The 71457-nt window shown below is 51.9% G+C and overlaps 1 protein-coding gene across 3 annotated transcripts; it reads left to right on the forward strand.

The window, feature by feature from the left end:
• The first annotated feature begins 25121 nt into the window (after nucleotides 1-25121).
• On the forward strand, nucleotides 25122-42905 carry LOC144603002 (butyrophilin subfamily 1 member A1-like). 3 transcript variants are annotated; one of them, XM_078416126.1, is made up of 9 exons: nucleotides 25122-25206; nucleotides 27392-27554; nucleotides 27701-27778; nucleotides 29416-29766; nucleotides 30328-30609; nucleotides 33131-33253; nucleotides 34158-34190; nucleotides 36051-36077; nucleotides 40733-42905. In XM_078416126.1, exons 3-9 carry the CDS (start codon nucleotides 27721-27723, stop codon nucleotides 41263-41265), a joined length of 1407 nt encoding a protein of 468 aa, XP_078272252.1. In that variant the 5' UTR covers nucleotides 25122-25206; nucleotides 27392-27554; nucleotides 27701-27720; the 3' UTR covers nucleotides 41266-42905. The 3 variants fall into 3 exon arrangements, with proteins under 3 accessions (XP_078272252.1, XP_078272253.1, XP_078272254.1); XM_078416127.1 differs by lacking the exon at nucleotides 25122-25206 and adding an exon at nucleotides 25331-25421; XM_078416128.1 differs by lacking the exon at nucleotides 25122-25206 and adding an exon at nucleotides 26236-26262.
• The last annotated feature ends 28552 nt before the right edge of the window (nucleotides 42906-71457 follow it).

Here is a 71457-nt window from a genome sequence, read left to right on the forward strand (position 1 = left end):
GTTTTGCCCGGTGTATGCACACCGATGAGCCAAAACATTATGACCACTGACAGGTGAAGTGAATAACGTTGATCATCTTGGTGCAATGGTGGGATACATTAGGCAGTGTATGGACGCATGTGTGTATGTACACAAACACAGACAGGCACACACTAACACACACACACACACACTCTCATACCACTTGCACACACGGACACACCCACTCTAACACACACTCATACAGACACACTCTCACACACACACACACACTCAGAGAAACACTCCCTCACACACACGCACACTCGCATACACACACACACTCTAACACACACATATGCACACACTCTCACACACACATACACATACACTCACACACGCACTCTAACACACACTCTGACACACACTCACTCACACACTCTCATACAAACACACACACCACACACCATAACACAGATTCACACACATTCATACACACATACACACACACACATACAAACAGAGTACAGTATTTTGCTGCACCTCTGTGTCCCGGGGGAGCAGAGGGGAGCATGAGAATGAAGCAGCGTCCCGACCTGAACGTGTTCTGTCATTTCCTTACACATGTGCTGCCTGACCCGCGGACTTCCTCCAGCAGTTTGTTTTTATTTCTCACCGTTCACCCGGTTCCCCTACTTCCGCCCCGATTAGGAAACGCCGGGAAACATGTTTTTGTCCGTGGGATGTTGGCGGGGGGGCGGGAAATCCCCGGGATATCGTCCAGTTGTCCGCCCGCCTGTGCCCGAGGCCGAGCGGCCTCTCCCCCGGTCCCGGGGCCGCGCTGCCCGAGTCTCCCCCCGACCCCCCCCCCCGGGGACTCTCTGATTCTCTGCTTCTCCCCCCAGTCTCCGTCACCCTGGATGTGGAAACAGCGCATCCGCTGCTCGAGGTGTCTGAGGATCGGAAGAGGGTGAGACGGACCCGGACAGAGAGGAGTCTCCCTGACACCGGGAAGAGGTTTACAGTCTGGCCGTGTGTGCTGGGATCGGAGGGATTCACATCGGGGAGACATTACTGGGAGGTGGAGGTGGTGGGGAGTGAGTGGTGGAGTCTGGGAGTCGCCGCAGAGTCTGTGGAGAGGGAGGGATGGGACACACTGACCCCGGAGACTGGAGTCTGGAGCATCCAGCGGGGGGGTGACAGGTTTGAGGCAGTCACCTCCCCTCCATCCCCTCTCCCCGCCCGTCCCATCCCCGGGAGGGTGGGAGTTTATCTCAGTTACGAGTCCGGGACAGTTTCATTTTACGACGCGGCCACCAAGTCCCATCTCCACACCTTCACTGGGAACAAATTCACGGAGAAATGTTATCCTTTCTTTGGGACTTGGTATAACGACGAGTGGATGACAATCTGCTCCGGTTCCGCTCCGGGTGTGTAAAAGGGTGGGGTCCCGGGACCGGCGTCAGGAGCGGGGCTCAGGGGCTGTGGGGCAGAAACCCGGTGGACAACAGGTCGGCGCTGAACGGCTCCCATTTAACCCCCAAATTCCAACAGACAACAGGTGCAGGAGGAGGCCATTCGGCCCTTCCAGCCAGCACCGCCATTCACTGTGATCATGGCTGATCATCCACAATCAGTAACCCGTTCCTGCCTTCTCCCCATACCCCCTGACTCCGCTATCCTTAAGAGCTCTATCCAGCTCTCTCTTGAATGCATTCAGAGAACTGGCTTCCACTGCCTTCTGAGGCAGAGAATTCCACAGATTTACCACCTTCTGACTGAAAAAGATTTCCTCGTGTCCGTTCTAAATGGCCTACCCCTTATTCTTAAACTGTGGCCCCTGGTTCAGGACTCCCCCAAGATTGGGAACATGTTTCCTGCCTCTAACGTGCCCAACCCCTTAATAATCTTGTATGTTTCGATAAGATCCCCCCCTCATCCTTCTAAATTCCAGTGTATACAAGCCTAGACGCTCCAGTCTTTCAACATATGACAGTCCCGCCATCCCGGGAATTAACCTCGTGAACCTACGCTGCACGCCCTCAATAGCAAGAATATCCTTCCTCAAATTTGGAGTCCAAAACTGCACACAGTACTCCAGGTGCGGTCTCACTAGGGCCCTGTACAACTGCAGAAGGACCTCTTTGCTCCTATACTCAACTCCTCTTGTTATGAAGGCCAACACTGCGGGGAGAGCAGTAACACAAAACTCAATTGGTCGGACAGGGCAGGCAGCAGGCGAAATATAACAATATTTAAAAACATTTAGACAGGTGCATGGGTAGGAAAGGTTCAGAGGGCTATGGGGCACATGGGGACAGGTGGGACTAGTGTAGATGGGGCATCGTGGTCGGTAGGGACGAGGTGGGCCGAAGGGCCTGTTTCCCTGCTGAGAGTGTGTGTATTGGGCACCTGGTACTGTGTCACCCCGTTCGGAGAGACGATCCCAATCAAATCAGACTGCTGGAGTAACTCAGCGGGTCAGGCAGCATCTGTGGAGAACATGGATAGGTGACGTTTCACAGACTGCTGGAGTAACTCAGCGGGTCAGGCAGCATCTGTGGAGAACATGGATAGGTGTTATTTACACGTTACAGTAAAACCTTTGGAGGAAGGGATTATTAGGGGGAGCGAATATATTTACAGGACTGTTGGAACGATGACACCACATAACATCGACAAATGAACCGAATAACAAGGATTACATGATTTGTTTTGTAATTTTCACAAATGAATCTCTGTGCTAACAATAAACGGGGTTGTACATATCATGTGTCTTGCGCTTGGCTTTATAAACACACAGACACTTGTGGTTAGACGGGTTTGCGCATGAAATGTGCTGGTTCCACCGGTTGCTCCGGTTTCCTCCCCCACACTCCAGAGATACAAGTTTGTAGGTTAATCGGCCCCTCTGTAAATTGCCCCTTGTGTGTCGGGAGTGGATGAGAAAGTGCAATGACATTGTACATGTGTGAACGGGCGATCGATGGTCGTCGTGTACTCGGTGGGCCGGAGGGCCTGTTTCCGTGCTGTATCTCTTCACTAAAGAAAGGTAAACATTACCAAAGTTGGGACAATCTTCTCAACGCCCGGTTGACAGGGCTCCAGTGAATATATGTGTGCGTGTATATATGGGTGTGTGTGCATATCCACACACGTACACACACACACCAATATATATATATATATATATATATATATATATATATATATATCTCGCACATTAAAGACCAACAAAAGTTAACTAAAAAGGCAATACGGGGAGAAAAGATGAGGTACGAGGGTAAACTAGCCAATAATATAAAGGAGGATAGCAAAAGTTTTTTTAGGTACGTGAAGAGGAAAACAATAGTCAAGGCAAATGTGTGTCCCTTGAAGACAGAAGCAGGGGAATTTATTATGGGGAACAAAGAAATGGCAGACGAGTTAAACCGTTACTTTGGGTCTGTCTTTACTGAGGAAGGTACACATAATCTCCCAAATGTTCTAGGGGCCGGAGAACCTAGGGTGATGGAGGAACTGAAGGAAATCCACATTAGGCAGGAAATGGTTTTGGGTAGACTTATGGGACTGAAGGCTGATAAATCCCCAGGGCCTGATGGTCTGCATCCCAGGGTACTTAAGGAGGTGGCTCTAGAAATAGTGGAAGCATTGGAGATCATTTTTCAATGTTCTATAGATTCAGGATCAGTTCCTGTGGATTGGAGGATAGCAAATGTTATCCCACTTTTTAAGAAAGGAGGGAGAGAGAAAACGGGTAATTATAGACCAGTTAGTCTGACATCAGTGGTGGGGAAGATGCTGGAGTCAATTATAAAAGACGAAATTGCTGAGCATTTGGATAGCAGTAACAGGATCATTCCGAGTCAGCATGGATTTACGAAGGGGAAATCATGCTTGACAAATCTACTGGAATTTTTTGAGGATGTAACTAGGAAAATTGACAGGGGAGAGTCAGTGGATGTGGTGTACCTCGACTTTCAGAAAGCCTTCGACAAGGTCCCACATAGGAGATTAGTGGGCAAAATTAGAGCACATGGTATTGGGGGTAGGGTACTGACATGGATAGAAAATTGGTTGACAGACCGAAAGCAAAGAGTGGGGATAAATGGGTCCCTTTCGGAATGGCAGGCAGTGACCAGTGGGGTACCGCAAGGTTCGGTGCTGGGACCCCAGCTATTTACGATATACATTAATGACTTAGATGAAGGGATTAAAAGTACCATTAGCAAATTTGCAGATGATACTAAGCTGGGAGGTAGTGTGAATTGTGTGGAAGATGCAATAAGGCTGCAGGGTGACTTGGACAGGTTGTGTGAGTGGGCGGATACATGGCAGATGCAGTTTAATGTAGATAAGTGTGAGGTCATTCACTTTGGAAGTAAGAATAGAAAGGCAGATTATTATCTGAATGGTGTCAAGTTAGGAAGAGGGGATGTTCAACGAGATCTGGGTGTCCTAGTGCATCAGTCACTGAAAGGAAGCATGCAGGTACAGCAGGCAGTGAAGAAAGCCAATGGAATGTTGGCCTTCATAACAAGAGGAGTTGAGTATAGGAGCAAAGAGGTCCTTCTGCAGTTGTACAGGGCCCTAGTGAGACCGCACCTGGAGTACTGTGTGCAGTTTTGGTCTCCAAATTTGAGGAAGGATATTCTTGCTATTGAGGGCGTGCAGTGTAGGTTTACTAGGATAATTCCCGGAATGGCGGGACTGTCGTATGTTGAAAGGCTGGAGCGATTAGGCTTGTATACACTGGAATTTAGAAGGATGAGGGGGGATCTTATTGAAACATATAAGATAATTAGGGGATTGGACACATTAGAGGCAGGAAACATGTTCCCAATGTTGGGGGAGTCCAGAACAAGGGGCCACAGTTTAAGAATAAGGGGTAGGCCATTTAGAACGGAGATGAGGAAGAACTTTTTCAGTCAGAGGGTGGTGAAGGTGTGGAATTCTCTGCCTCAGAAGGCAGTGGAGGCCAGTTCTCTGAATGCATTCAAGAGAGAGCTGGATAGAGCTCTTAAGGATAGCGGAGTGAGGGGGTATGGGGAGAAGGCAGGAACGGGGTACTGATTGAGAGTGATCAGCCATGATCGCATTGAATGGCGGTGCGTACAGGCTCGAAGGGCTGAATGGCCTCCTCCTGCACCTGTTGTCTGTTGTCTATTGACAGCCCACCGCGCGCTGCTGCTGCTGCCGCTTGATGACGCGTCCTCCACCAACTGCCGCTTGATGACGCGGTCTCCACCAACTGCCGTCGCCGACAGCCCACCGCGCGCTGCTGCTGCTGCCGCTTGATGACGCGCTCCCCACCAACTGCCGCTTGATGTCGCGGTCTCCACCAACTGTCGCTTGATGATGCGGTCTCCACCAACTGCCGTCGCCGACAGCCCACCGCGCGCTGCTGCTGCTGCCGCTTGATGACGCGCTCTCCACCAACTGCCGCTTGATGACGCGGTCTCCACCAACTGCCGCTTGATGACGCGGTCTCCACCAACTGCCGTCGCCGACAGCCCCACCGCGCGCTGCTGCTGCTGCTGGTTGAGGACACGAGCCGCAGCGCAGCGGGCAGCTTCTCCTCCTCCTCCTCCTTCAGCGGCCGCTGCCACCGACGGCCCCGTCGCGACTTCACAAAGATGGCGGCCGCTCTCCTCACGCTCCGCCATCTTGTGCGGGCCTCCCGCCCCCCCCCCCCCCCCCCTCCCCACTCTCCCAGACCCGCCGGCCCGCCTCGAGTAGTCCCACCTCCGCCGCCCGACTCCAGTAGTCCGGAGCTCCCTCCTCCTCCCTGCACGATCGGTAAGTGTCTTTAGCCGCCAACGGCTCCACGGAGGGGAGTGGACGTGGGGGCCGAGTGGGTGGAGGGAAGGGTGGGGGTGGGAGGGGTGTGAGGGTGGGGGGAGGAGAGAGTGGGGGAAAGGGGGGGGTGGGTGAGGAGAGAGTGGGGGGAGGGGGAGAGTGGGACTGGGGAGGGGGGGTCAGCGGGGGTGGTTGGGGAAGAGGGAGAAGGTGGGGGAAGGGGACAGTGAGAGTGAAAGGGGAGCAGGGGGTGGAGAGAAGGGAGGGGAGGAGGGGCAGACTGGGAGAGGAGAGAGGGTGTGGGGGGAAGTGGGGGTGGGGGGGCAGAGGAGGGGCAGACTGGGAGAGGAGAGAGGGGGTGGGGGGAAGCGGGGGGTGACAGTGAGAATGGGGGTGGGGCGAGTGTGGAGGGGAGGGTGGGGGTCAAGGACGGGTGGAGGAGAGAGGAGGATGGGGAGAGTGAGAGAGGGTCTGGGGAGGAAAGATTGGCGGGGAAGGGGGGTGGTGGTAGGTAAGAGAGTGCGGGTGGGGGGAAGGGGGACAGTGGGTGGGGAAGAGGGGACAGTGGGGGTGGGGGGGGAGGGGGACAATGAGAATGGGGGTGCGGTGTGTGGAGGGGAGGGTGGGGGGAAGAGGGGTGGAGGAGAGGGGGGGTGGAGGAGAGAGGGGTGGTGGGGGAGAGTGAGAGTGGGGCTGGGGGGAGTGGAGAAGAGATTGGCGGGGAGGGGGAGTGTGGGGGGAGGAGAGAATGGGGGGAGGGTGGGAGGAGCAGAGAGTGGGGGTGGGAGGGAGAGTGGGACGGGGGGACGACAACAGGAGAGGGGGTAGGGGGAAGAGAGAGTGGAGGTTGGTGGCAAGGGGGACAGTGTGGGTTAGGGGAGAGGGGGAGGGTGGGAGGAGCCGAGAGTGGGGGTGAGAGGGAGAGTGGGACTGGAGGGGGGGGGGACAGTGGTGGGGGGGGGGGAAGAGAGTGGGGGTGGTAGGGGACAGTGTTGGTCTGGGAAGAGTGGGGAGGAGGGGACAGTGAGTGAAAGGGGAGGAGAGGGGGGTGTGGGGGCAAGGGGGTGTGGTGGTGGTGGTGGGAAGAGAGTGGGGGTGGGGGGAAGGGTGACAGTGGGGGTGGGGAAGAGGTGGGAGGGGAGGGGGACAGAATGGGGGTGGGGTGAGTGGGTGGAGTGGAGGGGAGAGGGTGGGGGAGGAGAGGAGCGGGGGTGGGGGAGAGTCGGGCTGGGGGAGGAGAGAGGTGGAAAGGGGTGGTGGTGGGGAAAGGGGGGGTGGGGCAGAGTGCGGTTGGGGGCGGAGAGAAGAGAATGAGGAGGTGGGGGGAGGAGTGGGGGTGGGAGGGAGAGGGACTGGGGAGGAGGGCAGAGTGCGGGTGAGGAGGGGTGGGGGGGAGGGGGAAGGGGGACAGTGGGGGTCAGGGAAGAGGGGGGTGGGGGAGGTTGGGAGGGGCAGAGAGTGGGGGTGGGAGGGGGAGTGGGACGGGGAGGGGGTGGTGGTGAGGGGAAGAGAGAATGGGGGTGGGAGGGAAAAGGAGGGAAGGTGGGTGGGGGGGAAGGGAACAGTGAGAGTGAAAGGGGGAGGGTGGGGGGGAAAGGGGGGTGGTGGTGGGGGAAGAGAGTAGGGGGACAGTGGGGGTCAGGGGAGAGTGGTTGGGGAAGATGGGAGAGGGGGTGGGGGAGAGGGGGTGGGGGGAGGGGGACAGTGAGAATGCGGGTGGGGTGGGTGGAGGGGAGGGTAGGGGTGGGAGGGGATGAAGGTGGGGAGGCGGGGTGGGCGAGAGTGAGCGTGGGGCTGGGGGAGGAGAATGTGGGGGATACGTAGGTGGGGGGAGGAGAGAGTGGGGGGAAAGGGTGGCTGGGGAGTGAGGGGTTGGGGAGGAGAGAGTGGGGGGTGGGGAGAGTGGTGGAAAGGGGGGTGGTGGGGAATGGAGGGGTGGAGGAGAGTGCGAGTGGGGGTGGGAGGGAGAGAGACTGGGGAGGAGGGCTAGGTGGATGGGTGGGTAGGAGGGAAGAGGGGATGGGTAGGAGGGGTGGGGGGGAGGAGGGGTGGCGGTGGGGGAGAAGGGAACAGTGGGGGTCAGGGAAGATGGGAGAGTTGGGGGTAGGGAGGGGGGGGATAAGGGGGATTGAGTAGGGGGTTGAGGCTGCTATACCAATACAGGAGAGGCTTTGCGTCCAAGGCTCCTCGGTCACACCCTCTCCCCTTCCCTGTACCGCCTTTAATTGCAATCCCCCTCCCCTGGAGGAGCACGGCACCACAGTGAAGGAGAAAGAAGATGGCAGGACGGTGTCAGTGGCTCCCTGTCCCCTTTCCCCTCCCCCACCCATTCCCCCCCTCCTCACCCACCCCTCCTCTCCCCACCCCATTGGATTTATTTCTTTATTTTTTTAACAGACAATTTATTTTAAAGGAAAAACGTGATTTCCCCAGGTCGCAATGGAAACCCTACGAGGAACGGGCCCCACTTGGTCTAGTATATACTAAAACTCACGTTTGTTGTGTTTGTTCCTGAACTACAGCCAAAATGGTACACGATAGCGCGACAATGTTTAGGCCCACCTTATTCACCGTTGTCCCTTTGGTGCCATTGAAATCGGTGTTATATTTTTAAAGTTATTCACATTTTAAAGTTTAAATTTATCTCCTAGGGAGAGAGGGGAGAGCGTGAGGGAGGGGGGAGGGAGGATAAGGGGGGTTGAGGGGGAGGGAGGGGTGGAGTGGGAGGGGAGGGAGGGGGAGTGGAGCGAGGAGGGACGGAGGGAGGAGGGGGAGTGGAGGGAGGGAGGTGGGAGGGGGAAGGGGGGAGGGGGATGTGGAGCGAGGAGGGAGGGGGGAGTGGGAGTGGAGGGAGGAGGGAGGAGAGGAGAGGGTGCTGCACCAATGCAGGAGAGGTTTGGGCCCAACGGGTCCACTTGGTCGTGTATATACATAGATGTGCATATATATACACGTATACGTGTGTTTATATATATACATACATACATACACATATTAGATACATACATACATACACATATTAGAAACAGTTAGCGGGACCTGGTTGCGAGAGGGACAGGCGTAGCAGCTGAATGTTCCAGGGTTTCGCAATTTCAGATGTGATGGAGAGGGAAGTGACAGAAGTGGGGTAACAAAATGCTGGAGTAACTCAGCAGGTCAGGCAGCATCTAGGAGAGTCTTCAATCTGATGAAGGGTCTCGGCCCGAAACGTCACCCATTCCCTCTCTCCTGAGATGCTGCCTGACCCGCTGAGTTACTCCAGCATTTTGTGATTCCTTCGATTTGTGCCAGCATCTGCAGTTATTTTCCTACATACCTGACAGGTGGGGGAGTGACTGGACTGCTCACGGCGGCACCCAGAGAGGACACACGGGAGGGTTTGTCCGCTGGGGCGGTGCGGGTAGAGTTCAGACTGAAGACTGACCTGGCGTGGGTTGCGTTCACACCAGCGGCCACTCTCCCAGTGAGGCCAGCTCCGCTCTGTGGCGCTGTGGAATGTGTCGAGACGTGACCACTGGTCCCAGCCCCGACCACAGCGCCTGCCTGTTCCTGCCTTTCCCTGCGGTGCCTTGCTTCACATCTGCGAAGCCGTTTTACTCTCACACTTCCCTCAGCCTCCAGGAATGTTTGAGCTCTCCACCGTCAACAACCACAAACCGCTTCCGCTGGTGCAGGTGCACGAGTCATTGGAGCAGAATCAGGCCATTCGGCCCATCGAGTCTACTCCACCATTCAATCATGCCTGAACCATCTTTCCCTCCCAACCCCATTCTCCCGCCTTCTCCCCATAATGTGTAGACAATAGACAACAGGTGCAGGAGGAGGCCATTTGGCCCTTCGAGCCAGCACCGCCATTCATGGCTGATCATTCTCAATCAGTACCCCGTTCCTGCCTTCTCCCCATACCTCCTGACTCCGCTATCCTTAAGAGCTCTATCTAACTCTCTCTTGAATGCATTCAGAGAATTGGCCTCCACTGCCTTCCGAGGCAGAGAATTCCACAGATTCACAACTCTCCGACCGAAAAAGTTTTTCCTCATCTCAGTTCTAAATGGCCTACCCCTTATTCTTAAACTGTGGCCCCTTGTTCTGGACTCCCCCAACATTGGGAACATGTTTCCTGCCTCTAACGTGTCCAACCCCTTAATAATCATACGTTTCGATAAGATCTCCTCTCATCCTCCTAAATTCCAGTGTATACAAGCCTAGTCTTTCAACATATGATAGTCCCGCCATTCCGGGAATTAACCTAGTAAACCTACGCTGCACGCCCTCAATAGCAAGAATATCCTACCTCAAATTTGGAGACCAAAACTGCACACAGTACTCCAGGTGCGGTCTCACTAGGGCCCTGTACAACTGCAGAAGGACCTCTTTGCTCCTATACTCAACTCCTCTTGTTATGAAGGCCAACATTCCATTGGGTTTCTTCACTGCCTGCTTTACCTGCATGCTTCCTTTCAGTGAATGATGCACTAGGACACCCAGATCTCGTTGTACGTCCCCTTTTCCTAACCTGACACCATTCAGATATTAATCTGCCTTCCTATTCTTACCACCAAAGTGGATAACCTCACACTTATCCACATTAAATTGCATCTGCCATGCATCCGCCCACTCACACAACCTGTCCAAGTCACGCTGCAACCTCATAGCATCTTCCTCACAGTTCACACTGCCACCCAGCTTTGTATCATCTGCAAATTTGCTAATGGTGCTTTTAACCCCTTCATCCAAGCAGACTTAATGGGCCGAATGATCTCATTCTGTTCCTGTCTAATGACCTGAGCCTGTCTAATGACCTGAGTGAGATGGGTCTTTCAGGTGTCAGTCCGGGACAGTTGTAATGCTTGTAACCAGACGATGGCGATGGCGAGCTGTCCAGAGCACGGTGCAGTTTGACGGCGCAGCACCCCCACCTGCTGCTGGGAGCCGGTACTGCGGGGAGAGCAGAGACACAAAACTCACCTGGTTTTGGAACTGTGGTGCCTTTGACGCCAATTCGTGCAGTTAATTGGCAGTCTGAAGAAAGGTCCCGACCCGAAACGTTGCCCATCCACATTCTCCAGAGATGCTGTCTGAGCCGCTGAGTTACTCCAGCACTTTGTGTCTTTCATTGGTGTAAACCAGCATCTGCAGTTCTTTGTTTCTCCCTCGTGGGCTTGTGGTGTTGAGGACCCGTGCTGTGCTCAGACTGGCGAGCTCAGTTCAGTGTAGTTTACTGTCAGGTGTACCGAGGTACAGTGAAAAGCTTTTTGTTGCGTGCTAACCAGTTTCGATCCTGACTACGGGTGCCGTCTGTACGGAGTTTGTATGTTCTCCCCGTGACCTGCGTGGGTTTTCTCCGAGATCTTCGGTTTCCTCCCACACTCCAAAGACGTACAGGTATGTAGGTTAATTGGCTGGGTAAATGTAAAAATTGTCCCTAGTGGGTGTAGGATAGTGTTAATGTACGGGGATCGCTGGGCGGCACGGACTTGGAGGGCCGAAAAGGCCTGTTTCCGGCTGTATATATATGATATGATATGATGATAGGATAGTGTTAGTGTGCGGGGATCGCTGGGCGGGGCGGACCCGGTGGGCCGAAGGGCCTGTTTCTGCGCTGTATCTCTGAATCTAAAATAAAAATCGAAACCAGTCAGCGGAAAGACAACACATGATCACAATCGAGCCATTTAGAGTGTACAGATACATGATAAGGGAATAACGTTTAGTGCCAGGTAAAGCCAGCAAAGTCCGGTCAGGGATAGTCCGAGGGTCGGGAATGAGGTAGATGGTAATAATTATAATAATAATAATGCATTTTATTTATATAGTGCTTTTCATATACTCAAAGACGCTTTACAGAGATTTTGAGAACATAGGGAAATGAATAAATAGATAAATAAGTAAATAAATAAATGAACAGAGAAAGGAGACAGAAGGTGAGGTGACCTTCAGTGGTTGAAGGCAGTACTGAACAGGTGAGACTTCAGCGATGTTTTGAATGTGGTGAGTGTGGAGAAGTCTCTAACGGTTTGGGGTAGTGAGTTCCATAGGGTGGGAGCAGCGATGGAGAAAGCCGTGTCCCCCCAGGATCTGAGTTTGGTCCGGATGTGGGGGGATAGGAGATTGGCAGCGGCAGAGCGGAGGGTGCAGGTGGGAGTGTGCCTGTGGAGGAGGTCGGTCAGGTAGGATGGGGCCAGGTTATGGAGGGCTTTGTAGGTAATGAGGAGGATTTTGTACTGGATTCTCTGGGGGATGGGGAGCCAGTGGAGTTTATAAAGGACGGGGGTGATATGGTCACGGATCGAGGTGTGTGTGAGTAGACGAGCAGCGGAGTTTTGAATGTATTGAAGTTTATTGATGATTTTTGAGGGTGCGCCATAGAGGAGGCTGTTGCAGTAGTCCAGACGGGAGGTGATGAAGGCGTGGATGAGGGTTTCTGCAGCTGTGGAGGAGAGGGATGGACGGAGACGGGCAATGTTTTTGAGGTGGAAGAAGGCTGTCTTTGTGATGTGTTTGATGTGTTTGTCGAAGGAGAGGGTTTGATCAAGGATGATTCCAAGATTCCGGATGTGAGGTGAGGTGGATACTGGGAGACCATCAATGTTGAGGATGAAGTTTTGGGTGGATTTGGTGAGCGTTTTTGGACCAATGATGATGATTTCAGATTTGTTGCAATTGAGTTTGAGGAAGTTTGATTGAAGCCAAGATTTTATTTCAGTGATGCAGTTTGTCAGTGTAGAGTGTGTGGTGGGGGAGATTGACTTGGTGGAGATGAGGAGCTGGATATCATCGGCGAAGCAGTGGAAGTTGAGACCATGACGGCGGATTTATTGACCAAGGGGGAACAGGTAGAGGATGAAGAGGAGGGGGCCAAGGACTGAGCCTTGGGGGACACCTTGGGGGAGGGGAGCGGTGGGGGTAGTTCAGCGCTGCTCTCTGGTTGTGGCGGGGTGATATTGTTGCCTGATAACAGCCGGGGAGACATTGACAGACAGTTTCTTCCCAGCTGAAACTGGCTCAGCTCGGCCTACAGAGGAAGGGGAGAACTTTCTTCAGACCCTTCTTCAGTGCCTTCCCTGCCTGTCCCGCTGAGTTACTCCAGCATTTCTGTGTCTATCTGCAGTGTGAACCAGCATCTGCAGTTCCTTCCTGTACAGAGGATGGGCCACAGATTGCCAAGGTCCCCTCACCATCGCCACAGAGCGCGGGCGATATGGAGACGTGGGCATGACCTCAGCTGGAATGGGATCTGCTGCTGGACATGGGCCTGTTCCCTGAACACTTTACTCACCGCTGAAGCTCCTGGCACCAACAGGAGTAGGTTGGACATTCCAGGGGTGGAATGAAGAAGGCCCGAGGAACTTGGGCCCTGAGCCAGCGAGGCAGCACAACAGGCGGCCGGGAAAGGCAGAGGAAGTAAAACACAACAGCTTCTTCTGGAAGTCTCATGTTCCCATAGAAACATAGAAAATATGTGCAGGAGTAGGCCATTCGGCCCTTCGAGCCTGCACCGCCATTCAATATGATCATGGCTGATCATCCAACTCAGTATCCCGTACCTGCCTTCTCTCCATACCCCCGGTCCCTTTAGCCACAAGGGCCACATCTAACTCTCTCTTAAATATAGCCAATGAACTGGCCTCAACTACCTTCTGTGGCAGAGAATAGTAAGATTAAATGAGAACTTACCAGTTCGAAGTTTGATCTGTATTTTATGAGGAGTTACGATGAGGGATTACGTGGAGACCCCGTCCAGCACGCATGCGCGACATTCTTCAAAGCAGCGGTGTGGATTCACAGAAAAAACACAACGATTGAAATAAATATAGTAAAGAAAGAATAAGAACTTAATTACCAGTTGATCTGTATAAGAGAGGGTGGGAGCGGAGGGCACGTAATCCCTCATCGTAACTCCTCATAAAATACAGATCAAACTTCGAACTGGTAAGTTCTCATTTAATCTTACTATTTTATTTCGGAGTCACGTGAGTGACTACGTGAAGACTTCAAAGCTCTGTGATTCCGAACCGTGTACCAGCTCATGCTTCACTCACTGTCTGAAGACCTTAGAGGGAGGAAGTATGTTATCGCAATCAAGAAACCTGTTTGTGAGCAAAAAAGGTTTATTAATGACAACAAAAAACAGAGAGCTCCCCAGGGCTCAAATTAAATATTATCTGCAGACTCTAAAATTCTGTCTGCAAATGTAGCAGGTTGCGCCAGCGGTTTATTATAAAACCTTTGGAAAGTTCTTTCCGAGGACCATCCTGCTCTGGCCAGAATATGGTCCATAGGCACGTCCATTTGACTAGCCGCCGACGTAGATGCAGCCCTGGTGGAGTGAGATTTGTAAATATTAGTATTGACTCCCGCGGACTTAAGCACCTGCTTGAGCCACCTTGAAATGGTTTGGCTCGTCACCTGACCGTGAGGCTTCTTGTGGCTTATCCATAAGGCTTTTTCTCTCCCTCTTAAGTTATATGTTGTGTCTATGTAATTGGCGAGATGGGTCTTGGCACACAGCCGTGGGTCAGATGAATATGCCCAGAACTCCATGACTGGAGGCGTGGTACCTGGTCTAGTTTGTTTGACCAGTCCCTGAATATGGAATGTGAAGCAGTCCAATGACTCTGTCATGCTGTCCAGCCTCAGAAGGTGGAGGGACTGTACCCTTTGAGCTGACACTAGTGCCATGAGCATGACTGATTTCAGTGTAAGTTGTTCCAGCGTGAGTGCCCTGGGCGGCGTCCTCAGACAGTCCCAGGCCCAGTAGAGGTCTTTTTAGAATCTGCAAGCCAGGAGATTGACTCTGTCATGGCACGGGTGACTAATGCCTGACACTGGGTGGATTAATAATTCCGGACTGCTGGGGAATTCCAACGGTGTTTCGACAGCCATGTTGAGGGCCACTGGGTACCATGGCTGTGTAGGCCAGTCGGGTGTTATCAAGATTCCTGAAGCGGAATCCAATTGAATCTTGCCTAACACCCGACTGATGAGGCAGAAGGGAGGAAAAGCATAAAAGAACATTTTCCCCCAATACAGCGTGAATGCATCAACTGCTGCTGCCTCAGGGTCTGGTTCCCAAGCGACATACGTTTGTACCTGGTGATTCAGCCTGGATGCAAATAGATCGATATCTGGTGTGCCATATTGCTTTGTAATTTCGGCAAATACTTTGGGATTTAACATCCATTCGATGTTATCGTTAAATTTGCGTGACCTGGTGTCTGCCACTGTATTTTGCTTACCTGGTAGGTAAGTTGCTGATAACCAAGTATGTCTTTCGACACACCATTGCCAGATTAGGTTGACCAATTTGTCACACGATATTGACTTTATACCACCCATGTGGTTGATATAAGCCACCACCGTGGTATTATCTAATTGCAACCGGACATGTGCATGATGCGTATTAGATGAATATGCTTTTAAACCATAAAACGCACCCAACATTTCTAAATAGTTGATACCCCGTGTCTGTAGGCAAGATGATTCAGAATTAGTCCATCTGCCCCCTGTGCTGGATTGCATGTTAGTTGCTCCCCAGCCCAAAGCACTGGCATCCGTTTGAATGGTTAATACTGGGTTGGTGATTATTATGGGACTGGAACTGAGCCTAATGTTCCTTGTCCACCATTGTAACTCTGTAATGGATTCAGCAGTTAAATACATAGCTCGGTCAAAGTGACCTGAGTTTTGCTTTAGTGCGTGCACTTTTGCTCTTTGTAAATTTTGGTAGTGCAAAGGCCCAAATTGTACAGCTGGAAAAGCTGCTACCATTTTACCAATAACTCTAGCTACCTGCCGTATGGTTGGCTGACGTTTATGCATTAGTTCGTGGCATGATAGTGCCAATTGTGATGCTTTTCCCTTTGGCAGAGTTACAACCATGCGAACAGTATCAATCGTAAATCCAAGATAGTCCATGGTAGTGGACGGTGTAAAATTGGATTTATCTGGATGTATGACAAACCCCAAAGTTTCAAACAAACGTTTGGTGGCTGCTACTGCCAAAATAGCTGTCTCCAAGGTTTTCCCTACTATTAAAATGTCGTCTAAGTACGCCATGACTATATGCTTTTGTTTTCTCAATACCGCCAAGGCGGGTTTTAAGATTTTAGTGAACAACCTTGGAGCGGAGGTTAGTCCATTTGGTAAGGCTTTAAATTGCCATAGCTGTTTCATCCAGATAAATTTTAAGTATTTACGGTGCTCCTTGTGTATGGGTACTGAGTAGTAGGCATCTTTTAAATCAATGCCTGCTAGAAAGTACCCTGTAGAAATCAAAAGTCTGGCGGTTTGAAAAGTTTCCATCTTAAAATGTGTATACTTAACTGACTCGTTTAACGTAGTTAAGTCAATGATGATGCGACATCCACCATCTTTTTTAGTTTTAGTGAAAATATTAGACACAAATTCCAAAGGTTCATGTTTTGTTCTTTCAATGACACCTTTTGCTAGTAGCCTCACAAGTTCAGCTTGACCCTCTTGTTTCTCTTTGACTGAGAGGGTGAATACCCTTTGGGGTATATGCTGAACTGGCGGAATGTTTTCATGAACAAAGTCAATTTTATAGCCATGAATGCAGCTTAGTATGTATTTGTCATTAGTAATGGTTTCCCATGCATCCAAAAACAAGTGCAATCTCCCCCCTGATAGTATAGAGTCCCTACTGCTCATATGCCGAGAGGTACCAGACCCACCTACCTCCATGGTTACTGGTGTTAATTTTTCTTCTGCCTCTTCGCTGGACGATGAGGTGTCTGCTGGGCTGTAGAGGGCTGCTGTTGACGTTGATGTTGTTGGGGGTGGCGCATTTTCCATGGGGTCCGCTCTGGGCCCTGGCCTAAAAAAGGCTTACGGGGAATGGTTGCGGACCCCGAGCTTTCACCAGTCCCATTTGGTGGTCTATGACTGGTGGACGCCGTGAGGTACTGCCGCCTGGGTTTGTTAGGTCTGCTCGGTCCCAAACCTGCCCTCACGAGACCAAAGGTCTTGGATTCTTCCTCTAGGTCTTTCACCTTTTTTGGAAGATCCTTTCCAAAAAGCAGAATTGGAGGTTCTGAACCCGGTGTTTTGCAGAGTCCCGCAAACTTAGGGTTGAGGGCAGGCTTGATGATTTCCTTCCGTAAAATATTTATCTGGTATTGAGTGGTGCACAGCAGAGCTAATGTATCTTGCTGATTTGTGGAGATGTCCACACCATCAATGGACCGAGCATATGATGTTATCCCTGCAGTCAGGAGATTAAGGATTTTCTGGAGCTTCAACTCCAGGTTCCTGATGTTCTGCCCCAAATGTCCCCAAATTTGGCTGTTTACAGCTGGTACATTTAATGATGTACAATTTTCTGGGGCTGTATATAGCTCAAGAGCCTCATTGACCACCCGTTCTTGTAGGGGTTTTGAGGACAGGTGGTCAATGCTGGCTGCAAGTTTCGGCTCTAAAGGCCGACCCCCTCGTGGAATGACCACGTAGCGGTTGACCACACCCAGCAGCTCTTCCTGATCCTGTACACTCTGCGTACTCCGGACATCTTCAGCCAACAACCCCTCTTCTTGACCAGCCCAGACCTGGTCGCCAATGCTGCCTTCAAAAGAAGGTGAGGCAATGGCCAGTGCCGTAAAGGGCACTGCGGGAGTACCTGGGCTCCCTTGGCGAGTCTGCTGCTGCTCTCTCAGCAGATCTCGCTGGAGCATTTGCTCCATAAGCCGTTCCATTCGGCTTAGGCGGCTGCCAGTGCCGCTCTGGAGCGGTGTGGCATCTTCATCCGAATCGTCGGATACTACCGCCCGGTTCTGGCTGCAGGTACCTCCAGCTCGCTGCTCAGGCTGCACTAGCGGTGCTGGGCTCGGCTCGGTAGTTGCTGCCGCCTCTTGCCCCCCCTCCAAAGAACGTTCCTCAACGGAAGACGAACGGGGGCGAGCTGCAAATTTCTTTCCTCTGGTCTTGCTCATCTTGGGACCCAAAGCAGACCACAGAGAAAATACTCACGGCCACGGTAGAACTTACCTGTCGGCCCGACTTTTTAAATTGTAGCGGGAGCACCTTGAACTCCCGTTCGTCGCGGGTGCACTGCATGAACGCTAATGTCGCGCATGCGTGCTGGACGGGGTCTCCACGTAGTCACTCACGTGACTCCGAAATAAAATTCCACAGATTCACCACTCTGTGTGAAAAAAAACGTTCTCATCTCGGTTCTAAAAGACTTCCCCCTTATCCTTAAACTGTGACCCCTTGTTCTGGACTTCCCCAACATCGGGAACAATCTTCCTGCATCTAGCCTGTCCAACCACTTAAGAATTTTGTAAGTTTCTATAAGATCCCCCCTCAATCTTCTAAATTCCAGCGAGTACAAGCCGAGTCTATCCAATCTTTCTTCATATGAAATTCCTGCCATCCCAGCAATCAATCTGGTGAACCTCTGTACTCCCTCTATGGTAAGAAAGTCTTTCCTCAGATTAGGAGACCAAAACTGTACGCTATACTCCAGGTGTGGTCTCACCAATGCCCTGTACAACTGCAGCAAAACCTCCCTGCTCCTATACTCAAATCCCTTCGCTATGAATGCCAACATACCATTCGCTTTCTTCACTGCCTGCTGCACCTGCATGCCTACTTTCAATGACTGGTGTACCACGACACCCAGGTCTCGTTGCATCTCATCGCAGTTCTGGGACCGAGACCCGTTGGCCACCAGCGACAGAGGGCGAGCAATTTGTACGCGGACTACACACGATTTAGACCCAGCGATGCACCCAGTGTGGAAATACACATCTCTGGGTTGGCGGAGTTTGGAAATGTGCCCCTGAACGGGCAGATGTGAAACTGACCCGTGGAGGACAGGTGAGGGGTGAGGTCTTGGCGGCCAGGGGGAGATACATCGCATTACCTCATGGGCCCTGATGCCAGAACCAGGCTGGCCCAGGGCAAAATGTACCAGTGGTTAACGTCACCAGCAAGCTGGGGAAGATGGCCAGTGAACGCGGGTCAGGGGAGGAGAGAGAGAGAAAGAGTGTGAGAGAGAGAGAGAGGGGGGGGGGGGGAGAGAGAGAGAGAGAAAGAGTGAGAGAGAGGGTGGGAGAGAGAGAGAGAGAAACAGAGGGGGGAGAGAGGGGAGATGGGGGGGAGGGAGAGAGAAACAGGGTGAGAGAGGAGATGGGGAGAGAGACAATAGGTGCAGGAGGAGGCCATTCGGCCCTTCGATCCAGCAACGCCATTCAATATGATTATGGCTGATCATTCTCAATCAGTACCCCGTTCCTGCCCTCTCTCCAGCTCTCTCTTGAATGCATTCAGAGAATTGGACTCCACTGCCTTCTGAGGCAGAGAATTCCACAGATTCACAACTATCTGACTGAAAAAGTTTTTCCTCATCTCAGTTCTAAATGGCCGACCCCTTATTCTTAAACTGTGGCCCCGTGTTCTGGACTCCCCCAACATCGGGAACATGTTTCCTGCCTCTAACGTGTCCAACCGCTTAATAATCTTATACGTTTCGATAAGATCCCCGCTCTTCCTTCTAAATTCCAGTGTATACAAGAGAGAGAGTGGAAGAGAGAGAGAGAGAGAGGGAGGGGGGGTGGGGGGAGGGGGGGGGGGAGAGAGAGAGAGAGAGAGAGAGAGAGAGAGAGAGAGAGGGAGGGAGGGAGGGAGGGAGGGAGGGAGGGGGAGGGGGAGAGGGAGAGAGAGAGAGAGATTCCTGAATGAAAGCTGTAGATTGGGATGGTTCCGTGCACATGTTTCCAGGAACATGTTTACTTTGGTGTCAGGGCCTCAGACCTGTGTTTACTGAAGCCTCCATCCATCCAGACTTTGCTCACTCACCCTGTGCCAGCGACCAGTAAATCAGGCCGCCATTGAGTCCTGTCTGGTTCTGGATCTGCATCCTCTGTCTGGGAACGGTCTGTTCATGGGCACCACTTACCGGCCACTCATCATCAAATCTGCAAGTGGACACAAGGAACCGCAGGCTTGGTTTACAAAAAAAAGACACACAATGCTGGAGTAACTCAGCGGGTCGGGCAGCATCTGTGGAGAACATGGATAGGTGACGTTTCACAGAGTGCTGGAGTAACTCAGCGGGTCAAGCAGCATCTGGAGAACCTGGGTAGGTGACATTTCGGGTCAGGACCCTTCTTCAGTGATTGTAGTGGCTGTAAGGCAGGAGGGGCGAGGCAAAATCTGGTGAGTGATAGGTGGATACAGGTGGGGGGGGAGTTGATGGGCCGATGATTGGACAGTGATGGAAGGAAGACAAAAGGCTGAGAGATAAGGAGAGAAGAGACCTGAAATGTGAGGATGGGATGCAGGTGGAGAGGGATGGGGGAATGGGGATTGGGTTGTCTGCACGAGGATCTGCAGGCGCTGGTTTACAAAAGAAGACTCAGAGTTCAACGGTCTCTTTCACCATTCGATAATCTTCAATGTGGTCCCCCCTCATCCTTCTAAACTCCAACAAATACAGGCCCCTGTGCCGGCAAAAGTTAATCACGCCTTCACCCAATCTTTCCCTGAGATCTTTCTAGTAAACCGTCTCCAGTGCCAGCATATCCCTCCTGAGATACGGGGCCCAAACCTGTTCACATCTCTCCAGATCGGCACAGTGGAGTTGCTGCCTCACAGCGCCGGAGACCCGGGTTCGATCCTGACCACGGGTGCTGTCTGCACAGAGTTTGTACGTTCTCCCCGTGACCTGCGTGGGTTTTCTCCGGGTGCTCCGGTTTCCTCCCACGCTCCAAAGACCTACAAGTTTGTTGGTTAATTGGCTCGGTATAATTGTAGATTGTCCCTAGTGTGTGTAGGGTAGTGTACGAGGATCGCTGGTTGGCACGGACATGGTGGGCCGAAGGGCCTGTTTCCACGGAGTATCTCGATACTAAACTAAATGCGGCCTGCCCAGTGGCCTACAAACACAAAGAAGCTGGCCTAACTCAGCAGGACAGGAAGCATCTGTGGAGAACATGGATAGGTGACGTTTCACAGAGTGCTGGAGTAACTCAGCGGGTCAGGCAGCATCTGTGGAGAACATGGATAGGTGACGTTTCACCGAGTGCTGGAGTAACTCAGCGGGTCAGGCAGCATCTGTGGAGAACATGGATAGGTGACGTTTCACAGAGTGCTGGAGTAACTCAGCGGGTCAGGCAGCATCTGCGAAGAACATGGAGAGGTGACGTTTCACAGAGTGCTGGAGTAACTCAGCGGGTCAGGCAGCATCTGTGGAGAACATGGATAGTTGACGTTTCACAGAGTGCTGGAGTAACTCAGCGGGTCAGGCAGCATCTTTGGAGAGAAGGAATGTGTGACGTTTCGGCTCGAAACACTTTCACCCATTCCTTCTCTACAGAGATGCTGCCTGTCCCGCTGAGTTTCTCCAGCTATTTGTGTCTAAACCGCATCTACAGTTCCTTCACACAGTGGCCTAGAAAGCCTGAGCTTTATATGCCTGTGTAGTGGAGAGTTTAGGGCAGGCTGGGACTAGGGTTGCCAACTGTCCCGTATTAGCTGGGTAGCGCAGCGGTAGAGTTGCTGCTTTACAGCGAATGCAGCGCCGGAGACTCAGGTTCGATCCTGACTACGGGTGCTGCACTGTAAGGAGTTTGTACGTTCTCCCCGTGACCTGCGTGGGTTTTCTCCGAGATCTTCGGTTTCCTCCCACACTCCAAAGACGTACAGGTATGTAGGTTAATTGGCTGGGTAAATGTAAAAATTGTCCCTAGTGGGTGTAGGATAGTGTTAATGTACGGGGATCGCTGGGCGGCACGGACTTGGAGGGCCGAAAAGGCCTGTTTCCGGCTGTATATATATGATATGATCCCGTATATTGGGCCAAGTTGGTTTGTTCTATGTGGAGCCGCCCTTGTCCCGTATTAGGCCCGGGGGCTGCTGTAGGCCCGGACACTGTAGGCCCGGGGACCACTGTAGGCCCGGACACTATAAGCCCGGGTGCCGCTGTAGGCCCCAACACTGTGGACCCGGGGACCACTGTAGGCCCGGACACTATAGGCCCGGGGGCTGCTGTAGGCCCAGACACAGTAGGGCCGGGGGCCGCTGTAGGCCGGGACACTATAGGCCCAGGGGCTGCTGTAGGCCTGGACACTGTAGGCCCAGGGGCTGCTGTAGGCCTGGACACAGTAGGCCCGGGGGCCGCTGTAGGCCCCAACACTGTGGGCCCGGGGACCGCTGTAGGCCCCAACACTATGGGCCCAGGGACCGCTGTAGGCCCGGACACTGTAGGCCCGGGGGCCGCTGTAGTCCTGGACACGACGCGGGGTCCGCTGTAGGCCCCAACACTGGGCCCGGTGGCCGCTGTAGGCCCCAACACTGGGCCCAGGGACCGCTGTAGGCCTGGGCACTGTAGGCCCGGACCCTGTAGGCCTGGACACTGTATTCCCAGGGGCTGCTGTAGGCCCCAACGCAGTAGGCCTGGAGGCTGCTGTACGCCTGAACACTGTAGGCCCGGGGTCCACTGTAGGCCCAGACACTGTAGGCCGGGGTCCACTGTAGGCCCAGACACTGTAGGCCCGGGGGCTGCTGTAGGCCCCAACACTATAAGCCCAGGGGCCGCTGTAGGCCTGGACACAGTAGGCCCAGGGGCTGCTGTAGGCCTGGACACAGTAGGCCCAGGGGCCGCTGTAGGCCAGGACACTGTAGGTGGGGGGGGGGGGGGGGGGGGTGACGTCACCTTTTGTCGCTTATTTGGGAGTCAGAAAGTTGGCAACCCTAGCTGGGGGTGAGGGTGAAGTGTGGCACTGTCAGTGGGTCTAGCTGGAGAGGCAGAGGCTGGTGTCGTCTCTGTAGCGTGACCCTCTGCCAAGGTGTGGCGTGCAGGAGCAGGGCCCAGTCCTGGTGCTGGGCCTGTGGGCCTGTACGCGCAGGGCCTACAGTGGAGGCCCTTTGATATCGAGCGCGGTGCAGGGGACGGCCATAAGGCAATCCTTGTTAGATGAAACCAGAGCCTGGCCGATCCCCTTTTAATTAACATACCGTGTTTACATTATTTTATTGAAAGGCAACATGAAAGTAAACATCACAGAGGCCAAGAATGCAGGATATGGCCTATGCTGAGATAGAGGCCTGGTTATTTGCGTGCGGGTGTTAGCTGCTCCGACACAGGTCCTTTCTGGCTCTCCGCTCCGCTAAGAAAGACCTAAGTTGTAGTGCAAATGCCAAAGTAATCATTATATTGTATTTTCCTTTCCCCGCACTCTGTCCCTCTTTCGTCCCCATTTCCCTTGTCGGCTGTGGCAGTGCTGTGTTTGGTCCACGTCCACCACTGCCCATAATAGACCTCTCAGGCCCTGACAAGGGTTGGCTGTGTGGGTAGAGGGGGTGGGCCGGGCCTGGGAGACCCCATGATCAGGGGGCGCACTCCTACTTCAGGTTAGGAAAAGGGGACGTACAACGAGATCTGGGTGTCCTAGTGCATCAGTCACTGAAAGGAAGCATGTAGGTACAGCAGGCAGTGAAGAAAGCCAATGCAATGTTGGCCTTCATAACAAGGGGAGTTGAGTATAGGAGCAAAGAGGTCCTTCTGCAGTTGTACAGGGCCCTGGTGAGACCGCACCTGGAGTACTGTGTGCAGTTTTGGCCTCCAAATTTGAGGAGGGATATTCTTGCTATTGAGGGCGTGCTGCGTAGGTTTACTAGGTTAATTCCCGGAAAGGCGGGACTGTCTAATGTTGAAAGACTGGAGCGACTAGGCTTGTGTACACTGGAATTTAGAAGGATGAGAGGAGGTACGGACACTTTTGAAAAATATAAAAGTGGATAAGTCTCCAGGTCCTGATAGGATATTCCCTAGGACATTGAGGGAAGTTAGTGCAGAAATAGCAGGGGTATGACGGAAATATTTCAAACGTCATTAGAAACGGGGATGGTGCCGGAAGATTGGCGCATTGCGCATGTTGTGCCTTTGTTTAAAATAGGTTCTAAAAGTAAACCTAGCAATTATAGACCTGTTAGTTTGACGTCTGTGGTGGGAAAATTAATGGACAATATGTGACAATAATCACATGGATAAACAAGGCCTGATTAGAAACAGTCAACATGGATTTGTGCCTGGAAGGTCATGTTTGACTAATCTTCTTGAATTTTTTGAAGAGGTTACCAGGGAAATTGATAAGGGCAAGGCTGTGGATATTGTCTATATGGACTTCAGTAAGGCATTTGACAAGGTTCCACATGGAAGGTTGATTAAGAAGGTTAAATCGTTGGGTATTAATAGTGAGGTTGCAAGATGGATTCAACAATGGCTGAATGGGAGATACCAGAGGGTAATGGTTGACAACTGTATGTCAGGTTGGAGACCAGTGTCTAGTGGAGTACACCAAGGATCTGTGTTGGATCCACTGTTGTTTGTCATTTACATTAATGATCTGGATGATGGTGTGGCAAATTGGATTAGTAAGTATGCAGATGATACTAAGATAGGTGGTGTAGTTAATAATGAAGTAGATTTTCAAAGCCTACAGAGAGACTTGGGCCTTTTGGAAGGGTGGGCTGAAAGATGGCAGATGGAGTTTAATGCTGATAAGTGTGAGGTGCTGCATTTTAGTAGGACAAATCAAAATAGGACGTACAGGGTAAATGGTAGGGAATTGAGGAATGCAGTGGAACAGAGGGATCTGGGAATAACTGCATTGTTCCCTGAAGGTGGAAACTCATGTGGATAGGGTGGTGAAGAAGGCGTTTGGTATGCTTGCCTTTATAAATCAGAGCATCAAATATAGAAGTTGGGATGTAATGTTGAAATTGTACAGGGCATTGGTGAGGCCGAATCTGGAGTATGGTGTGCAGTTCTGGTCGCCAAATTATAGGAATGATGTCGACAAAATGGAGAGGGTACAGAGGAGATTTACTAGAATGTTGCCTGGGTTTCAGCACTTAAGCTACAGAGAGAGGTTGAACAGGTTGGGCCTTTATTCTTTCGAGCGTAGAAGGTTGAGGGGGGACTTGATAGAGGTTTTAAAATTTTGAATGAACTTAATTTAATTTAATTTAAAAAACATTTAACGGTAGAATGAAATGTATTTGACAAGACAACGGGTCACCTCAGCAGTAATATTCCAAGGATAAATAAGATAAAAAAGACATTAGTAAGATAAAAAGACAATAATAAAATAATCAACATATATGACCTGAAATGTGTTTCTGAGTTCAGAAGCCTGATGGCCTGATGGTAGAAACTGTTCTTAACCTTGTTCCCCATTCCCCTCCCCGCCCATTTATCGCGTCCATTTCATGACAACTTGAGCCGATTTCTCTCCCCCGGCGGCCGCCGTTTCCCTGTGTGATTCCACGCTGAGGAAAGTGGTCTCTCTGACGCCGGTTGCTCCGGGCTGTCGCTGGGCGCCGGTTACAGACTCGGCCCCCGGGGAGCGGGGACAGGGGGCGGGCACGGAGGAGGGTCCCGGCCGGGGAGGGGAAGCGGAGGGTCCCGCGCCGGGGATTGATCAGGTGAGCGGGGCTCCGGGACAACTGAGGGCGCCGGAGCCGCTGGGACACAGCGGGCACTCACTCCCCTGTTTGACAGCGGGATTCGGTGATAGTGAAACCCCGCTGCATCCACCCGGCCCGGCCCCCGGGGCGCGGCTCACGCCGAGACCTCGGTTGGTTGTCGGGGCCGGAGCGGGAGTCGGTGCGGTGCGGGTCAGGGAGGGAGGCGGCAGTCGGTGAGTCCTCGCTCGGGAGAGCTGGTCGGTCACCGGGATTTGTTTATTCCCAGCGGCCAAGTTCAGTCTGTGACGGGCGCGAAGTGACCGCGATGGGCAAGAAGGGAACTCCTTGCTACACTCTCTGAAAGTATGTGGCGCCGGTGGCGTCCCGAGCAGCGAGCGCGGTCACAAACTGCTCTGAGACGGAGGTTAATGTGTTACTGCTGGGAACATGTTAATTGAACTGAACCCGGAGTTCAGTGGCTCAGATAGTAGAGTCACTGCCGCACAGTTGCAGTGATCCAGCTTGGAGCCTAACCTCCATTGCTCCCCAGAACCGCATGGATTTGCCCGGGTGCTCCGGGTTCTTTCGCGTCCAAAAGACGAGCTGATGTCTTGGCAGATTGGCCGCTGTACATCGCCCCTGTATGAATCTGGAGGATTGGATCGGTGGGCAGTTGATGGCAACTTGGGAGCATTAATGAGTGCGGTCGGATTCGTGAACATGTGTGTTTGCTGATATCACAAACCCAGTGGGCCGAAGGGCGTGTTTCCATGGAACTTCTCTCCGTGAATCTAACAGTTTTTTAAATATACACAAGAGAAATATTTCAACACAGGAGAGCGAGTGTGATCATGTTACTAAATACTTTTGTTTGTCCCACATTCCTGGGCTGTGTGTGGGCAGCTGAAACACGAACCTTTACTCTGACCGTTGCAGCCATTACAGCGGCTGCATCCTCACTAACCCCCTCCCTCCCGTCCTACTTTACCCCACTCCCCCAAACCCGGCGCGGTCTTCCTGTGGAACCCCGGTCCCAGAGTCGGGGAATCGAGGACCAGAGGGCACAGGTTCAAGGTGAAGGGGGAAAGATTTAATCGGAATCTGAGGGGTAACCTAGTTTTCCAGCACCTCACTCGTGTCTAATGTTAACATTTACCTCAGCCATACGGGTACAGCAGGAAGTGAAAAAAGCTAATGGCATGTTGGCCTTTATGAGACCACGCCTGGAGTACTGTGTGCAGTTTTGGTCTCCAAATTTGAGGAAGGATATTCTTGCTATTGAGGGCGTGCAGCGTAGTTTACTAGGTTAATTCCCGGAATGGCGGGACTGTCGTACTTTGAAAGACTGGAGCGACTGGGCTTGTATACACTGGAATTTAGAAGGATGAGAGGGGATCTTATTGAAACATATAAGATCATTAAGTGATTGGACATGTTAAAGGCAGGAAACATGTTCCCGATGTTGGGGGAGTCCAGAACAAGGGGCCACAGTTTAAGAATAAGGGGTAGGCCATTTAGAACGGAGATGAGGAAACACTTCTTCCGTCAGAGAGTTGCAAATCTGTGGAATTCTCTGCCTCAGAAGGCAGTGGAGGCCAATTCTCTGGATGCTTTCAAGAGAGAGCTAGATATAGCCCTTAAAGATAGCGGAGTCAGGGGGTATCGGGAGAAGGCAGGAACGGGGTACTGATTGTGAATGATCAGCCATGATCACATGGAACGGCGGTGCTGGCTCGAGGGGCCGAATGGCCTCTTCCTGCACCTATTGTCTATTTTCCTCCTCTCGCTTCCCACACTGGCCTCCGATATAACCGACCAGTGCCAGAGTTCACCTCGACTGTGCGTTACAGAGGCAAAAAACGTTAAAAAGCCTTTGAGATGGTGAAGCAGGTAAAATATTCTGAGAGAGAAAGCAGACCAATGCAGTCTGCGGAATGACTACACAGGCAGTCTGCTTCCAATCAGCAAATGGTTGAAGGTGCTGTATATCCACCTCCTCTTTCAATACATCCAATGATCCACTGTCCATGGACAGAGAGAATTCCACAAGCGTGGCTGCAGGCGGCGCCGACCTGGGAATAACAGATGTCCCAGTCAGTGACACCCAACTCCGTAAATGAATCGCAAATCTCATCTCACCCCCTGATTGTTTTTATTGTTCCGGCATCTTTTGACTTCAGAATCAATTTCTGTCCTTTGACAGGTTTGATGGCCGGGGTGACTGAAGAAATTCCCGGGAGAAGGATCGTCCCGGACCCGACCCCCGTGACAGGAGACTCAAGGAGCAGATTCTAAAGGGAGCCGGGGTCTCGGTGCGGAGACTGGAGTCCTTTGGCCACCGGTTGTCCTTGGCCACCCGGCACAAGGTGTGACCTTTCAGCCCCCGGTCAGCAGTGAGTGGGGGTGGGGGACACCGGCGGCGGGGACGGAGGGGGAGGGGAGGGGGGGAGATCACAGCTTCCCGTCCATCACGGGTCTAACACTTCTCCCTCTCTCTCCCCCTCTCCCTCAGGCACTGACCCCTCTACTGGAATGGGACTGTTTCACTGCGCTGTGTTGCTACTGCACGGGATCCTCACCTCAGTCCACGGTAATAACCACAACATCTTGTCTGATTGATATTTATTTATCTCATGGAGGGGGCTTCATGGAGTCAGAAGATTCATATTTTAAAATCGCCCATTTTAATGCAGTTGTCCACATCACTTAATACGATCAGGTGCAAGGTCCTTGCTCCCTCTGTGGGCGACGATGGGGACTGCAGGAGCAGGAGGCAACCTCATACTCATGGATAATCAAGTCAAGTCAACTTTATTTGTCACATACATATAGCAGATGTGCAGTGAAATGAAAGTGGCAACGCCTGCGGATTGTGCTAAAACTGCAAAACAGAAGATTTTTTTTTTATCACAAAAAAATAATTAATACCGTAAATTAAATTAGTCCCTGGTGATATGAGAGTTAACAGTCCTGATGGCCTGTGGGAAGAAACTCCGACTCATCCTCTCTGATTTCACAGCGTGACACCGGAGACGTTTGCCTGACCGTAGCAGCTGGAACAGTCCGTTGCTGCGGTGGTAGGGGTCCTCCATAATGTTGCTGGCTCTGGATCTGCACCTCCTGATGTATAGGCCATGTATAAGTCAGCAGGAAGCAGAGAGTGGGGACTAATGTATTTTGTCTCCCTGGGTGGGAAGATGTAAGTAGTGGTGCCCCATGGGGATTGGTGTTGAGACGCCAACCTTAGATATAAAATAAATCGTGAACAGCCAGTGAAAATGATAATATCCTGGCTTCAGAAGGTCATCCAGTCATAAGCGATAGGAGCAGATTAGGGTCATTCCGCCCATCAAGTCTACCCCGCCATTCACTGAGCCCCCCCTTACTATTGAGGCAGTGCAGCGCAGGTTCATGAGGTTAATCCGTAGAATGGCGAGACTGTCATATGAGGAAAGATTGGAAAGACTAGGCCTGTATTTACTGGAGTTTAGAAGGATGAGAGGGGATCTTATAGAGACATATAAAATTATAAAAGGACTAGACAAGTTAGATTCAGGAAAAATGTTCCCAATGTTGGGGGAGCCCAGAATCAGGGGTCACAGTCTAATAATAAAGGGGAGGCCATTTAAAACTCTGGTGAGAGGGAACGTTTTCCCCCATAGGGTTGTGAATTTGTGGAATTCCCTGCCACAGAGGGCAGCGGAGGCCAAATCACTGAATGGATTTAAAAGAGAGTTAGATAGAGCTCTGGGGGCTAGTGGGATCAAAGGATATGGGGAGAAGGCAGGCACGGGTTACTGATTGTGTATGATCAGCCATGATCACAATGAATGGCGGTGCTGGCTCGAAGGGCAGAATGGCCTCCTCCTGCACCTATTTTGTATGTTTCTATGTTTTTACGTTTTCCTTCTAAACTTGTGCCGTCAAACGCTTGGTTCGTGGGATCATTCTGAGATACCACTTCTGGACTCTCTCCAGAGCCAGCTCATCCTTCCTCTGTTATGGTGCCCAAAATTGCTCACAATTCCCCAAATGCGACCTGACCAGCGCCCTCGAGAGCCTCAGCATTACATCCCTGTTTTTGTATTCAAGCCCTCATGAAATAAATGCTGTTGGTCTTTGTGCGCACAGAACGATGCAACTTTTCTGATGTTAATTTTGTTTTCTATTTTTACATGATTGATTCCTTAAATAATTATGTTTTCAATTATTTGCATTGATCCCCAGGTGAATTTGCCGTAATTGTACCGGGCGATGGTGGTTTTGCAGCCACTGTAGGTGGAGATGCGGTGTTGGAGTGTCAGCTTGTGCCAGATATATTGACCAGCGACATGGAGGTGCAGTGGAGGAAGTCAGGTCTGGCCTCGCCAGTCCTCGTGTACAGACATGGACAAAGTGACGCCCTCGCTCAACACCAGGATTACAGAGCAAGGGCCCAACTGTTTAAAGATGAACTGGCCAAAGGGAACATTTCCCTCAGAATAATGAACGTAAGGGGGCTTGATGAAGGGGAATATACATGTTCAGTTACAGACAGAACTGGGTATGAAGCATCTCCAGCCCAACTGCGAGTTCAAGGTGAGTAAGTAAATGTATTGAGATTATTAACTTTAAAGGAATGTTTAGTTTAGAGATACAGCGCGGAAACAGGCCCTTCGGCCCACCACACCGACCAGCGATGCTGGCACATTAACACTATCCTACACACACTATCGACAATTTACACATACACCAAGCCAAATAATCTACAACCCTGTACGTCTTTGGAGTGTAGGAGGAAACCGAATAACTCGGAGAAAACCCACGCAGGTCACGGGGAGAACGTACCAACTCCGAACAGACAGCACCCGTAGTCGGGATTTCCTTTCCACCACACTCTCCAGGGCCCAGCCATTTACCATGTAACCCCCACCTGGATTTATTTACCGAAATGCTGAAAACACTCAGCAGGTCAGGCAGCGACTGGGGAGAGAGAAGCAGAGTTGATGTTTCAGCTCAAAGACTTTGCATTGGAACAAGAAATAATTGTAAATTGTATAAGTATTGTTGCAAGAGGGTTTGGCACCTTGAACAAAATGCTGACTGGTCCAAGTTGCTATTCTTCCTGACTTGTTATTTCAACATCTGTCACTGATGCAGGTTTGGGGAGTAAGCCCCGGATTCAGTTGCTGGGATACCAGGGAGATGGAATCCAGCTCGTGTGTAAATCCGGTGGATGGTATCCTGGACCAGAGATGGTGTGGATCGGCGAGGATGGACAGGTTTTACCACAAGCTGAAACAAGATACCATGAAGATACAGAAGGTCTTATAAATGTGGAGAGCCAGGTGACAGTAACGAGGCAGTCAACGAACAAGTTCAAGTGTGTTGTTCATTATAGACGGTTAAACATACAACATGAGGCAATTGTTAAGATATCAGGTTTGTAAACGTTTCTGTTTGATCATTGAAGTATGAAGAGATTTACATTCCATTGAAACCCCGCCTGCCCTGAATGTTCACTGAGGTATTCACATGTTTCTCACTGACGGTTCAGCCACATCTCACTTCTGTGGGGAAATTATCACTGATTTTTAAAGAATGTTTACTGTATGCGCCGATCCTGCTGCTTTACTGCCTTTTAAATCTGCATCATAATTTATTCTTAATTGTTAAATGTATGTTTGTGTTGTCATTTGTGAGCGGAGCACCAAGGCACATTCCTTGTATGTGCACATACTTGGCCAATAAACGTATTCATTCATTCATCTGCATGAAAGGCCAACTGAGTCCAAAACTTTTCCAAACAGGTTGGACATCGACACAAACTCTTTTAAATCCCTGACACTCTCCTGAAAAGTGTTAAATGGACAAACCATGAGGACTGCCAGAACATTGTCACGCACGGCCCTGTCACATTGACCACATGGGAACCATTGTCACCGCTAGGACTGGGATGAAGGTTCTACTGATGGAGCCGTCATGGTCCGATTACAAAGCAGAACCGTGAAGGGAACGGTGTCTGGATGACTATCCAAGACATGTGGAAATTGGCACCGGGCGAATGGGGTCATGCAGTTGCCATATGGGTCCACAATCATTGTGGGAGAAATGGGCTCCAAGTCGTCAGGCAGTGGTCCCAGTGCGGGGGAAAGAGGGATCAGTTCCATTGGGTTGGGTTCACTTGAATCACCGTGACACCAGTGTCTGAGTGAATCACAAGACTGTGAATGTAGATGAAGCTTTGATCTGAATAGTTGTGGGGACGCGGTATAAACAGAAGCGTCACCTCCAACGTTGTCTTTTCATGACTACCCCGAATTGAAGGCTCTCTGTCCAAGTCTACAAGGGTAACCCATGAGTATCTAATTGCCCGTCACTGTAAACCTCCATCCAGTCGCTGCTCTGCCCGCTGGGAGAGCGAGGTTCCACGTGTGCGTGTCGGGATGCACCACATTGCAAACCGCTGCTGCCACCCCATGGAAGGGAGGACCAACAATCTGTGGCATTGTCCGGCATGGACCATGTTGGGGCATCATCTAGACCAAGTGGCTGGCTCCTCCCACCCGTCCCAAAATTCATCCTTGGGAATTACATTAAAACTTACATTTGTAGCCCACGTGAGGATTTTATTGTTACAGATATATACACTATATATGCTGATACATAAACTGGTATAAATATATATGTGTATATGTAAAGGTATATGTATGAGTATGTGTGTGTGTGTGTGTGTGTATGAGTGTATGTGTGTGTGTGTGTGTCTGTGTGTGTGTGTGTATGTGTGCATGTATATATACAAAATAATATATATATAAATAAATTTACGTTTTAATGTTATACATATATATATATACTGATGTCACGGCGGGAGGTTGCTCGGGCAGCTGTGATGTGTGTGTGTGTGTCTGTCGCTGTCTGATTCACTGTCACTGTCGCTGTCTGATTCACTGTCACTGTCGCTGTCTGATTCACTGTCACTGTCTGATTCACTGTCACTGTGATTCACTGTCGCTGTCTGATTCACTGTCACTGTCTGATTCACTGTCTGACTGTCACTGTCTGATTCACTGTCACTGTCTGATTCACTGTCGCTGTCACTGTCTGATTCAGTCACTGTCTGATTCACTGTCGCTGTCTGATTCACTGTCGCTGTCTGATTCACTGTCGCTGTCTGATTCACTGTCACTGTCTGATTCACTGTCACTGTCTGACTGTCACTGTCGCTGTCTGATTCACTGTCACTGTCTGATTCACTGTCGCTGTCACTGTCTGATTCACTGTCACTGTCTGATTCACTGTCGCTGTCGGATTCACTGTCGCTGTCTGATTCACTGTCACTGTCTGATTCACTGTCACTGTCAGATTCACTGTCACATTCACTGTCACTGTCTGATTCACTGTCACTGCCTGATTCACTGTCACTGTCTGATTCACTGTCGCGGACTGATTCACTGTCACTGACTGATTCACGGTCGCTGTCTGATTCACGGTCGCTGTCTGATTCACTGTCGCTGTCTGATTCAATGTCACTGTCTGATTTACTGTCACTGTCTGATTCACTGTCACTGTCTGATTTACTGTCACTGTCTGATTCACTGTCACTGTCTGATTCACTGTCACTGTCTGATTCACTGTCACTGTCTGAATCACTGTCTGATTCACTGTCACTGTCTGATTTACTGTCACATTCACTGTCACTGTCTGATTCACTGTCACTGTCTGATTCACTGTCACTGTCACATTCACTGTCACTCTCACTGTCTGATTCACTGTATCTGTCTGATTCACTGTCACTGTCTGATTCACTGTCATTGTCTGATTCACTGTCACTGTCACTGTCTGATTCACTGTCACTGTCTGATTCACTGTCACTGTCGGGTTCACTGTCACTGTCTGATTCACTGTCACTGTCTGATTCACTGTCACTGTCACTGTCTGATTCACTGTCTTCACTCTGGAGATGAGATCTTCCCTGCTGGCGTTCCTGACTGGGTCCTGCTGCTGGTCCTCACCATTTGTCTTCTCATTGCCGCCAACGGTGCTGTGTTTTATTGGAACGTGAAACAAAACAGACGCATTAAAGGTACGTTAAACAACAGCGTGAGATGCGGGTCAGGAAATCCTTGATTCCCAGTGTAACTTCAGTGGGAAACCAGAGCACTCTCCGCGGGCTCTGACCTTCCAGCGGTAATTGTTGCCCCTGGGCCTGGAGAGAGTATCAGTGGCCCGGGAGGTGGGGTAATGGGGTAAACGGGCAGATGTGACATCTGTGTGTGCATGAGGTGGTGCCGTGGGGGAGATTTAACTGGACACAGATTCATTTGCACTTGTCTGTTTCCTGTGTTTGATCTCCACCGCGGGGAGACAGAGCACAGGTGAGGTGATCACGTGGGTGGACATCTCTGTGCAGTTCCCCGTTGTCAACCTGAGCTTTCCTTCACTTGTCCCTTTCATTGCGTGTCCCGTCCCAGCGTGAGCTCTCCCTCGCTCTCCTGCACTAATCTAATGAGGTTGAGCAGAGGCCGGGGAACCGCCCGCCTTTGAATCCGGCATCTCGCAGCCTTCCAGACTCAACATTGTCCCCAACCGTTTCACACAATGATCACCGTGATCACAGGTTCCCGCAGCGACTGTCAGTCGTGGGTGAGACATTGAAACATCCCCGGACCCACAGTGTATTTACTCACCTGATCCGTTCCTCGTCATTCCCCTCTCCTGCCCTTCACATGTTCCACACCGTTTGTTTTCCCTCCTTTATTTGCTGCTACACTTGTCTCACACCTGTCACCATCTGACATTGTCCAGGCTGATGAGACCCTGTGAACCTAAACCGGGAATCCTGTTCCTCTCTGCAGCTGCCTGACCCGCGTGGAACTTCCCTCATTGTGCTGCACTTATTTCCAGCCTTGTTTGGATTGCCCCCTGACTCTGATCTTCATTGCCTCTGATGCTCGTTGTTCCAATGTAACACTGGTTTCTTCTTCCAGAGCTGGAACGGCGCAAATCCGTCGTAGAACATGGTAAGAATTTAGTATAGAAATATTCACAAAAGAGAAGGAATGGTAGAATTGATATCTCACAGCGCCAGAGACATGGGTTCGATCCTGACCTCGGGTGCTGTCTGTGTGGAGTTTGCATGTTCTCCCTGTGACCGGTGTCCTCCGGGTGCTCCGGTTTCCTCCCACATCCCGAATACGTGCGGGTTTGTGCGTTAATTTCAGTAATGCCGATGGAGTACAAGCCCCAATCAGCATCACTGGTACCGAAGTGCAAGTGGTTGAGAGCCTCATGTATCTCGGTGTTAATATTCCCAGTGGTCTGTTGTGGACCAGGCAGAGTGAAGCAACAACCAAGATGCCACCCAATGTCTACTTGTTTAGGAGACTGATGAAATTCAGCAGGTCCAGCCGATATCACAAGAAATTGCTGAGAAATGTGGATGTAGCCCAGTCCATCACACACACACACACCACACTCCCCACCATTGTAGATGTAGCCCAGTCCATCACACACACCACACTCCCCACCATTGTAGATGTAGCCCAGTCCATCACACACCCCACACTCCCCACCATTGTAGATGTAGGGATATCATCTTTCCTATAACATGGTGGACAGAACTGAACACAATATTCTAAATGCGGTCTCACCACGCCTTGTATAACTGCAACATGACATCCCAACGTCTATACTCAATACGCTGACTGATGAAGGGCAAAGTGCGAAAAGCCTTTTTGACCGCCTTATCGACCTTCAAGGAACCATGCACCTGCACTCCTAGATCCCTCTGCTCTACAACATTCCCCAGAAGCCTACCATTTACGGTGCAGTTCCTGCCTTGTTAGATGTCCCAAAATGCAACACCTCACACTTCTCTGTATTAAATTCCATCAACCATTCCTCCGCCCACCTGGCCAATCGATCCAGATCCTGCTGCAATCTTTCACACCAATCTTCACTATCTGCAAAACCACTCACTTTTGTAAATCAGCTAACATTGCCATGTATGTTCTGATCCAAATCATTGCTGTAAATGGCAAACAGTAACAGGCCCAGCACCGAACCCTGGGGCACACCACTAGTCACAGGCCTCCAGTCTGAGAAACAACCTTCCACCATCACCCTCTGCTTCCTTCCATGGAGCCAATTTGCTCTCCATTCAGCTATCTCTCATTGGATCCCATGCGATCTAACCTTCCAGAGCAGCCTACCATGCGGCACCTTGTCGAATGCCTTACTGAAATCCATGGATACAACATCTACAGCTCTGCCCTCATCAACCTTTTCGGTCAAAAATCTTAATCGGATTTGTGTGTGAGAGAGCGAGGGGGAGAGAGTGGGTGAAGAGAGAGGGGGGGAGAGGTGGGGGAACGAGAGAGGGAGGGAGGGAGAGAGAGAGAGAGGGAGGCAGAGCGAGAGGGGGAGGGAGAGTGAGAGGGGGGAGAAAGAGAGGGGGGAGAGATGGGGTGGGAGAGAGAGAGGGAGGGAGTGAGAGGGGGAGAGAGAGGGGGAGAGGTGGGGGAAAGAGAGAGGGAGGGAGAGAGAGAGATAGAGGGAGGGAGGGTGTGTGGGAGAGAGGAGGGGGAGTGAGAGAGGGGGGAGAGAGTGAGAGGGGGAAAGAGGGGAGAGAGAGAGGGTGGATATAGAGGGATGGGGAGAGAGAGAGGGGGAGACATTGAGAGGGGGAGAGAGAGAGGGGGAGGGATGGGGAGAGAGAGGGGGTGGGAGAGAGATGGTGGGATAAAGAGGGGCGAGGGTGGAAGAGAGGGGGAGAGGGGTGAGGGGGGAGAGAGAGTGGTGGACATAGAGGGGGAGAGAAAGAGGGGCAGATTGGATTCCAGAGAATTTTCTTCATTCTTGTTTGTTGTTTCTGTTTTCAGAGTGGAAGAGGATACGTGGCCACCAAGGTAAGATCTTGGTTTACATGAGAGTCAGTGTGTGTGTGTGTATATACGCGTGTGTGTATGTTTATTCGTGTGTGTGCCTGAGTGTGAGAGAGGGACTGTGTGTGTGTGTGTGCGCGCGCGTGTGCGCATGTGAGTGTGTGTGTGTGCGCGTGTGCGAGTGGTGATGATATTGAGATTACCCGTCTGAGAGCCCTAAACTTAAGTCAAGACTTTCAGTCTTATCTGCTATAAGCACCTACAAGTGTTCTCGCTATAAGGGGGTTACACTGCATCAACCTTTATCTCAAAGACTGACTTATTTCACTGCTCTGCCCACTGCTGAAGGGGTTAGGTGTCAATAATCACTATTCACAGCCGTGGGTCGTCCCGCCCAACCAAGGCGCGGTCACTTCCAGCTAACGACGCAGAATAAACACAGTTATAGTTTTAAATGAAGCACGTTTAATTCTGAGGAGTAATTTTAACGGAGGTCATAGTTTACAAAGGATTTCCAAAACACAAGTATAATTCTAACAATTGAGGATAACATACCAATGAGCAGCCGAGGAACAAGCAGTTCATCAGTTATCATGGGTGACTTTAATCTACATATATTTTGGGCCAACTAAATTGGTAACAACACAGAGGAGGAGGATTTCATAGAATGTATACGGGATGGGTTTCTAATGTAGAGGAACCAACTGGAGGGCAGGCCATCCTAGACTGGGTATTGGCATGAGGAAGGATTCCTAATTTGAGGAAGGACATTCTTGCTATTGAGGGAGTGCAGCGTAGGTTCACCAGGTTAATTCCGGGATGGCGGGACTGACATATGATGAAAGAATGGGTCGACTGGGCCTGTATTCACTGGAATTTAGAAGGATGAGATGGGGATCTTATAGAAACATATACAATTCTTAAGGGATTGGACAGGCTAGATACAGAAAAAATGTTCCGCATGTTGGGGGAGTCCAGAACCAGGGGTTACATTTTAAGAATAAGGGGGTCGGCCATGTGGGACTGAGATAAGCAAAAACATTTTCACCCAGAGAGTTGTCAATCTGTGGAATTCTCTGCCACAGAAGGCAGCGGAGGCCAATTCACTGGATGTTTTCAAGAGAGAGTTAGATAGAGCTCTGAGGGCTAACGGAATCAAGGGACATGGGGAGAAAGCAGGAATGGGGTACAGATTCTGGATGATCAACCATGATCATATTGAATGGCGGTGCTGGCTCGAAGGGCTGAATGAAAATTTCTGTTTCTATGATTAGATTCCTAACTTGCTGAACAACAAACATCTTGAAACCCGGGCAGTTACTGTGCTAAAAATCTGAGTTTAGCAAAAAGCATTTGGACCTGAGGAGTGAACAAGCCTTTGGCTTGGAAAGTGAATATCCATCAGTATGCGTGTGTTCGTGTGCGTGTCTGTGCACGTGTGTGTCTATGTATCTGTGTGTGTGTGCATAAGTGTGTATGTGTGCATACGTGTGTGAGTGTATGTATGTGTGTCTGTATGTGTGTTGTGTGTGTGTCTATGTATGTGTGTGTGCGTATGTGTGTATGTGTGTGAGTCTGTGAATAAGTGTGCGTGTGTATTTGTTTGTGTGTCTGTGTATGTGTGTGTGTGAATGTGTTTATTTCACAAAATGCTGGAGTAACTCAGCAGGTCAGATTGAAGAAGGGTCTCGACCCGAAACGTCACCCATTCCTTCTCTCCCGAGATGCTGCCTGACCTGCTGAGTTACTCCAGCATTTTGTGAAATAAATACCTTCGATTTGTACCAGCATCTGCAGTTATTTTCTTACACTGCTGTGTGAATGTGTTTATGAGTGTGCGTGTGTGTATATGTTTGTATATGTGTGTGTGTGTTTATGTGTGCGTGTTTGTGTGTGTGTGTGTGTGTCTGTGTGTGTGTGTGTGTGTGTGTCTGTGAATGAGTGTGCGTGTGTATATGTTTGTGTCTGTGTATGTAGGTGTGTGAATGTGTTTATGATTGTGCGTGTGTGTATATGTTTGTCTATGTGTGACTGTGTGTGTGTGCATATGTACACACACGCGCACACACACATGCGCACACACACACACACATGTTTATGTATGTTACGAGTATTTTGCTGCACCTTTGTCCCGGGGGAGCAGACGGGAGCATGAGAATGAAGCAGCGTCCCGACCTGAACGTGTTCTGTCATTTCCTTACACATGTGCTGCCTGACCCACGGACTTCCTCCAGCAGTTTATTTTTTATTTCTCACCGTTAACCCGGTTCCCCTCCACTTCCACGCTGATTAGGAAACGCCGGGAAACATGTTTTTGTCCGTGGGATGGTGGCGGGCGGGAAATCCGCCTGCACCACCACCCCCGGCATCACATCCCAGGTACCACACCGTGGAAAATATTTGCCCCGCACATATCCTTTAAACTTTGCCCCTCTCACCTTGAAGCCATGCCCTCTCGTATTTCGCCCTGGGTTCCGACTGTCCCCTCGTTCTATGCCTGTCATAATTTTAACAAATTCTCTCACAACTACCTCTTCTGACAGCTCGTTCCATATACCCATCATCCTTTGTGTAAAAGAGTTCCCTCTCAGGTTACTATTAAATCTCCCCCCCCCCCCCCCCTGACTTTAAACCTATGGTTGTTGATTCCCCTATTCTGGAGAAGAGACTCTGTGCTTTTACCCGATCTATTCCTCTCACGATAACGTACATCTCTATAAGATCACCGCTCATCCTCCTGCACTACGAGGAATAAAGTCCTAGCCTGCTCACGTCCGAGCAACATCCTCGTAAATCTTATCTGTAGCCTTTACAAACTGACAGCATATTTCCTGTAACATGGTGCCCAGAACTGAACACAATGTGGCATCACCAACGTCTCATATATCCACAACGTGACATCCCAACTTCGATACTCAATACTCTGATTGATGGAGACCATTGTGCCGAAACCTTATATGAACACATTATCTACCTGTGACTCCACTTTCAAGGAACTATGTTACTGCACTCCTATATTAAATTTGTATCTAATCCTGTATTAAATACCATCAACCATTCCTCAGCCCACCTGCCCAACCGAACAAGATCCTGCTGCAATTTTTGACAACCGTCTTCACTATCCACAATACCGCCCACTTTTGTGTCACCTGCAAACTTGCTAATCATGCCATGTACATTCTCATCCAGATCACTGATATAAGCACGGAACCGTGAGGCACGACACTGGTCACAGGCCTCCAGTCCGAAAAACAACCTTCCCTCATCACCCTCTGCTTCCCTCCATGAAGCCAATTTTCTATCCAATTAGCTATCTTTTCTTGGATCCCATGCGCTCCACCCTCCCTCCGGTTCTACATTTCTCACCACATCTTTAATTCTTATCAGAATCCATCATTCTCATCCCTTTGGCTTCAGCACATCACCTCCAGCCTCGGTTCCCATCTCCACCCTTCTCTCCCGCCACCTGATTGTTCTACCAATCACCCCCCCCCCCACTCACCTGAACCCACCTGCCTTGCTCCACTACCTCCCCTCACCTACACACAGATGCTGCTCTGCCCAACTTACACACGCACAGAGAGAGCATTACGAGTTTTGCCCGGTGTATACACACCGATGAGCCAAAACATTATGACCACTGACAGGTGAAGTGAATAACATTGATTATCTTGTTACAATGGTGGGATACATTAGGCAGTGTATGGACGCATGTGTGTATGTACACAAACACAGACAGGCACACACACACACTCTCTCACACACGCACACACACACTCTCATACCAGTTGCACACACACAGACACACACACTCTAACACACACTCACACACTCTCTCTCACACGCACTCTCATACCAGTTGCACACACAGACACACACACTCTAACACACACTCACACACACACACACACACACTCAAAGACACACACTCTCTCACACACACACACACTCTGAGAAACACTCACTCACACACACTCACTCTCATGCACACACTCTAACATACACTCTCACACACACACTTACAGACAAACACTCCCTCACGCACACTCAAATACACACACATACACTCACACACACTCTAACACACTCACACACTCTCTCACACACACACTAACACACACATGTGCACACACACACACACACACTCTAACACACACACTCTAACACACTCACTCTCTCACACACACACTAACACACACATGTGCACACACTCACACACACTCTAACACACTCACACACACACTCTAACACACTCACACTCTCTCACACACATACACACACACACACACGCACATATATGTATGTTACGAGTATTTTGCTGCACCTCTTTGTCCCGGGGGAGCAGAGGGGAGCATGAGAATGAAGCAGCGTCCCGACCTGAACGTGTTCTGTCATTTCCTTACACATGTGCTGCCTGACCCGCGGACTTCCTCCTGCAGTTTGTTTTTATTTCTCACCGTTCACCCGGTTCCCCTCCACTTCCGCCCCGATTAGGAAAAGCCGGGAAACATGTTTTTGTCCGTGGGATGTTGGCGGGCGGGAAATCCCCGGGATATCGTCCAGTTGTCCGGCCGCCTGTGCCCGAGGCCGAGCGGCCTCTCCCCCGGTCCCGGGGCCGCGCTGCCCGAGTCTCCCCCCGACCCCCCGGGGACTCTCTGATTCTCTGCTTCTCCCCCCAGTCTCCGTCACCCTGGATGTGGAAACAGCGCATCCGCTGCTCGAGGTGTCTGAGGATCGGAAGAGGGTGAGACAGACCGGGACAGAGAGGAGTCTCCCTGACACCGGGAAGAGGTTTACAGTCTGGCCGTGTGTGCTGGGATCGGAGGGATTCACATCGGGGAGACATTACTGGGAGGTGGAGGTGGTGGGGAGTGAGGGCTGGAGTCTGGGAGTCGCCGCAGAGTCTGTGGAGAGGGAGGGACGGGACACACTGACCCCGGAGACTGGAGCCTGGAGGATCGAGCGGCGGGATGACTGGTTTGATGCATTCACCTCCCCTCCATCCCGTCTCCCCGCCCGTCCCATCCCCGGGAGGGTGGGAGTTTATCTCAGTTACGAGTCCGGGACAGTTTCATTTTACGACGCGGCCACCAAGTCACATCTCCACACCTTCACTGGGAACAAATTCACGGAGAAATGTTATCCTTTCTTTTGGACTTGTGATGAAGACAAGTGGCTGAGAATCTGCTCCGGTTCCGCTCCAGGTGTGTAAAAGGGTCGGGTCCCGGGACCGGCGTCAGGAGCGGGGCTCAGGGGCTGTGGGGCAGAAACCCGGTGGACAACAGGTCGGCGCTGAACGGCTCCCATTTAACCCCCAAATTCCAACAGACAACAGGTGCAGGAGGAGGCCATTCGGCCCTTCCAGCCAGCTACGCCATTCACTGTGATCATGGCTGATCATTCATAATCAGTACCCCGTTCCTGCCTTCTCCCCATACCCCCTGACTCCGCTATCCTTAAGAGCTCTATCTAGCTCTCTCTTGAATGCAAATAGAGAACTGGCTTCCACTGCCTTCTGAGGCAGAGAATTCCACAGATTCACCACCCTCTGACTGAAAAAGATTTCCTCGTGTCCGTTCTAAATGGCCTACCCCTTATTCTTAAACTGTGTGGCCCCTGGTTCTGGACTCCCCCAACATTGGGAATATGTTTCCTGCCTCTAACGTGCCCAACCCCTTAATAATCTTGTATGTTTCGATAAGATCCCCCCCTCATCCTTCTAAATTCCAGTGTATACAAGCCTAATTGCTCCAGCCTTTCAACATATGACAGTCCCGCCATTCCTGAAATTAACCTAGTAAACCTACGCTGCACGCCCTCAATAGCAAGAATATCCTTCCTCAAATTTGGAGACCAAAACTGCACACAGTACTCCAGGTGCGGTCTCACTAGGGCCCTGTACAACTGCAGAAGGACCTCTTTGCTCCTATACTCAACTCCTCTTGTTATGAAGGCCAACACTGCGGGGAGAGCAGTAACACAAAACTCAATTGGTCGGACAGGGCAGGCAGCAGGTGAAATGTAACAATATTTAAAAACATTTAGACAGGTGCATGGGTAGGAAAGGTTCAGAGGGCTATGGGGCACATGGGGACAGGTGGGACTAGTGTAGATGGGGCATCGTGGTCGGTATGGACGAGGTGGGCCGAAGGGCCTGTTTCCCTGCTGAGAGTGTGTGTATTGGGCACCTGGTACTGTGTCACCCCGTTTGGAGAGACGATCCCAATGAAATCAGACTGCTGGAGTAACTCAGCGGGTCATATCATATCATATCATATATATACAGCCGGAAACAGGCCTTTTCGGCCCTCCAAGTCCGTGCCGCCCAGTGATCCCCGTACATTAACACCATCCTACACCCACTAGGGACAATTTTTACATTTACCAGCCAATTAACCTACATACCTGTACGTCTTTGGAGTGTGGGAGGAAACCGAAGATCTCGGAGAAAACCCACGCAGGTCACGGGGAGAACGTACAAACTCCATACAGTGCAGCACCCGTAGTCAGGATCGAACCTGAGTCTCCGGCGCTGCATTTTGCTGTAAAGCAGCAACTCTACCGCTGCGCTACCGTGCCGCCCAGGCAGCATCTGTGGAGAACATGGATAGGTGACGTTTCACAGAGTGCTGGAGTAACTCAGCGGGTCAGGCAGCATCTGTGGAGAACATGGATAGGTGTTATTTACACGTTACAGTAAAACCTTTGGAGGAAGGGATTATTAGGGGGAGCGAATATATTTACAGGACTGTTGGAACGATGACACCACATAACATCGACAAATGAACCGAATAACAAGGATTACATGATTTGTTTTGTAATTTTCAGCAATGAATCTCTGTGCTAACAATAAACGGGGTTGTACAGGTCATGTGTCTTGCGCTTGGCTTTATAAACACACAGACACTTGTGGTTAGACGGGTTTGCGCATGAAATGTGCTGGTTCCACCGGTTGCTCCGGTTTCCTCCCCCGCACTCCAGAGATACAGGTTTGTAGGTTAATCGGCCCCTCTGTAAATTGCCCCTCGTGTGTCGGGAGTGGATGAGAAAGTGCAATGACATTGTACATGTGTGAACGGGCGATCGATGGTCGTCGTGTACTCGGTGGGCCGGAGGGCCTGTTTCCGTGCTGTATCTCTTAACTAAAGAAAGGTAAACATTACCAAAGTTGGGACAATCTTCTCAACGCCCGGTTGACAGGGCTCCAGTGAATATATGTGTGTATACACTTCTTCCCACCCGGTCCCCTGCAAAAAGTCTATCCCCTACTCCCAATTCCTCCGTCTACGCCGCATCTGCGCCCGGGATGAGGTGTTTCAGACTAGGGCTTCCGAGATGTCCTCGTTTTTCAGAAAACGGGGCTTCCCCTCCTCCATTATAGATGAGGCTCTCACTAGGGTCTCTTCTACATCCCGCAGCTCCGCTCTTGCTCCCCCTCCCCCCACTCGCAACAAGGACAGGATCCCCCTCGTTCTCACCTTCCACCCCACCAGCCAGCGGATCCAACATATCATCCACCAACATTTCCGTCACCTACAACAGGACCCCACCACTGGCCATATCTTCCCATCCCCTCCCCTCTCTGCGTTCCGCAGAGACCGTTCCCTCCGCAACTCCCTGGTCCACTCGTCCCTTCCTACCCAAACCACCCTAACCCCGGGCACTTTCCCTTGCAACCGCACGAGATGCAACACCTGTCCCTTTACCTCCCCCCTCAACTCCATCAAAGGACCCAAACAGTCTTTCCAGGTGAGACAGAGGTTCACCTGCACCTCCTCCAACCTCATCTATTGCATCCGCTGCTCTAGATGTCAACTTATTTATATCGGCGAAACCAAGCGCAGGCTAGGCGATCGCTTCGCTGAACACCTGCGCTCGGTCCGCATTAACGCAACTGATCTCCCGGTGGCCCAGCACTTTAACTCCCCCTCCCATTCCCAGTCTGACCTCTGTCATGGGCCTCCTCCAGTGCCATAGTGATGCCCGCCGGAAATTGGAGGAGCAGCACCTCATATTTCGCCTGGGCAGTTTGCGGCCCGGTGGTATGAACGTCGACTTCTCCAACTTCAGATAGCTCCTCTGTCCCTCCCTTTCCCTCCCTTCCCCTCCTCCTTCCCAGATCTCCCTCTATCTTCCTGTCTCCACCTATATCCTTCCTTTGTCCCACTCCCGACATCAGTCTGAAGAAGGGTCTCGACCTGAAACGTCACCCATTCCTTCTCTCCCGAGATGCTGCCTGACTTGCTGAGTTACTCCAGCATTTTGTGAATAAATCGATTTGTACCAGCATCTGCAGTTATTTTCTTAAAATATATGTGTGTATGTGTGCATGTATATATGGGTGTGTGTGTATATCCACACACGTACACATACCTATATATATCTATCGCACATTAAAGAGCAACAAAAGTTAACTAAAAAAGCAATACGGGGAGAAAAGATGAGGTACGAGGGTAAACTAGCCAATAATATAAAGGAGGATAGCAAAAGTTTTATTAGGTACGTGAAGAGGAAAAAAATAGTCAAGGCAAACGTGGGTCCCTTGAAGACAGAAGCAGGGGAATTTATTATGGGGAACAAAGAAATGGCAGACGAGTTAAACCGTTACTTTGGATCTGTCTTTACTGAGGAAGATACACACAATCTCCCAAATGTTCTAGGGGCCGGAGAACCTAGGGTGATGGAGGAACTGAAGGAAATCCACATTAGGCAGGAAATGGTTTTGGGTAGACTTATGGGACTGAAGGCTGATAAATCCCCAGGGCCTGATGGTCTGCATCCCAGAGTACTTAAGGAGGTGGCTCTAGAAATAGTGGAAGCATTGGAGATCATTTTTCAATGTTCTATAGATTCAGGATCAGTTCCTGTGGATTGGAGGATAGCAAATGTTATCCCACTTTTTAAGAAAGGAGGGAGAGGGAAAACGGGTAATTATAGACCAGTTAGTCTGACATCAGTGGTGGGGAAGATGCTGGAGTCAATTATAAAAGACGAAATTGCTGAGCATTTGGATAGCAGTAACAGGATCATTCAGAGTCAGCATGGATTTACGAAGGGGAAATCATGCTTGACAAATCTACTGGAATTTTTTGAGGATGTAACGAGGAAAATTGACAGGGGAGAGTCAGTGGATGTGGTGTACCTCGACTTTCAGAAAGCCTTCGACAAGGTCCCACATAGGAGATTAGTGGGCAAAATTAGAGCACATAGTATTGGGGGTAGGGTACTGACATGGATAGAAAATTGGTTGACAGACCGAAAGCAAAGAGTGGGGATAAATGGGTCCCTTTCGGAATGGCAGGCAGTGACCAGTGGGGTACCGCAAGGTTCGGTGCTGGGACCCCAGCTATTTACGATATAAATTAATGACTTAGATGAAGGGATTAAAAGTACCATTAGCAAATTTGCAGATGATACTAAGCTGGGGGGTAGTGTGAATTGTGTGGAAGATGCAATAAGGCTGCAGGGTGACTTGGACAGGTTGTGTGAGTGGGCGGATACATGGCAGATGCAGTTTAATGTAGATAAGTGTGAGGTTATTCACTTTGGAAGTAAGAATAGAAAGGCAGATTATTATCTGAATGGTGTCAAGTTAGGAAGAGGGGATGTTCAACGAGATCTGGGTGTCCTAGTGCATCAGTCACTGAAAGGAAGCATGCAGGTACAGCAGGCAGTGAAGAAAGCCAATGGAATGTTGGCCTTCATAACAAGAGGAGTTGAGTATAGGAGCAAAGAGGTCCTTCTACAGTTGTACCGGGCCCTGGTGAGACCGCACCTGGAGTACTGTGTGCAGTTTTGGTCTCCAAATTTGAGGAAGGATATTCTTGCTATGGAGGGCGTGCAGCGTAGGTTCACTAGGTTAATTCCCGGAATGGCGGGACTGTCGTATGTTGAAAGGCTGGAGCGATTGGGCTTGTATACACTGGAATTTAGAAGGATGAGGGGAGATCTTATTGAAACATATAAGATTATTAAGGGGTTGGACACGTTAGAGGCAGGAAACATGTTCCCAATGTTGGGGGAGTCCAGAACAAGGGACCACAGTTTAAGAATAAGGGGTCGGCCATTTAGAACAGAGATGAGGAAGAACTTTTTCAGTGAGAGAGTTGTGAAGGTGTGGATTCTCTGCCTTAGAAGGCAGTGGAGGCCAGTTCTCTGAATGCATTCAAGAGAGAGCTGGATAGAGCTCTTAAGGATAGCGGAGTGAGGGTGTATGGGGAGAAGGCAGGAACGGGGTACTGATTGAGAATGATCAGCCATGATCGCATTGAATGGCGGTGCGTACAGGCTCGAAGGGCTGAATGGCCTCCTCCTGCACCTATTGTCTGTTGTCTATTGACAGCCCACCGCGCGTTGCTGCTGCTGCCGCTTGATGACGCGTCCTCCACCAACTGCCGCTTGATGATGCGGTCTCCACCAACTGCCGCTTGATGACGCGAAAACCACCAACTGCCGCTTGATGACGCGGTCTCCACCAACTGCCGCTTGATGACGCGGTCTCCACCAACTGCCGCTTGATGACGCGGCCACCACCAACTGTCGCTTGATGACGCGGCCACCACCAACTGCCGCTTGATGACGCGGCCACCACCAACTGCCGCTTGATGACGCGGTCTCCACCAACTGCCGTCGCCGACAGCCCCACCGCGCGCTGCTGCTGCCGCTGGTTGAGGACCGGCTCCATCATCGCAGAGGGCAGCTTCAACACGCACGGCGTCCTCGAGTACCCCCTCCCTCCCGCCCGGGCCCAGCGCCCCGCACCCCGCACCGTTACCGCACACAAGCCGCAGCGCAGCGGGCAGCTTCTCCTCCTCCTCCTCCTCCTTCAGCGGCCGCTGCCACCGACGGCCCCGTCGCGACTTCACAAAGATGGCGGCCGCTCTCCTCACGCTCCGCCATCTTGTGCGGGCCTCCCGCCGCTCCTCTCTCCCCCCCCCCTCCCCACTCTCCCAGACCCGCCGGCCCGCCTCGAGTAGTCCCACCTCCGCCGCCCGACTCCAGTAGTCCGGAGCTCCCTCCTCCTCCCTGCACGATCGGTAAGTGCCTTTCGCCGCCAACGGCTCCACGGAGGGGAGTGGACGTGGGGGCCGAGTGGGTGGAGGGAAGGGTGGGGGTGTGAGGGTGGGGGGAGGAGAGAGTGGGGGAAAGGGGGGGGTGGGTGAGGAGAGAGGGGGGGAGGGGGAGAGTGGGACTGGGGAGGGGGGGTCAGTGGGGGTGGTTGGGGGAAGAGGGAGAAGGTGGGGGAAGGGGACAGTGAGAGTGAAAGGGGAGGAGGAGGTGGAGAGGAGGGAGGGGAGGAGGGGCAGACTGGGAGAGGAGAGGGTGTGGGGGGAAATGGGGTGGGGGGGACAGTGAGAATGGGGGTGGGGCGAGTGTGGAGGGGAGGGTGGGGGTCAAGGAGGGGTGGAGGAGAAAGGGGGGATAGGGAGAGTGAGAGTGGGGCTGGGGAGGAGAGATTGACGGGGAAGGGGGTGGTGGTAGGGGAAGAGAGCGGGTGGGGGGAAGGGGGACAGTGAGAATGGGGGTGAGGTGAGTGGAGGGGAGGGTGGGGGGAAGAGGGGTGGAGGAGAGAGGAGGGGTGGAGGAGAGAGGGGGGTGGGTGAGAGTGGGGCTGGGGGGAGTGGAGAAGAGATTGGCGGGGAGGGAGAGTGTGGGGGAAGGAGAGAATGGGGGAGGGTGGGAGGAGCAGAGAGTGGGGGTGGGAGGGAGAGTGGGACTGGGGGGGGACAACAGGGGAGGGGTAGGGGGAAGAGAGAGTGGAGGTTGGTGGCAAGGGGGACTGTGGGTTAGGGGAGAGGGGGAGGGTGGGAGGAGCCGAGAGGGGGTGAGAGGGAGAGTGGGACTGGAGGGGGGGAAGAGAGTGGGGGTGGTAGGGGACAGTGTTGGTCTGGGAAGAGTGGGGAGGAGGGGATAGTGAGTGAAAGGGGAGGAGAGAGGGGAGTGGGGGCAAGGGGGTGGTGGGGGCAAGGGGGTGGTGGTGGTGGTGGGAAGAGGGTGGGGGGAAGGGTGACAGTGGGGGTGGGGAAGAGGTGGGAGTGGGAGGGGAGGGGGACAGAGAATGGGGGTGGGGTGAGTGGGTGGAGTGGAGGGGGTGAGGGTGGGGAGAGGAGCGGGGGTGGGGGAGAGTCGGGCTGGGGGAGGAGAGAGTGGTGGAAAGTGGGGGTGGTGGGGAAAGGGGGGGTGGTGGGGGAGAGTGCGGTTGGGGGAGGAGAGAAGAGAATGAGGGGGTGGGGGGAGGAGTGGAGGAGTTGGGCGAGTGGGGGTGGGAGGGAGGGTGGGACTGGGGAGGAGGGCAGAGTGCGGGTGAGGAGGAGGAGGGGTGGGGGGAGGGGGACTGGGGGTCAGGGAAGAGGGGGGTGGGGGAGGTTGGGAGGGGCAGAGAGTGGGGGTGGGAGGGAGAGTGGGACGGGGAGGGGGTGGTGGTGAGGGGAAGAGAGAATGGGGGTGGGAGGGAAAAGGAGGGAAGGTGGGTGGGGGGGGGAAGGGAACAGTGAGAGTGAAAGGGGGAGGGTGGGGGGGAGACGGGGTGTGGGGGAAAGGGGGGTGGTGGTGGGGGGAAGATGGGAGAGGGGGTGGGGGGAGGGGAACAGTGAGAATGCGGGTGGGGTGGGTGGAGGGGAGGGTAGGGGTGGGAGGGGATGAAGGTGGGGAGGCGTGGTGGATGAGTGGGGGGGGTGGGCGAGAGTGAGCGTGGGGCTGGGGGAGGAGAATGTGGGGGATACGTAGGTGGGGGGAGGAGAGAGTGGGGGGAAAGGGTGGCTGGGGAGTGAGGGGTTGGGGAGGAGGGAGTGGGGGGAGGGGAGAGTGGTGGAAAGGGGGGTGGTGGCGAATGGAGGGGTGGAGGAGAGTGCGAGTGGGGGTGGGAGGGAGAGAGACTGGGGAGGAGGGCTAGGTGGGTGGGTGGGTAGGAGGGAAGAGTGGGGATGGGTAGGAGGGGTGGGGGGAAGGGGAGCGTAGGGTTGGGGGGAGGAGGGGTGGTGGTGGGGGAGAAGGGAACAGTGGGGGTCAGGGAAGATGGGAGAGTTGGGGGTAGGGAGGGGGGGGGATAAGGGGGATTGAGTAGGGGGTTGAGGCTGCTACACCAATACAGGAGAGGCTTTGCGTCCAAGGCTCCTCGGTCACACCCTCTCCCCTTCCCTGTATCGCCTTTAATTGCGATCCCCCTCCCCTGGAGGAGCATGGCACCACAGTGAAGGAGAAAGAAGATGGCAGGACGGTGTCAGTGGCTCCCTGTCCCCTTTCCCCTCCCCTTTCCCATCCCCCACCCCATCCCCCCTCCTCACCCACCCCTCCTCTCCCCACCCCATTGAGATTTAAATTTTTTTTTTTTAACAGACAATTTATTTTAAAGGAAAAACGTGATTTCCCCAGGTCGCAATGGAAACCCTACGAGGAACGGGCCCCACTTGGTCTAGTATATACTAAAACTCACGTTTGTTTGTTTGTTTGTTTGTTCCTGAACTACAGCCAAAATGGTACACAATAGCGCGACAATGTTTAGGCCCACCTTATTCACCGTTGTCCCTTTGGTGCCAATGGAAGAAGTTTCATTGAAATCGGTGTTATATTTTTTAAGTTATTCACATTTTAAAGTTTAAATTTATCTCCTAGGGAGAGAGGGGAGAGCGGGAGGGAGGGGGGGAGGGAGGATAAGGGGGGTTGAGGGGGAGGGAGGGGTGGGAGGGAGGGGGAGTGGAGCGAGGAGGGACGGGGAGTGGAGGGTGGAGGGAAGTAGGTGGGAGGGGGAAGGGGAGGGGGATGAGGAGGATGGGGGGAGTGGAGGGAGGGGGGAGGAGAGGAGAGGGTGCTGCACCAATGCAGGAGAGGTTTGGGCCCAACGGGTCCACTTGGTCGTGTATATACATAGATGTGCATATATATACGTATACGTGTGTTTATATATATACATACATACATACACATATTAGAAACATACATACATACATACACATATTAGAAACAGTTAGCGGGACCTGGTTGCGAGAGGGACAGGCGTAGCAGCTGAATGTTCCAGGGTTTCGCAATTTCAGATGTGATGGAGAGAGAGGTGACAGAAGTGGGGTCACAAAATGCTGGAGTAACTCAGCAGGTCAGGCAGCATCTAGGAGAGTCTTCAATCTGAAGAAGGGTCTCGACCCGAAACGTCACCCATTCCCTCTCTCCTGAGATGCTGCCTGACCCGCTGAGTTACTCCAGCATTTTGTGATCCCTTCGATTTGTGCCAGCATCTGCAGTTATTTTCCTACATACCTGACAGGTGGGGGAGTGACTGGACTGCTCACGGCGGCACCCAGAGAGGGCACACGAGAGGGTTTGTCCGCTGGGGCGGTGCGGGTAGAGTTCAGACTGAAGGCTGACCTGGCGTGGGTTGCGTTCACACCAGCGGCCACTCTCCCAGTGAGGCCAGCTCCGCTCTGTGGCGCTGTGGAATGTGTCGAGACGTGACCACTGGTCCCAGCCCCGACCACAGCGCCTGCCTGTTCCTGCCTTTCCCTGCGGTGCCTTGCTCAACATCTGCGAAGCCGTTTTACTCTCACACTTCCCTCAGCCTCCAGGAATGTTTGAGCTCTCCACCGTCAACAACCACTAACCGCTTCCGCTGGTGCAGGTTCACGAGTCATTGGAGCAGAATCAGGCCATTCGGCCCATCGAGTCTACTCCACCATTCAATCATGCCTGAACCATCTTTCCCTCCCAACCCCATTCTCCTGCCTTCTCCCCATAACGTGTAGACAATAGACAATAGACAACAGGTGCAGGAGGAGGCCATTTGGCCCTTCGAGCAAACACCGCCATTCATGGCTGATCATTCTCAATCAGTACCCCGTTCCTGCCTTCTCCCCATACCTCCTGACTCCGCTATCCTTAAGAGCTTTATCTAGCTCTCTATTGAATGCATTCAGAGAATTGGCCTCCACTGCCTTCTGAGGCAGAGAATTCCACAGATTCACAACTCTCCGACCGAAAAAGTTTTTCCTCATCTCAGTTCTAAATGGCCTACCCCTTATTCTTAAACTGTGGCCCCTTGTTCTGGACTCCCCCAACATTGGGAACATGTTTCCTGCCTCTAACGTGTCCAACCCCTTAATAATCATACGTTTCGATAAGATCTCCTCTCATCCTTCTAAATTCCAGTGTATACAAGCCTAGTCACTCCAGTCTTTCAACATTTGATAGTCCCGTCATTCCGGGAATTAACATAGTAAACCTACGCTGCACGCCATCAATAGCAAGAATATCCTTCCTCAAATTTGGAGTCCAAAACTGCACACAGTACTGCAGGTGCGGTCTCACTAGGGCCCTGTACAACTGCAGAAGGACCTCTTTGCTCCTATACTCAACTCCTCTTGTTATGAAGGCCAACATTCCATTGGCTTTCTTCACTGCCTGCTGTACCTGCATGCTTCCTTTCAGTGAATGATGCACTAGGACACCCAGATCTCGTTGTACGTCCCCTTTTCCTAACCTGACACCATTCAGATAATAATCTGCCTTCCTATTCTTACCACCAAAGTGGATAACCGCACACTTATCCACATTAAATTGCATCTGCCATGCATCCGCCCACTCACGCAACCTGTCCAAGTCACGCTGCAACCTCATAGCATCTTCCTCACAGTTCACACTGCCACCCAGCTTTGTATCATCTGCAAATTTGCTAATGGTGCTTTTAACCCCTTCATCCAAGCAGACTTAATGGGCCGAATGATCTCATTCTGTTCCTGTCTAATGACCTGAGATGGGTCTTTCAGGTGTCAGTCCGGGACAGTTGTAATGCTTGTAACCAGACGATGGCGATGGCGAGCTGTCCAGAGCACGGTGCAGTTTGACGGCGCAGCACCCCCACCTGCTGCTGGGAGCCGGTACTGCGGGGAGAGCAGAGACACAAACTCACCTGGTTTTGGAACTGTGGTGCCTTTGACGCCAATTCGTGCAGTTAATTGGCAGTCTGAAGAAAGGTCCCGACCCGAAACGTTGCCCATCCACATTCTCCAGAGTTGCTGTCTGAGCCGCTGAGTTACTCCAGCACTTTGTGTCTTTCATTGGTGTAAACCAGCATCTGCAGTTCTTTGTTTCTCCCTCGTGGGCTTGTGGTGTTGAGGACCCGTGTTGTGCTCAGACTGGCGAGCTCAGTTCAGTGTAGTTTACTGTCAGGTGTACCGAGGTACAGTGAAAAGCTTTTTGTTGCGTGCTAACCAGTTTCGATCCTGACTACGGGTGCCGTCTGTACGGAGTTTGTACGTTCTCCCCGTGACCTGCGTGGGTTTTCTCCGAGATCTTCGGTTTCCTCCCACACTCCAAAGACGTGCAGGTTTGTAGGTTAATTGGCTGGGCAAATGTAAAAATTGTTCCGAGTGGGTGCAGGATAGTGTTAGTGTGCGGGGATCGCTGGGCGGGGCGAACCCGGCGGGCCGAAGGGCCTGTTTCTGCGCTGTATCTCTGAATCTAAAATAAAAATCTAAACCAGTCAGCGGAAAGACAACACATGATCACAATCGAGCCATTTACAGTGTACAGATACATGATAAGGGAATAACGTTTAGTGCAAGGTAAAGCCAACAACGTCCGGTCAGGGATAGTCCGAGGGTCGGCAATGAGGTAGATGGTAGTTCAACACTGCTCTCTGGTTGTGGCGGGATGATATTGTTGCCTGATAACAGCCGGGGAGACATTGACAGACAGTTTCTTCCCAGCTGAAACTGTCTCAGCTCGGCCTACAGAGGAAGGGGAGAACTTTCTTCAGACTCTTCTTCAGTGCCTTCTCTGCTTGTCCCGCTGAGTTACTCCAGCATTTCTGTGTCTATCTGCAGTGTGAACCAGCATCTGCAGTTCCTTCCTGTACAGAGGATGGGCCACAGATTGCCAAGGTCCCCTCACCATCGCCACAGAGCGCGGGCGATATGGAGACGTGGGCATGACCTCAGCTGGAATGGGATCTGCTGCTGGACATGGGCCTGTTCCCTGAACACTTTACTCACCGCTGAAGCTCCTGGCACCAACAGGAGTAGGTTGGACATTCCAGGGGTGGAATGAAGAAGGCTCGAGGAACTTGGGCCCTGAGCCAGCGAGGCAGCACAACAGGTGGCCGGGAAAGGCAGAGGAAGTAAAACACAACAGCTTCTTCTAGAAGTCTCATGTTCCCATAGAAACATAGAAAATGTGTGCAGGAGTAGGCCACTCGGCCCTTCGAGCCTGCACCGCCATTCAAATGGTCATGGCTGATCATCCAACTCAGTATCCCGTACCTGCCTTCTCCATACCCCCTGGTCCCTTTAGCCACATGGGCCACATCTAACTCTCTCTTAAATATAGCCAATAAACTGGCCTCAACTACCTTCTGTGGCAGAGAATTCCACAGATTCACCACTCTCTGTGTGAAAAAAAACGTTCTCATCTCGGTCCTAAAAGGCTTCCCCCTTATCCTTAAACTGTGACCCCTTGTTCTGGACTTCCCCAACATCGGGAACAATCTTCCTGCATCTAGCCTGTCCAACCACTTAAGAATTTTGTAAGTTTCTATAAGATCCCCCCTCAATCTTCTAAATTCCAGCGAGTACAAGCCGAGTCTATCTAATGTTTCTTCATATGAAAGTCCTGCCATCCCAGCAATCAATCTGGTGAACCTTCTCTGTACTCCCTCTATGGCAAGAAAGTCTTTCCTCAGATTAGGAGACCAAAACTCTACGCTATACTCCAGGTGTGGTCTCACCAATGCCCTGTACAACTGCAGCAAAACCTCCCTGCTCCTATACTCAAATCCCTTCGCTATGAATGCCAACATACCATTCGCTTTCTTCACTGCCTGCTGCACCTGCATGCCTGCTTTCAATGACTGGTGTACCACGACACCCAGGTCTCGTTGCATCTCGTCGCAGTTCTGGGACCGAGACCCGTTGGCCACCAGCGACAGAGGGCGAGCAATTTTGTACGCGGACTACACACGATTTAGACCCAACGATGCACCCAGTGTGGAAATACACATCTCTGGGTTGGCGGAGTTTGGAAATGTGCCCCTGAACGGGCAGATGTGAAACTGACCCGTGGAGGACAGGTGAGGGGTGAGGTCTTGGCGGCCAGGGGGAGATACATCGCATTACCTCATGGGCCCTGATGCCAGAACCAGGCTGGCCCAGGGCAAAATGTACCAGTGGTTAACGTCACCAGCAAGCTGGGGAAGATGGCCAGTGAACGTGGGTCAGGGGAGGAGAGAGAGAGAGAAAGAGTGTGAGAGAGAGAGAGAGGGGGGGAGAGAGAGAGAGAGAGAGAGAGAGAGGGGGGGGGGGGAGAGAGAGAAACGGGGGAGAGAGAGGGGAGATGGGGGGGAGAGAGAGAAAGAGAGGGTGAGAGAGAGAGGGGATGGGGAGAGAGACAATAGGTGCAGGAGGAGGCCATTCGGCCCTTTGATCCAGCACCGCCATTCAATATGATCATGGCTGATCATTCTCAATCAGTACCCCGTTCCTGCCCTCTCCCCATACCTCCTGACTCCGCTATCCTTAAGAGCTCTATCCAGCTCTCTCTTGAATGCATTCAGAGAATTGGCCTCCACTGCCTTCTGAGGCAGAGAATTCCACAGATTCACAACTCTCTGACTGAATTTTTTTTCCTCATCTCAGTTCTAAATGGCCGACCCCTTATTCTTAAACTGTGGCCCCTTGTTCTGGACACCCCCAACATCGGGAACATGTTTCCTGCCTCTAACGTGTCCAACCGCTTAATAATCTTATACTTTTCGATAAGATCCCCGCTCTTCCTTCTAAATTCCAGTGTATACAAGAGAGAGTGGAAGAGAGAGAGAGTGGTTGGGGGGGGGGGGGGGGGGGGGGGGTGGGGGGAAGAGAGAGAGGGAGAGATATTGAGAGATATTCCTGAATGAAAGCTGTAGATTGGGTTGGTTCCGTGCGCATGTTTCCAGGAACATGTTTACTTTGGTGTCAGGGCCTCAGACCTGTGTTTACTGAAACCTCCATCCACCCAGACTTTGCTCACTCACCCTGTGCCAGCGACCAGTAAATCAGGCCACCATTGAGTCCTGTCTGGTTCTGGATCTGCATCCTCTGTCTGGCCATGGTCTGTTCATGGGCACCACTTACCGGCTACTCCATCAAATCTGCAAGTGGACATAAGGAACCGCAGGCTTGGTTTACAAAAAAAAGACACACAATGCTAGAGTAACTCAGCGGGTCAGGCAGCATCTGTGGAGAACATGGATAGGTGACGTTTCACAGAGTGCTGGAGTAACTCAGTGGGTCAGGCAGCATCTCTGGACAACATGGGTAGGTGACGTTTCACAGAGTGCTGGAGTAACTCAGCGGGTCAGGCAGCATCTGTGGAGAACATGCATAGGTGACGTTTCACAGAATGCTGGAGTAACAGCGGGTCAGGCAGCACCTGTGGAGAACATGGATAGGTGATGTTTCACAGAGTGCTGGAGTAACTGAGAGGGTCAGGCAGCATCTCTGGACAACATGGGTTGGAGGCAAAATCTGGTGAGTGATAGGTGGATACAGGTGGGGAGGGGGGGAAGTTGATGGGCCGATGATTGGACAGTGATGGAAGGAAGACAAAAGGCTGAGAGATAAGGAGAGAAGAGACCTGAAATGTGAGGTGTGAGGATGGGATGCAGGTGGAGAGGGTTGTCTGCACCAGGATCTGCAGGCACTGGTTTACAAATGAAAACTCAGAGTTCAGCGGTCTCTTTCACCATTCGATAATCTTCAATGTGGTCCCCCCTCATCCTTCTAAACTCCAACAAATACATGCCCCAGTACCGGCAAAAGTTAATCATGCCTTCACCCAATCTTTTCCTGGGATCTTTCTCGTAAACCGTCTCCAGTGCCAGCATATCCCTCCTCAGATTCGGGGCCCAAACCTGCTCACATCTCTCCAGAGCGGCACAGTGGAGTTGCTGCCTCACAGCGCCGGAGACCCGGGTTCGATCCTGACCACGGGTGCTGTCTGCACGGAGTTTGTACGTTCTCCCTGTGACCTGGGTGGGTTTTCTCCGGGTGCTCCGGTTTCCTCCACACTCCAAAGACCCACAGGCTTGTTGGTTAATTGGCTCGGTATAATTGTAGATTGTTCCTAGTGTGTGTAGGGTAGTGTTAGTGTACGAGGACCGCTGGTTGGCACGGACATGGTGGGCCGAAGGGCCTGTTTCCACGGAGTATCGCGATACTAAACTAAATGCGGCCTGCCCAGTGGCCTACAAACACAAAGAAGCTGGCCTAACTCAGCGGGACTGGCAGCATCTGTGGAGTACATGGATAGGTGACGTTTCACAGAGTGCTGGAGTAACTCAGCGGGTCAGGCAGCATCTGTGGAGAACATGGATAGGTGACGTTTCACAGAGTGCTGGAGTAACTCAGCGGGTCAGGCAGCATCTGTGGAGAACATGGATAGGTGACGTTTCACAGAGTGCTGGAGTAACTCAGCGGGTCAGGCAGCATCTGTGGAGAACATGGATAGGTGACGTTTCACAGAGTGCTGGAGTAACTCAGCGGGGTCAGGCAGCATCTGTGGAGAACATGGATTGGTGACGTTTCACAGAATGCTGGAGTAACTCAGTGTGTCAGGCAGCATCTGTGGAGAGAAGGAATGGGCGACGTTTAGGCTCGAAGCCCTTCTTCACCCATGCCTTCTCTCCAGAGATGCTGTCTGTCCCGCTGAGTTTCTCCAGCTTTTTGTGTCTTAAACCCGCATCTACAGTTCCTTCACACACAGTGGCCTAGAAAGCCTGAGCATTATATGCCTGTGTGGTGGAGCGTTTAGGGCAGGCTGGGACTAGGGTTGCCAACTGTCCCGTATTAGCTGGGACATCCCGTATATTGGGCCAAGTTGGTATGTTCCATGTGGAGCCGCCCTTGTCCTGTATTAGCCCCGGGGGCCGCTGTAGGCCCCAACACTGTAGGCCCAGGGGCTGCTGTAGGCTTGGACACAGTAGGCTGCTGTAGGCCTGGACACAGTAGGCCCGGGGGCCGCTGTAGGCCTGCACACTGTGGGCCCGGGGACCACTGTAGGCCCAGACACTATAGGCCTGGGTGCCGCTGTAGGCCCTGACACTGTAGGCCCGGACACTATAGGCCTAGGGGCTGCTGTAGGCCTGGACACAGTAGGCCCGGGGGCCGCAGTAGGCCCAGACACTAGAGGCCCAGGGGCTGCTATAGGCCTGGACACAGTAGGCCCAGGGGCTGCTGTAGGCCCCAACACTGTAGGCCCCAACACTGTAGGCCCCAACACTATAGGCCCAGGGGCTGCTGTAGACTTGGACACAGTAGGCCCAGGGTCCACTGTAGGCCCAGACACTGTAGGCCCGGGGGCCGCTGTAGGCCAGGACACTGTAGCCCCGGGGGGGGGGGATTGCGGGGGTGGTGACGTCACCTTTTGTCCCTTATTTGGGAGTCAGAAAGTTGGCAAACCTAGCTGGGGGTGAGGGTGAAGTGTGGCATTGTCAGTGGGTCCAGCTGGAAAGGCAGAGGCTGGTGTCGTTCCTGCAGCGTGACCCTCTGCCAGGGTGTGGCGTGCAGGAGCAGGGCCCAGTCCTGATGCTGGGCCTGTACGCGCAGGGCCTACAGTGGAGGCCCTTTGATATCGAGCGCGGTGCAGGGGACGGCCATAAGGCAATCCTTGTTAGATGAAACCAGAGCCTGGCCTGATCCCCTCTTCATTAACATACCGTGTTTACATTATTTTATTTGAAAGGCAACATGAAAGTAAACATCACAGAGGCCAAGAATGCAGGATATGGCCTTCTATGCTGGGATAGAGGCCTGGTTATTTGCGTGCGGGTGTTAGCTGCTCTGACACTGGTCCTTTCTGGCTCTCCGCTCCGCTAAGAAAGACCTAAGTTGTTGTGGAAATGCAAGGTAATAATATATCGTATTTTCCTTTCCCTGCACTCTGTCCCTCTTTCTTCCCCATCTCCCTTGTCGGCTGTGGAAGTGCTGTGTTTGGTCCACGTCCAGCACTGCCCATAATAGACCTCTCAGGGCCTGACAAGGGTTGGCTGTGTGGGTAGAGGGGGTGGGCCGGGCCTGGGAGACCCCATGATCAGGGGGCGCACTCCTACTTCACACGCTGGGCCCAGGAGATCTGTGTGAGTGAACGTGGAGTAGTGAGCATGGATAATACCTTGAGCTCCAGCCCCTCCACTCCCCCCCTCCCTCACCCTTCCCAATCTCCCCTCCCTCACCCACCCACTCCCTCCACCCACCCTCCCTCCCTCTCCCTCACCCACCCAATCCCTCCACAGTCCAAACACCCACCCTCCCCCTCCCGCCGTCCAACCTCTCTACGGGCTTGGACAATACCTTGAGCTACAGCCTCTCCCCCCACCCCCCCCCCTCCCTCCCAATCCCTCCACTGTCCCCCCACCCTCCCTCTCCTTCACCCTCCCTCCCCTCCCCCTCCCTATCCCCTCCCGCCATCCAACCTCTCTACGGGCTTGGACAATACCTTGAGCTACAGCCCCACCACACCTCCCCCTCCCACCACCCTCCACCCCTCCCTCTCCCTCACCCTACCTCACCCTCCCGATCCCTCCCCCCCACCCTTCCCTCCCCCCTCCACCCTACCCCACCCTCCCCCTCCCACCACCCTCCACCCCTCCCTCTCCCTCACCCTCCCTCCCCTTCCTTCATCCTCCCGATCCCTCCCCCCACCCTTCCCTCTACTCTACCCCACCCTCCCCCTCCCTCACTCTCCCTCACTCCACTTTCCCTCCCCCTCCTGCTCCCACCCCCTCTCTAAGTACTTGGGCAATGCCCTGAGGTCCAGCCTCTCCAATTGCCCTCCCCCTCCCTCCCTCGCCCCCCCCCCCCCCCCCCTCACACCCTGTGAAACGTCCATGAGAAATAGACAAGGAGGAACTATTTTCATCAGGGGGTTAGTTAATCTGTGGAACTCGTTGCCACAGAGGGCTGTGAGGCCAAGTCAGTGGATATTATTAAGGCAGAGATCGACAAATTCTCGATTAGAACGGTGTCAAGGGTTATGGGGAGAAGGCAGGAGAATGGGGTGAGGAGGCAGAGATAGATCGGCCATGATTGAATGGCGGACTGGGCTCGATGGGCCGAGCGGCCTAATCCTACTCCGATAACTTGTGGACTTGTGAACAGGTACGTACAGGTGAAGCTCAGAGGGATGTGGGCTGAACATGGGCAGGTGGGACGCGTGTAGAGGGGGCACGTCGGTCGGCACGGGCAAGTTACAATAGCCAATAGGTGCAGGAGGAGGCCATTCGGCCCTTCGAGCCTGTACGCACCGCCATTCAATGTGATCATGGCTGATCATTCTCAATCAGTACCCCGTTCCTGCCTTCTCCCCATACCCCTGACTCTGCAATCCTTAAGCGCTCTATCCAGCTCTCTCTTGAATGCATTCAGAGAATTGGCCTCCACTGCCTTCTGAGGCAGAGAATTCCACAGATTCACAACTCTCTGACTGAAAAGGTTTTTCCTCATCTCAGTTCTAAATGGCCTACCCCTTATTCTTAAACTGTGGTCCCTTGTTCTGGACTCCCCCAACATTGGGAACATGTTTCCTGCCTCTAACGTGTCCAACCCCTTAATAATCTTATACGTTTCGATAAGATCTCTCATCCTTCTAAATTCCAGTGTATACAAGCCTAGTCGCTCCAGTCTTTCAACATTTGATAGTCCCGCCATTCCGGGAATTAACCTAGTAAACCTACGCTGCACGCCATCAATAGCAAGAATATCCTTCCTCAAATTTGGAGTCCAAAACTGTAAATTAATACTTCACAAACTCTTAAAGCGTACAACATCTTTTAATGATAGCACAGCGTATTACATACATCTTCAAGCACTGGCTACGTTCCTCTACTGAACTGTACCCAGGAAGGGAAGGCGTTATGATTGATGTTAACTAGGCGGGGTTAATGGTACTGAGGTAACTATGTTATTGGTTGCATATAAACCATCTACATCCTTCCCCCTAGAAAATTAAACAGATTGTTGTCACAACAACAGAATTAATAACAGAATTAAGCAAAATCGCCATAGCGCACAGGTGGCTTACTAATCCGGCCCGAGCGCGTACGAATGTCTCCCCCTCCCCCCGAAAGAGCAGAAGAAACCGGAGGACACGAGGCAGCAGGGGAACCAGGGAAGGGAGGTGCGGTGGTAGAACCGGGAGAGTAGGAACCGGCAACAGGGGACCCGCGCAGAGGGGAACCGGGCGCGCGATATGGGGACCGAGGCATACAAGGAACGCTGGCCGGGACGGCAGCCGGCTGCTGGTATGAGAGCGGCGGGGCATAGGGTCCCGGGGGCTGCGGCTTTGGCTCATTAACCGCAAGCAGGTGTTGTCGGCTTCTTCGGTAGATGGTGCCCTCATGGTCCACCAGGTACGAACGAGGTGAGTCGGCCACCCCAACCACGGTGGCCAGACGGGAGTGACCGCCGGCGGTCTGCAACCGAACAACCTGTCCAGGCAAAAGAGGATCGAGTGGTCTGCACGACCGATCGTGGGAACGCCGCTGGCTGTCATGCTTCTCTTGAATACGCCTCTGCACGGAGGCAGGCTCCAGCACCCGAGGTTGCAGCTGGCGCTGGGCAATCGGGATAGTAGATCTGGTATTCCTTGACATCAGACGCTGAGCAGGTGACCCCATGGCCGGATCCCTGGAAACATTCCTGAGGTTTAGGAGATCCAAGTACAAATCAGTGTTGGAAAGTCTCGCCTGTTCCATCAGATGCTTGGCGCTGCGGACGGCCCGTTCTGCAAGTCCGTTGCTCTGTGGGTACTCAGGGCTGCTGGTGAAATGCACAAAATTCCACTTGTCCGCAAAACTTTTGAATTCTCGGCTGGTAAACTGCCTGCCGTTGTCAGTCTGCAGCCTGACAGGGGACCCAAAAGTGGAGAAGTGTTTCCGCAGCTTTCGGATCACCATCTCCGACGTGAGGGATGTCAGTAAATCCACCTCGAACCAGTTTGAGTATGAGTCGACCAGGACAAGGTAGTGGTTACCACGCCACTCGAAGATGTCAGCAGCCAACGAGGACCAGGCCAAGGCAGGGGCAGGCTGTTGCAGCAGGGGCTGTCGCTGCTGGTGTGGAGCAAGACTGTTGCACGTGGAGCAGGCAGAAACTCGGTCTCGGATATATTTGGCCATTCCGGGCCAGTAGAATTGGCACTGAGCGTGGGCGAGTGTTGCATCGACCCCAGGGTGTCCGCTATGGGCTGCGCAATAGTAAGAGTCAAACAGGGAGGACGGGACCACAACTTTATGTCCCTTGACGATGACGCCATTCTGGAGCACCAATTCGTCGCGGACCAGGAAGAAAGGCTGTGTTTCAGATGGCGCAGCGGAGCGCTTTGTTGGCCACCCTGCTTTAATCACAGTGGCAAGCCGCTGCAAAACTGGATCGGCAGCGGTGTGCTCGGCCAACACCTGTAGCTGCTTGGTGGGAATGAAATTAACGCCCAGTACAAGCAAGTCCTCTGTTTCGTAGGGGTGGCGATCACAGGAGGTCCGCGGGGCGCGCGATAGGGTGTCCGCAATGTGCATCTCGGTGCCCTTCTTGTAGATAATGTCGAATTCGAAACGCTGGAGCTGTAGCATCATACGCTGCAGCCTGGCGGGGGCAGCGTGAATTGGCTTGTTTAGGATGGTCACCAGTGGCTGGTGGTCGGTTTCGACCGTAAATCTGCTGCCGAACAGGAAATCTCTGAACTTGGAGCAGGCGAACACCACCGCGAGCAGCTCTTTCTCGATCTGAGCGTACCGCTGCTCGGTGTCCGTCATGGTGCGGGAGGCATAGGAGACAGGATGTAACGATCCATCGACAGACTGAAGGCAAGCCGCACCCAGACCGAACTTGGAAGCGTCACAGGTGACGGTGATGGGGCGACTTACATCGAAGTACCGCAACGTCGGGGTGTCAATCAATTTCGACTTGAGGCAGTCAAAGGCCTGCTGGTGATGTTGGAGCCAGGCCCAGGCAATATCCTTTTTTGTCAATTGCCGCAGGGGAGCACTCAGCTCACTGAGGTTTTGTATAAACTTCCCCAGGTAGTTCACCATGCCTAAGAATCGTTGTAGACCTGGCACGTCGGTGGGGGCTGCCATCTCGGAGATGGCAGCTGCCTTCAAGGGGTCGGGTTTTAGTCCGTTAGAGGTGAAGACGTGTCCCACATACGTGACTTCTGGGACGCGGAACCGGCATTTCTTGGGATTCAGCTTCAGATTGACCTTCCGCGCCCGATCCAGGATGCTGCGGAGGTTCAGGTCGTGCTCCGCAATGTCTTTCCCATAAACCAGGATATCATCCACGATGATGGCACATGGCAGGCCCGAGAATATCTGCTCCATAGTTCGCTGGAACACCTCGCTAGCGGAATTAATGCCGAATGGCATTCGCAGGAACTTGAATCTGCCAAACGGTGTGGCGAAGGTCGTTAGGTCAGAAGACTCTTTGTCCAACGGGATCTGCCAAAACGAGTTCTTAGCGTCTAGGACCGAAAAGATGGTGGCCTGCCCGACCTGAGCCGCCACGTCCTCAACAGACCGCATGGGGTGGTGTGGTCGCCTGATTGCAAGGTTCAAGTCCTTCGGATTGATACACACACGTATTTCATTCTTGTCTTTCTTTATCGTGGCAACCATAGTGGAGACCCAAGCGGTGGGATCGCTAACCGCTTCTAGCACCCCCTTTTCGACCATGTTATTCAGCATCGCCTCGACCCTGTCTTTCATGGCGTGAGACACCCTGTGAGCTGCGCGGGCTACAGGTTGTACGTTTGGGTCAACGGAAATACGATATGTGAGTGGTAACTTTCCCAGGTCATCGTTGAACAGGTCCTGGTATTCCACAACAGGGTTGAACGACAGTTGCACTTTGTGGACCGTGCGGTCGAAGGACACCAGGCCAAGATCTTGGCACGCACGGTTGCCCAGCAGGGTTACACAGTCAGAGTTCAAAACATAGAAAACGAGGTTTCTCGTTGCCTTTTGCAGCACACAAGTTAAAGCAGCCCTCCCCACAGGCCTTAGAATTTCTCCACCATAGGCATGCAACGTAGCGTTGTCAACAACCAGGGGCTCATTATTCCTTATCTTATTGAAAAGATTTATTGACAATACGTTGACCTTCGCACCTGTATCCAGCTTTGCAAGGAAGGACACACCATTGACAGTCAGAGCTACAGAGGGATCAGAGCGTTGGGCGGTTGTGTGTAGGAGGGTAAACACATTCGAATTCTCAGGAGGATTAATTGGATCTGCCTCGTAGGAGTCGACCAGGCTGGGCTGTAAATCGTAACAGCCATCAGATTGCCTCAGCATGTTTAGACTGGGTCTGGAAATCTGTGCCTGTCTCCCACGGGAACGGATCGAGCGACAGGCCGCAGAGAAGTGGTTTAACTTTTTACAAAAGTTACAAAATTTGCCATAAGCAGGGCAGGTAGACAGTCTATGGTGCATGTAGTTACAGTTTGGGCACCTTGTTTGGGGCACTTCACCAGGACCTGGGTTGGCACGCGGCAGAAAAGCATTGTTTACCATCCGAGGCTGGGGTCTCCTACACCCAGCCAGGTTGATAGACTTATTGGCCGAGTCTCGGTGGTCATCTGGCAATACAACGACCTCAGACAATCTGCAGGCATGCATAGCTTTTTCCAACGTTAGATCCGGATCCCTTAGAAGCTCACATCGTAGCTGCTGGTCACGCATGCCAGTTACTAAAATGTCTCTAGTGAGCTGCTCCGTCATGTCACCAAAACGGCACCGCTGGGCGAGATAACGCAAATCAGCAATAAAACATTCAACAGGTTCATCCGGCAACTGTTTTCTTGTAAAGAACCGTGCCCTCTGCAGAATGCGGTTCGAGGGCAGGTCACAAATCTCCCTGAACTTACGTAGCAGGCAAGCGGGGTCACTGGCAGATTCTGCAGGGGTAATCTCCACGTCGTCGTCGCCCAGGACCGCTGGAGCATAGGTGAAAGTTCTGGCTCTCTTCATGGCATCAGGTCCGACAAGGTTGAGTAGGAGGGAGGCTTTAAGGGAGTCAGGATCAGCGCGATGTGCGACGTTGACAAAGTGGGTGAAATCAAACTCAAACGTGTCCCAGCGCTCAGAAATGTCAGCATCAAAGACAAGCTGCGCGGGCTTTCTGCAAGAGGACGCCATGGTCAGAGAGATTAAGCACAAAAAGGCACAAATCAAAAAAAAGAAATAAAACCCGACAGACAGGAGACGCAAGTGTCTTCCACTTCCGACACCATGTAAATTAATACTTCACAAACTCTTAAAGCGTACAACATCTTTTAATGATAGCACAGCGTATTACATACATCTTCAAGCACTGGCTACGTTCCTCTACTGAACTGTACCCAGGAAGGGAAGGCGTTATGATTGATGTTAACTAGGCGGGGTTAATGGTACTGAGGTAACTATGTTATTGGTTGCATATAAACCATCTACAAAAACTGCACACAGTACTCCAGGTGCGGTCTCACTAGGGCCCTGTACAACTGCAGAAGGACCTCTTTGCTCCTATACTCAACTCCTCTTGTTATGAAGGCCAACATTCCATTGGCTTTCTTCACTGCCTGCTGTACCTGCATGCTTCCTTTCAGTGACTGATGCACTAGGACACCCAGATCTCGTTGTACGTCCCCTTTTCCTAACTTGACACCATTCAGATAATACTCTGCCTTCCTATTCTTACCACCAAAGTGGATAACCTCACACATATCCACATTAAACTGCATCTGCCATGCATCCGCCCACTCACACCACCTGTCCAAGTCACCCTGCAACCTCATAGCATCTTCCTCACAGTTCACACTGCCACCCAGCTTTGTATCATCTGTAAATTTGCTAATGGTACTTTTAATCCCTTCATTAATGGGCCGAAGGGCCTGTTTGCATTTGCCTCTACGACTCTATGACTGAAGCTTCTTTGGAAAAGCACAGGGGGTCCCCAGATTGTGCTGTGGCCAAGAGGTATCACACACAACCGGTCCACCAAGTGAAACCTTGTCCGCACTTCCATTGCAACACCTCCCTGCAATGTGTCCATTCCCAGGGCTCGCTGCCCTTTGCTTTACCTGGCTAACCTGCAGTCACCCACCCACCTGTCCAGGTATCACGTCACCCGTCGCTGTAAGACGGGGCGAGCAGGAGTCTCGGCCGGGGGGGGGGGGGGGGTGAGAGGAGTGGAGCAACATCACCCTCGCGCACTGACTCCAAACCCGTTTGTTTCAGATAAAAACTCTCTTGTTCCCCAGCTCAGCATCTGCAGAAGTTTGGCCGAGGGAAGAGAGCCACAGGCTGTAGTTTACTCGAATATCGCCCGGACTGTAAACATCTGCTAAAGAAAATAAGCATGGCCACGCTTGGCATTAACCTGCCCCTGTGTCTCACACACATCTCAGTCAGGACTCTCTCTCTCTCTCTCTCTCTCACCCCCTCTCTCACACCCTCTCCCTTTCCCTCTCACCCCCTGTCACTTTCCCCATCTCTCTCTCTCTCTCCCCCTCTCCCTTCTCCCCCCCTCTCTCTCTCACACCCTCTCCCTTTCCCTCTCCCCCTCTCTCACCCCCTGTCACTTTCCCCGTCTCTCTCTCTCCCTCTCCTCCTCACCCTCTCTCCCTTCCCCCCTCTCTCTCTCTCACACCCTCTCCCTTTCCCCCTTTCCCTCTCTCTCTCACCCCTTCTCCCTTCCCCCTCTCACTCTCTCTCTCACACCCTCTCCCTTTCCCTCTCACACCCTCTCCCTTTCCCTCTCTTCCTCACCCCCTCTCCCTTCCCCCTCTCTCTCTCTCCCACTCCCTTCCCCCCTCTCTCTCTCACCCCTTCCCCCTCTCTCTCTCTCTCACACCCTCTCCCTTTCCCTCTCTCTCTCTCTCTCTCTCACCCCTTCTCCCTTCCCCCCTCTCTCTCTCTCTCACACCCTCTCCCTTTCCCTCTCTTCCTCACCCCCTCTCCCTTCCCCCTCTCTCTCTCTCTCTCCCACTCCCTTCCCCCTCTCTCTCTCTCTCTCTCACCTCACCCCTTCCCCCTCTCTCTCTCACCCCCTCTCCCTTCTCCCCTCTCTCTCACCCCCTCTCCCTTTCCCCCTCTCCCTTTCCCTCTCTCTCTCACCCCCTCCCTTCCCCCCTCTCCCTCCCCCTCTCTCTCTCACCCCCTCTCCCTATCCCTCTCTCTCTCACCCCCTCTCCCTTTCCCTCACTCTCTCTTTCCCCCACACTCTCCCTCTCTTCCCATGTCTTTCTTTCCTTCTGTCTGTCTCTCCCTCCCTCAAACTCTCCCTCCCTCGCTCTCTCCCCACTTTCCCTCCCTCCACCCTCTCTCCCCCTTCCCCCCTCTCTCCCTCCTGCCCTCCCTCTCCCCTTTCCCCTCTCTCTCATCTCTCCCCTTCCCCCACTCTTGCTCCCTCTCTCCCCCCTCCATCCCTCTCTCTCTCCCTCCTTCTCTCCCTCTCTTTCTCTCCTTCGCTATCTCCCATCTCCCCTATCACTGTCCCACGCTGTTTAACCTCCACCTGTCTTTCTCTCGCGAAATGCCCTGATCTCCTCCTCACGGCCTCTACCTAACGTGTCCAACCCCTTAATAATCTTGTACGTTTCAATAAGATCCACTCATCCTTCTAAATTCCAGTGTATAGAAGCCTAGTCGCTCCAGTCTTTCAACATATGACCGTCCCGCCATTCCGGGAATTAACCTAGTAAACCTACGCTGCACGTATAAGATTGTTAAGGGGTTGGACACGTTAGAGGCAGGAAACATGTTCCCAATGTTGGGGGAGTCCAGAACCAGGGGCCACACAGTTTAAGAATAAGGGGTCGGACATTTAGAACTGAGATGAGGAAAAACTTTTTCAGTCAGAGAGTTGTGAATCTGTGGAATTCTCTGCCTCAGAAGGCAGTGGAGGCCAATTCTCTGAATGCATTCAAGAGAGAGCTAGATAGAGCTCTTAAGGATAGCAGAGTCAGGGGGTATGGGGAGAAGGCAGGAACGGGGTACTGATTGAGAATGACCAGCCATGATCACATTGAATGGCAGTGCTGGCGCGTAGGGCCGAATGGCCTCCTCCTGCACCCATTGTGTATTGACCTGGTGGGTCAAAAGGTCTGTTTCCGCACTGTATCGTTAAACTAAACTAAACTAATCTAAACTAAACGAAAATGAGGAAAAACGTTTTCACCCAGAGAGTTGTAAATCTGTGGAATTCTCTGCCACAGAAGGCAGTGGAGGCCAATTCACTGGATATTTTCAAGAGAGAGTTAGATTTAGCTCTTAGGGCTAACGGAATCAAGGGATATGGGGAGAAAGCAGGAACGGGGTACTGATTGTGGATGATCAGCCATGGTCACATTGAATGGCGGTGCGTACAGGCTCGAAGGGCCGAATGGCCTACCCCTGCACCTATTTTCTACGTTTCTACTTTTCAATACTGAGGCCCACTCACAAAAAAACTTTCAATTCGTATTTTCAACAGATTTCCACCACTGGCATTTCCTGTTATGTTTGAAGAATTTCAGATCTCTGCAGTGACACAAAAGGGGAGCTGTTTTACCCTGGACTAAACATTGTTGTCTGTGTTAACGTTGATATTATTGTAGAGACTGGCGTCTATGCATCAGTGCTCAGCATTGCACAAAACCCTGATCATCGCGGGAAAGAAGAGGAGGAAAGGAACAGCCGACTCCCAAAACCAACATGGCAAGGGCCGACTGTTTAGCATAGTTTAGTTTAGTTTAGTTTAGAGATACAGCGCGGAAACATGCCCTTTGGCCCACCGGGTCCGCGCCGACCAGCGATCCCCGCACACTAACACGACCCTACAAGCACTAGAGGACAATTTACACATGAACCTGCACGTCTTTGGAGTGCGGGAGGAAACCGAAGATCTCGGAGAAAACCCACGCAGGTCACGGGGACAACGTACAAACTCCGTACAGACGGCGCCCGTAGTCGGGATGGAACCCGGGTCTCTGGCACTGCAAGGCAACATCTCTACCACCGCGCTGCACTAATCTTGTACTATGCTTGCCATGAAGCAGAAGCTGAAATCGTTGCAGTGTGTTGAGCTCAAACCTTGGCCATGCTCTGTAGCACCAGGGGAATGGTTGGCGGACGAGGGCAAGTTGGGCTGAAGGGCCTGTTTCTACGCTGTATCACTCTATGACTCTGTATGATATCTATATGCTAGGGTACTGTCCGATTCACCTCTACCCCATTGTGGACATTGGGCCTTGTCTATAGAACTGATGCTCTACAATGCTGAGAACTACTGTCTATCCTGCACTGTGTGTATCTTCCTCTTTCCACCTCCTAATGTACATGAGTTTGGGCTGATTGTATAGTAGACCTGATCTGTTTGGAGAGCAAGCAAAACCAAAGCTTTTCACTGCACAATCTTCTCGCTACACATAACAACAGTAAACCTAAACCTATTACAGTACTCAAGGTCCTACTCAAGTTAGGAACAGGGGACGTACAACGAGATCTGGGTGTCCTAGTGCATCAGTCACTGAAAGGAAGCATGCAGGTACAGCAGGCAGTGAAGAAAGCCAATGGAATGTTGGCCTTCATAACAAGGGGAGTTGAGTATAGGAGCAAAGAGGTCCTTCTGCAGTTGTACAGGGCCCTAGTGAGACCGCACCTGGAGTACTGTGTGCAGTTTTGGTCTCCAAATTTGAGGAAGGATATTCTTGCTATTGAGGGCGTGCAGCGTAGGTTTACTAGGTTAATTCCCGGAATGGCGGGACTATCGTATGTTGAAAGACTGGAGTGGGTCAGGCAACATCTGTGGAGAGCAGGAACGTTTCTTCAGTCATTGATTCAGTCATGCACTGGAATTTAGAAGGATGAGAGGAGATCTTATCGAAACGTATAATATTATTAAGAGGTTGGACACGTTAGAGGCAGGAAACATGTTCCCAATATTGGGGGAGTCCAGAACCAGGGGCCACAGTTTAAGAATAAGGGGTAGGCCATTTAGAACAGAGATGAGGGAAAAACTTTTTCAGTCAGAGAGTTGTGAATCTGTGGAATTCTCTGCCTCAGAAGGCAGTGGAAGCCAGTTCTCTGAATGCATTCAAGAGAGAGCTAGATAGAGCTCTTAAGGATAGCGGAGTCAGGGGGTATGGGGAGAAGGCAGGAACGGGGTACTGATTGAGAATGATCAGCCATGATCACATTGAATGGTGGTGCGTACAGGCTCGAAGGGCCGAATGGCCTCCTGCACCTATTGTCCAATGCCCACCACCATTGAAACCTCAGGAACTGCCTCATCACCTGACTGCCCAATGTCCAAGGCAATGCTTGTTTGACCTCAGAATGGCGGCTGTTTTCTGGGTAGAGGTCTCAACTCTGAGTCAGAAGGTTGTGGGTTTGAGTCTGGCCCAGGGACTAATATTTTTGTTTACTTGTTTATGAGATGTGGGCGTTGATGTCAAACACAATATTTATTGCCCGTCTTCGACGTACACTGGCCGAACAGATTGGTCTGACCAATAACCTGCTACTTCTGCGGTTAGCATTTATTAGTTTATGACAGATTTTTATTCTAGATTCATTAGGTTCTCCATTTCCGTGATGGGATTTGAGGTTCCATCTCTCCATCAATAGCCCAGGGCTTGCAATACCAGACCAGTAGGTTCAGCAGTTTTCACAATACCCACCCAGCACCTACACAAGCACTTCATTGTGCAGCTGAGGGTGTACAGCAGTGATGTGTGACTTCGTTCAAGGCGTTGAACATTGGTGCTCTGTCTGCCTTGTGCAGCGTGGACCATGAAACATCCCCGAGAACACATGGAGGCAGAGCAGACAGTACATGACTATCCTTCCATTACCTTCAGTCACAAGCACAAGACCGGCTTGGGATGGAGATCCTACCGTGGTGCCACAGAGACACAGGGACACAGTCACAGAGTCATAGAGACACAGAGTCTTTGAGACACAGGGTCACAGAGACAGAGACACAGAAACACGGAGACACAAAGTCACAGAGACATGGAGTCACGGAGACACAGAGTCACAGAGACACAGAGTCATACAGACACAGGGACACAGTCACAGAGTCATATAGACACAAGAGACACACAGTTAGAGAGACACAGGGATACAGAGACACACAGTTAGAGAGTCACAGGGACACACAGTTAGAGAGACACAGGGTCACAGAGACACATTCACAGAGTGTGGAAACAGGCCCTTTGACCCAACATGCTCACGTCAACCAACATGTCCTATTTACACTCATCCCTCCTGCCTGCATTTAGCCCGTACCCATCTGAACCTACCCTATCCGTGTACCTGTCTAATTGTTTCTCAAAAACGTTGCAACAGTCCAAGCCTCCACCCCCTCCTCTGGCAGCTCGTTCCATGCACCCACAACCCTTTGCCCAGTGACCACGCCCAGTGAAAACATAGGAAATAGGTGCAGGAGTAGGCCCTTTGGCCCTTCGAGCCAGCACCACCATTCAATATGATCATGGCTGATCATCCACAATCAGTACCCTGTTCCTGCTTTCTCCCCACATCCCTTGATTCCGTTAGCCTAAAGAGCTCTATTTAACTCTCTCTTGAAAACATCCAGCGAATTGTCCTCCACTGCCTTCTGTGGCAGAGAATTGCACAGATTCACTACACTCTGGCTGAAAAGGTTTTTCCTCATCTCAGTCCTAAATGGCCTACCCCTTATTCTTAAACAGTGTGACCCCTGGTTCTGGACTCCCCCAACATGGGGAACATTTTTCCTACATTTAGCCTGTCCAATCCCTTAAGAATTTTAAATGTTTCTATAAGATCCCCTCTCGTTCTTCTAAATTCCAGTGAATACAAGCCTAGTCGACCCATTCTTTCATCGTATGTCAGTCCCGCCATCCCGGGGATTAACCTGGTGAACTTATGCTGAACATACTTCCCCACCTTTTCTCCAACTTCACCACTTTGGAGAGTCCTGCTGCAGTGGAAGGAATTGTATAAAGGATATTAAGGGGTTGGACACGTAAGTGGCAGGAAACATGTTCCCAATGTTGGGGGAGTCCAGAACAAGGGGCCACAGTTTAAGAATAAGGGGTAGGCCATTTAGAACCGAGATGAGGAAAACCTTTTCAGTCAGAGAGTTGTGAATCTGTGGAATTCTCTGCCTCAGAAGGCAGTGGAGGCCAATTCTCTGAATGCATTCAAGAGAGAGCTGGATAGAGCTCTTAAGGATAGCGGAGTCAGGGGGTATGGGGAGAAGGCAGGAACGGGGTACTGATTGAGAATGATCAGCCATGATCACATTGAATGGCGGTGCTGGCTCGAGGGGCCGAATGGCCTCCTCCTGCACCTATTGTCTATTGAAACTCCAGCTGTTTCCCAAATGGGAAAAAAAACATTCCCAATGTTGGGGGAGTCCAGAACCAGAGGCCACTCAGTCTA

The sequence above is a fragment of the Rhinoraja longicauda genome, chromosome 19 (genome assembly GCF_053455715.1).
Source record: "Rhinoraja longicauda isolate Sanriku21f chromosome 19, sRhiLon1.1, whole genome shotgun sequence".
Taxonomy (NCBI): domain Eukaryota; kingdom Metazoa; phylum Chordata; class Chondrichthyes; order Rajiformes; family Arhynchobatidae; genus Rhinoraja; species Rhinoraja longicauda.

What these genes read in the sequence shown, in the direction of transcription:
- LOC144603002 (XM_078416126.1), top strand. Translation starts at nt 27,721, where the DNA reads ATGGGACTGTTTCACTGCGCTGTGTTGCTACTGCACGGGATCCTCACC. An exon ending in CAAATCCGTCGTAGAACATG is followed by an intron (nt 34,191 to 36,050) that starts GTAAGAATTTAG and finishes TTCTGTTTTCAG; the next exon opens with AGTGGAAGAGGATACGTGGC. An exon ending in GAGGATACGTGGCCACCAAG is followed by an intron (nt 36,078 to 40,732) that starts GTAAGATCTTGG and finishes TTCTCCCCCCAG; the next exon opens with TCTCCGTCACCCTGGATGTG.